The following is a 72,089-nucleotide window of genomic DNA, read 5'->3' on the forward strand; positions in this document are numbered from 1 at the left end:
CACAAACATAGCTAAACCTCAACATAGAGAACACAATCAGCTAAACTCTTTTACTAAACTAAGCCTACCACATCTTTGTGGAATAGTTAGTCAGTTATCACCATTAACATGTCCTTAATCCATTCCCTACAGGCTTTTTTTTTTTTAAATATATCTCTGATTTGTAGTTTCCCAGTATATGTGACAAAGTTAATTGTTCATTGGACACTGGATTTTTTCCTGATCTCTAAAAACTGTTGTAGTTTAAACTCTACCTGACAAAAATAATCTTTTTTTTTTTTGTTTTGGACAACTTTAAACCTATCCCCTGCCGTTTGTAAGTAAAATTCTAGAAAACATAGTTTTTCAAAAATTAAATGAATACTTGAATAAACATTTTATTCTGGATAAGTTTCAGACCAAATCATAGTACATACACTGTCTTAATGCTGATTCAAATAATCTATCAGTTCTTGTTCTTTTTGATCCAAGTGCAGCATTTGATACTTTACCAATGATCACAGCATTCTTAATGACTGCCATAGACAGTGGTTTGAACTTTCTGGAAATTCTTAGAGATGGTTTCACTCTTATATCAAAGAAAGAAAATTTTTGGCAGTTAGGGTGATTATACGTCAGAGGTCCATGATCTGATGTATGGGGTGCCACAAGGATCTATTTTGAGCCGCTTATTAGTCTAAGTCTACAAGCTCCCATTAGGCCTGATCTTCTCAAAACAAAGTGTTATGCAAATTACACATAGATTTATTTGCCAGTGGTACCAGATGCCCCATTATGCTTTAGATCAGGCATGTCAACTCACTACCATTGGTGGGCCGCTTTGAATGTCATGTGTGTGTCAGCAGACCGCACTGTACCAAATACTATTATACTATTATACAAAGTTACTGTAGCTTTCTTTCCAATACTGAAAACTTTAAAAAATGTAACACTTAAAGTTTAAAGTTTAAAGAAAAGCAATTTATTTCCATACCCTCTCCATGCAACAGCGTACAATTAGAGTCTAAGCCTTTTAGCTAGGTCCTTATATTATTATATTATATTCATTGCTTATATAGGAGTCTTACAGTGTGAGATCTATTTCTTTTGTCGCAACACTTGGCATCTCTTGTTAGTAACCAGTTCCTCAATATCAGGCTTGAAATCTTGTGCAGCTGCAACTTTTATGATGGATGAAAGGTGCCCGACAGTAAGTCTTGAGGGATGTGGGGTTTTGGTAGCTTTCATTAACGAAAACAATTTCTCACAAAGGTAAGTGCTTCCGAACATAGACAGTACTCTCGATGCCAATGTACGGATCTGCACATACGAGGGTGGCAGGTAAGCATACAAGCCTGGCACACCAACTTTGTTGTATTTTGCCTTCAGAACAGAATCTGACGGCTGTTCAGTCAATTCCATTTGGATATTCTCAGGCGCATTCTCAATGTTATAAGACAGGGGTGCCAATGCGTCGATCGTGATTGACCGGTAGGTCACAAAGGTAGTGCAGGTAGATCGCGTTGCATTCACAAAAAAATCATATATCCTTTCCTATGGCATTTGCCACTTGATTGACATACAGGACGGCCACGGTCAAACGCATGAGCTTTTGCAAAACTCCGGCTGTGATCTAGTTAGCCTTTGAATTTATATTAACTAAAGAAGGGATTTAAAAAAAAATTGTTTGGGGAGGGTATGGGCTGGATGTGGAATTGAAAGAGGATTTTTTTCTCACAATGTCACAATCGAAGTGCGTTTGTTTGATCTGTCAATCGATCATTGCTATTCCAAAGAAGGAAAATATGGAAAGGCACTTTCGAACTGTTCATAAAAATAACGAAACTGATGTCCTTCCAAAAAGCGATCTGAGAAAGAGAAAGGAGAGGGAACTAAAATCGCAGTTAATCAGACAGCCGTCATTTTTCACTCGGCTGAATTCAAAAGCTCCTTGACTGCATTATTCAGCTCTACTTATTTATGTGAGTCAGCCTTTTCCCACATGACGATTATTAAATCCAAATACTGTAGTGACCATAAATGTATTGAATTGTTATTGTGCCATAACAGTTATTCAGTTATGCAAGGTACGACAACATACATTTTATGTATAAAGTATACTCAATATTTTTACTTTACTTTACTCAGTTTACTTCAAAGTTTATATTGTAAAATAAGCCAATATGCAAAAAGCCACCTGACCTACACTAATTTTACAAACTCAAAATCACAAAAATATGTTGTTAAAAAACTCACCAACTTCTCGCGTTCACTTCAGATCTTCAGCTGTAGTCCGCACTAACTGATCGTTACAATAGTAGCACAAAATTACATAAAACTAGAGCAAAAAAAATGAAAATATGCGAGATATTAGTACTTGTGATTGTCAGTTCTGCTCAGTAGCCAGTCTCAGCAGCCCAGACAGTAGTGTGGCCTAGCAGGGGCGGCTCTAAGCTTGTGGCGGCCGACGGACAGAGAAAGAATCGGTGGTCCCTTCGCCTGCCAATGTCAGTATGATATCTTATGCACAGCAGATGGCCACGTCCATAGTGGACAGTGCATAGCTGCCTCGTGCTCATGACACGCTTCTATATGTGCGTTTCCGTAACTTGAAAACCAAGTGGCGGATCATGATATTCTCATTACGGCAGAACGTTATAATACTACATATACAGTAACTTACTGCTCCGACTCTAGCAACATTAGTAAATACATCGTACTAATTAACAAGAAACACAATGTTTTTCGGCCACATTGCCGTCAGCTATGGCGTTATTTTCTCTATCTGTTTTATATTAAATATATATTGGCGTGGCTCCCTGTGCAGGTGCACAATTTGCACATGCCTAAGGCCACCTAAGGTACCTGCTGCTGCAGCCTAGCACTTCAGTTGTGATGTTGTGGCTCATTAACTTTGGTCAAGGCTCGTGGCTATACTAGCAGATGACGTTTCTGGTACCGTAATGCCATGGGAAAATGTGCTTTTGTCAGAAGGCAGAAGTAAGAAAAGTCAATAAGTAATGCTGAAGATGCAGAATGATTCAATACAAATGATAGTAATCATTTTGTACAAGTTCAGTGCTAACTAGGATCTGTCATGTGGGCCGCACAGATTTCTGTTGCGGGCCGCCTGTTTGACATGCCTGCTCTAAATCCTCTGATCCAGTGTTTTACCTTTTGTAAACTAGCATTCAAAAAGTATGTAAATCTTAAAAGCATGTCCAAAAATTGGCAGAACCCTAATCAAAATTCCCAACTAGATACAAAAAGGACATTGTGGAATCTTTTTTAAAATAAAAGATTTATTATTCACAAAAAAACAGTTCTCCAATAACAATGAAGATAAATTTTACAGAAGCTCTTTAAATAAATAAATAATACATAGATAGATAAATAAATAAGTAAGTAGTTAAATAAACAAACATATACACTTGGTCTGAACAAACACCAGAATGACTATAAACCAAGAAAATTAAAAAGAAAGTAATGTTCTGACTTGGCTGTCAAAGTCACATTGAGGCATTATGCAGACGCATTCCTGTTGGTAAAAAGAAGCCACAATAGTGTTTCTTGCCACACCTGTGATGAAAAATTTGTTAGTTGAAATTACTCATTGTAAGTGTGTCATAGAGAAAATGTGCAGCATTGTTCATCATGAGAATCAGTTTTGTTTTAATTATCTACTTCTCTGTGACCTCCAGGGAGTCCAGAGTGTGCCCTTTAACTAAGCTTGCCTTTTAATTAGCCTGTAGATTTTGGTGGAACTCTCTTGAAATGGTGTTACTAGTCCAGCTCATCGCAGTGTAGAAAATTGCACTGGCCATCACAGATTTATAGAATATGTGAAGGATGGCACTTCCCACATTAAAGGGACGAAGTCTCCTAAGGAGAAAGAGCCTGCTCTGTCCCTTCTTCTATAGTTCCTCTGTGTTCCAAGACCAGTCCAACCTGTGGATACCCAAGTACTTCTAGGATTGGACCACCTCTACATCCAATCATTGAATAGTGACTGGACATATAGGCATTTTGCTGTGGTGAAAGTCAATATCCAGTTCTTTGGTTTTGCTGATGTTAAGATGCAGGCAATTATCTTTGTACCAAGAAACAATCTTATCCACCTGACTCCTAGACTTTCTATACCCCCTTTATCAATGCACCCCATAAATGCAGAATCATCGAAGAATTTCTGCCAGTGACATGACCAGGGGCCTCATGTATAATGCCTTGCATAGAATTCCCACTAAAACAGGGCATATGGAGAAAACCAGAAATGTGCAAACAAACACACACAAAGAAATTCAGAAGCATGAAACTGCATAAGAAAAGTTCTACGCAGTTTCCCTTTATAAATTAAAATCAACATGAATTTTAATTCACAGGCACACACCTACAGCCCCACAGCAACTCCTCCCAGAATTTTGTCTATTTGATTATGCAAATCAATATAAATAGCCAGTTCCATTGTGTGTTTTGTTAAAAGAGAATGTCAAAAAGAAAGTGTAAAAAAGAAGAATTTCAGTGAATGCAAAAAATAGGTAATTCTCAGTGAAGTAGAGGCAAGGGAAAATGTACTATATGGTGGTTTAAGTTCAAGTTCAGAAATTCACACAGTGCCCAAAATAAAAAAAAGTGGCCAGATATCAAAGTCAACATGAAAAGGCAAGTTGCAGCCCACTGTCTGAGTATGAACACTACTGGAGAAGGGGGCAGAATTCCAAGGCACACACCATTTGAGTGGTGAGCTGCTGCAAATATTGGTCAGACACTTATAACTGCCATTTTACATTCTGCTAATTGAATTCAAACAAAGTTGTAACTCCATCTGATTTGGCTGATCATTTGGTGGGTCAGGGTCAGGTTCATCATGCTGCATCTCGTCAGGTACAGGAAATCCACAATTGTGTGCCACATGATGCAGCACGCTACATGACTGCACATGCCACACAGGTTATGTGGACACCAATCTCATCCAGTTAGCACCAAGAGCCCTTAAGCTGCCTTAAACTATGTTCTACCATTATTATCATTATAATGTTGATCTTCTTCAATCAGTGGGTTGGCGAGTGGGGTGAGAAGCCACGTCTTTAGTGGGTAATCGTGTTATATGATTACATCATACAGATAACTTACAATTTTGACCAAAGGGGTAATATTAAATGCCTTATTTTACCAAGAAGCCAGCTATCACACAGAAACCATTTTCAAGTTTGCTCCCAACACTACTATTTCTCAGAATGAATGAATGATGAGTTGAGCCAGGCCATCTCGCCACAATATTAATGAGATGCATTTTTGCATCATAGATAATTTGCACATTAATAGAGTGGAAATTGTTTCTCTTTATATAAACAAATGTTGAGTGATGACTGAGAAATACCCAATCAGTGAGCCAGTTCACATTGGAAAGTTATTGTGGTTAAATACCTGACAGAGGACAGAACTTGCAAAGAAACAGGTAGAGCACAATTCCTCAAAGTTGGCCCTTTGTAAAGCTGGTCTCAGTTCAGCAGTTCAGACTTACAAGCTAATCATCATCATCATGGAACAAGAACTCACTATGATCTCTGAATACAGGCTCTCTGCTACTTTTTTCATTTGCGATGTCTTCTAACAACGTTACAGCAGGCATGATAGCTTGAACAGTTTGTCCATTCTCTACACCATAACATTGCTACAGACTGATTATAATCAAATGCCTTAAATTTGTAAACAATATGCAATTAATTTTGGTGTATTTGTGTATTGTATGCTAATTTTAAAAAGAAATGGGAACCACATGGAAACAGTAGCACTGATTTGACGCTGGGTGACACCCATTTACAAAACCAAGGAGAAACGTGCATGTGCATGGTCTAAGGCTGCTTTGAAAATGTGAGTAGCATTACATCAAATTTAGTCTTTATATATTTCGATGTGAATGTGAAAACATTTTTAGCATACACACAATTTATACACAAGGCCCCTGGTGTTATATTTAGTTTTAGTTTGAGGTGTACAGATTGAGGAGTGACATCAGACATTATTGGAAGTTGCTGATCCACTACAGCAACATCTACTCCCTGACTATGACAACCATCAGAGCGACCCGAACAATAAAAGGTGTACCCATCTACAGAGATCTGGCCAGTCCCAGATCTGCACACAAAGAGTGCCACCACTAAAATGCCTAGTTTATGCAGCTCAGCTCTTACGACAGCAGAGGGAAGTGATCATCATGCATGAAAGACAAGATATTCTGTGTGCCTACCCAGATGAGCCACATCAAATTGGGACCTGAGTCCTGCGTGCAGCGACGCCTCAGCACAACACTAATTCTGATCCCCAAAAGACCTGACCCCACTGGCTCTCTGAGAGTTTTGACTCTTCCAGAGAAGGGACTCCTGAGGGCTTTCCCCATCCCGTTCATAGTGCAAATAGCCTTCGTATGGGCAGCTGCAGCAAAGCTACTCCTGCAGAGAGCAGAAAGGAGTCCTGTCAGTTGTCTCAGAGCTGTATGAAATGTTTTTTTTTTTTTTACAGCAGCTAGAGTGTTAATCCTCCCACCAACTGCCATGATTTCCCTACAAGTTGGAGGACCGGATGCTGTTTAACATCATATCCAGGACATAGGGGGGATCATGAGGTTGCTGGAAAGGAGTGTGTGGCAGTCCCAATATGTATGCAAAAGGACAAAGATCCAAGTACTGGAAAATCCCGGTGCTTCCTATTTTGTTATATCGTAGTGAGTCATTGATGCTATCCAGTGACCTGAGACGAGGACTTCAGTCCTTCATTGCCATGTCTCTTCTGAGAATCCTTGGGTACGGTTCGTTTGACTTTTTGTCAAATGAGCGGTTGGTCACAGAGTAACGAATGAGGCACATTACCTGCATTGTGAGGAAGTGTCAGTTACAGTACAACAGCCATTGAGTGGCGCGATTCCCAGAGGGAGATCCACCTCGCAGGATCCTCATTGTTGAAGACCCGAGAGGCTGGACCAGGCCAAGTGGTCGCCCAGCTAACACCTGGCTGCAGCAAATAGATAATCATTTCTGTAGGGTGGGACTGGACTCCGTGTCTGCCTGGGGGGTTGCCAACCAGGATTCCAAGCTGTTTCGTTGTGTGGTGGGTGCAGCAACACACTGTACCAATGCATGCTCCCCAACCTAACCTGACCTGACGTGGTGTACAGATTGAAGAGAAAAGTAGGCAGAATTGTTCCTTGTGGTGCTACAGTGTCTCACAAATTACGTTCTGCCCGACAGACACACCATTATCCAGGACACTATACACTCATCCACCTGCATATCTCTGAATTTACCCCCTAACAGGGATTCCAGCTTTGTACAGGTAAGAATTAGCCTTGAGGAACAGATTAATATTGCATTACCCACTCCCATCTTTGTCCGGTAGGCAAACTACTGTGGGTCCAGGTGGTCTACCACAAGAGGACTCATATAGTCCAGGACCAGTTTCCCAAAGGTTTTCAAGATGTGAGACGTGCCACTACTCTGTAGTTATTAGCTGAAGAGGCGCCTGCCTTCTTTGGAACAGAAACAATGAAGGATGTTTTCCACAGTCATGGCATTTTCCAAAGCCTTGGGGACAAACTGAACAGGTGACAGAAGACACTAATACAAAGTTGGTCAGTATACTCCATCTACTCCCACAGCTTTTTCTGTGTGTAGCTTCCTCAGTTATCTCCTTACTTGGTCTTCTGTTTAGGCAGTCCACACTCATGGTCAGAGATGGAATTGTCACTGGTCATTCTAGTTGATGTGTTAGGAGTTGTAGTAGTGATGGTATGGGGAGACTGGTCATTGGAAGAAGGTGGCAGTGGGAGGGAAAATCTATTTAAATATTGGTTTATGGCAATAACTTTGCCCACATCCCCTTCTAGCACCCGAACCCTGGATTGAAGTCCAGTAATTATACCCAGTTCATTCCAGACAGTCTTCATGTTATTCTGAGTTTGTAATTGCATTATTCATATAAACAAGTCAAAGAACAAAAATGTAATGTAAAAATATGATAACATTACTTATTAGACTGAATGTGGTCCTCATTCTTTGCAAATAATGATTTAATTTGCCATCCTATGATTACAATAATCTATTCTTTTTGAAACCATGAAAAGGAATGGTATGCAAAATAGAAAAAGTATAACCATAAAGAAATCACTGTACTGTTCAGCTGAAGATATTTATTTCATCTTTGGAGGGTTCAGGGTCATCATTTCTTTTCTCTGACATTTTCAGATTTGACATTCTATGACATTTTCAGTTTAATATTGCTGATACTCCAGCAGTAGAATTAAAAGAACATTGAAAGGGAGTTCAGAATAAGAGCTGAAATGAATGAGGGGATCAGTGCAGATTTAACTATCCTCTTTACCAAGAGAAATATTTAAAGTTATATTTGCAAACAAGAATTGTACTAATCCTCTCAGATCTCACAAAATGATTTTGCCTTGACAAGCCTTACATAAAAAGTTCATTTCAAATTTAATATTATTTGCTAACTCACTTAAACTTTTGTTGAAATAATGCAGGTAGAGAATTTTGATGTTTTTAAAAATCATTTTACAATATATAACAAAGGTTTTTATTCTTTTTATAAACAATTCTGTTTGCATTATTAAAATAATAATTAAATGAGCTTACTGTTAATGCTTGATATTCTAAGAAAGCATAAAAATGTATTCAAACAATGGGTGCTGGTGAAAAAAAAATTGGGTGGGGGTGGAGTTGTTAGGAGGGACAAACTGAAGCAGCACGTATCTATTATATAGTGCCTTTCTTATCTATCTGTTTGGTCATTCCACATGCTCTCATGGTCCTTATCATAGTGTTAATGCACATCTTGGCCTGTCCAGTACCAGACCCAAATGACAAATCTAGGCTAAAGTGTATTATACCTTTTCCACCATCCTGCCCAATCTGATGCCAGCCTTTCCATTTCTATTGTGCTCCAAGACTTGAGTCTGTGACATCTACAGTCCCCTTATTCATCCCTTAACTTCCCTTATAGATGTGGAAAGCACTGGTGCACCTGCCACCCAAATTTTATAACACACCTGTCTCTGAATTCCCCAAACCTATGCCAGCTTGTCCAGATCCACCATTCTGCAAAAACTCACACCCATAATGTCTGCACCCACACCTCCATAATCATCCAATAACCTGGACATCCATCTGTCATATAAAACATCCATAAAATAAGTTAAATCTAAATCTTATTCTGCCTCTGCTAATAGGGTAACCAGCCTTTTGCAATTTCCACTATATTTCATAAATTCACATCATACAATCACTAGTCCTCTAATTTTTCTCAAGTCTGGCATCCCAATTTCTCATCTACACTTGCTCCAACCTACCCAGTACTATGCAGGTTTGTCAGGCTTGCCTAACCTGGGCACAAATTAAAACTTTAAGACCCACAGACTTCCACATCTTAAAACATAACTCACCCCCCAACCTGTCTTATACTACACCCACAGGACAAGTCTAACCTAAATCTTATTCTGCCTTTAAAATCAGAATACCTATATTTCCTTGAACATTAATTTTGCTCTCTTTTCCTGACAAAAAAATGTAGCTTTATACTGTTGCCTAGTTCAAACACTTTTTGTAACTAAAAATTATCTCAAGGCACTATAATATTTTACTAAACATCGTGGAAGTTGGCCCGGACACAGACAGGCGGACACCGATGGTTCACCAACCAACACACGTTTAATTATATTTTACAATATTTACAGTGCACACAACCCAGTACCCTGTACCAATCACCCTTAAAGTCCAGGCCTCTCAATAATGCTTTTCACTCTTCTGACCGCCTCCACTCCTCTCCTCCGAGCTCCATCTTCTTCCACCTGACTCTAGCCATCGAATGGATGGAGATGGCCCTTTTTATAATCACCCGGACGTGCTCCAGGTACCTTCCAATAAGCAACTGCCGGCACTCCCTGGTGTGGTGGAAATGCCAGCTGTGCACCCGAAAGCACTCCGAGTGTCCCTGGTCTTCTTCCCCCCAGCACTTCCGGGTGTGGCGGAAGTGCTGTGGGCCAGGGCTCTTCAGGTATCTGGGTGCTCCCTAACGGTGACCACGGGCCCCTATAGGGTTGAGCTTCCAAACTCTGTTCCCGTGGTCCCCATACTATCCAGGGCAGCTGCCCTCTCGTGGTCCAGAGGAGGCGTAGTCCCTCTTCTGGTCCTTCTGGGTGTTCTGGCTTGGTACCATCCCCAGCCGCTTGCCACACCACAAACACATACAGTATATCTTGTACACTTGCTCAACTGAAGGGGTGGGACTACTGGAGAAGATAGTAAAAAAGAAGCTCCAAGATCAGTGTTTGCAGACATGGTACCTTAGTGAGCACTGTGGTGGTATCTCCAAGCTGCTTTGCTCACCCTATCTCTGTCTCAGAGGCAACTCATACTGTAATGCACTATCCACCAGACCTGTGAAGCTCACCCCCAGGGCAGATGGACTCTAGCTGCCAAGAGACACATCCAAAGTGCTCTAACATGGCAATTGCAGCTCTCCTTTTATGCCGGCATCTCGAGGTAGACCTATCCTCCTCAGGCAGGTCTCTACCACCTGTGGAGTTTGGTCCTATCAGGTTTGGACTTAACTGCACTATAGTATTATTTCCGCGGCACACCACTGTGTGGCAAAGTCTAGGGGGAGAATGGACTGGAATCAGCTTTTATGTGTAATGCACATCAGGTACATCCCAAAATATTTATTTAAAAGGAAATTTAAAAAAAAGACACACAGTGGGTTAATAAGAAGCTGCAATGAAAAAAAATAGCTGTATAAGGTGAATAGGACTAATAATGCCAATGTAGACTTATGAGAGAATAAAGGCAGCCATCAGTAATGATATTACGGAACCTAAAAGGTAGTTAGTGAGGAACATAGCAGATAAGGCCAAAGTTAACCCAAGAGATTCTTTCAGTAGTTTAATAGTAAAAGAACAGTCAAGAAGAAGTATATGAGGAGTAGTAAAGGGGAAATAAAATATACACAGTGAAATAGCAAATGCTATTATTGTATTAATGCTTGTATTTGTCTGAAGTCTTCACATTTGGAAGTGGATAACCACCCAACAGTAAAAGGGTCTACTAAGGAAGAACTGAGTGATTTGGAAATTGTAGAAGAAGAAATACTGCTTAGATTAAATAGGCTGAAATAAAAAAAACTTGCCAGGAACAGAAGATAATGGGTACATATATTAAAGCTTGACACATATTTTTAGGAAGTCACTATGTACTGGAGAAATTCTGAAAGGCTGGAAAATGGCAATTATTATCCCGTTACACAAAAAGTGTGATCCGGCAGATCCAAGCAACTATAGGCCAGTAAGCTTAACGTGCATCACAGGCAAATTAATAGGAGGAATTATAAAAGAAATGTTTGAGCAACACATGTCAGAAAAAGTGGTTTTATTGAACAATTAACAATGGAGGTCTGTTTTACTAACATGCTAACATGATATGAGCAGCCACAGAAAGATTTGGTCAAAGTGGCTTTTACAATATTATTTATCTTGAGTTTCAAAAAGTATTTGATAAGGTACCATATGAGAGGTTGGGCATCAAAGAGGTTGGCGGAGTGGTGGCTCTGAGGCTAAGGATCTGTGCTGGTATGCTGAAGGTTGCCGGTTTGAATCCCCATCACTGCCAAAGGAGATCCTACTCTGCTGGGCCCTTGAGCAAGGCCCTTAACCTTCAATTGCTCCAGGGATACTGTACAATGGCTGACCTTGCGCTATGACCCCAAGGGGTATGCGAAAACTAACAAATTCCTAATACAAGAAATTGTATAAGGCAAAATAAAGAAAAAAAAAAGTAAAAGATGAGGGAGTTAAGGATGTAGTGTGGAAATGGGTGTGTAAATGTGTGCAAAATTGGCTCAGACACAGGAATTAGAGAGTTATGCTGGGAAGAACCTTATCTCAAATTGGTGATATTACGAGTGTTGTCTGCCAGGGGTCAGTGCTAGGTCCACTACTGTTTTTAATGTACATAAATGATTTAGATAGACATGTAAATTATAAGATGGCTATGTTTGCAGATGATACCAAAATAGCTGAATTGGCAGATAATCTAGAACCTGTTGAGTTGATTGGAATCCATTGAGGGACTCGGACACCATACAGGCTTGGTCAGATTTGTGGCAGATTCATTTATTGTATGTAAATTTAAAGTATTACACATATAAAGTAAAAATGTTAGGTCTGAATACACAGTGTGAAGTCTGAATATTGAAAGTACATTTTATGTAAGGGATTTATGAGTTATAGCGGACTCATCAATATCAGCTTCCAGACAAAGTTCAGAAGCCATTAAGAAGGCTAACAGAATGTTCGTTTACAAAGTATGATGTGTATAGTACAAAGTCAAAGGAAGATATTCTGAAGCATTAAAACACACTGGTTAGACCTGACTTGAAGTAATGTGTACAATTTTGGTTACCAGGCTGCAAAAAAGACAAAGAGTTATGAAGAATGATTAAATGAGCTAAACCTTTTCAGTTTACGCAAAAGGAGATTAAGATGTGACATGATTGAAGTGTTTAAAATTATGAAGGAAGTCAGTACAGTGAATTAAAAGTATTAATTCAAATTGAGTTCATCAAGAACACAGGGCCATATGTGGAAAACTCAAAGGTAAATTTCACACAAATATTATGAAGTTTTTCTTTACACAGATAACCATAGGCACATGAAATACGTTGCCAAGTAGTATGATAGAGAGGAGGACTTTAGGGACCTTGAAAACCTGACAATGTTATTTTGGAAGAATTAAGTGGTGAGCTTTGCTGGGCTAAACGGCCTGTTCTTTTACAGAATGTTCTAATGTTTGCTTATGTTTAATAACTCTTAACTCCTTAACATTATTTTTAGTTATGAATGGACAAATGGAAGCACTGTTCTGTTACAAGAAAGATGAGCACAGTCAGATTATAATCATCATCATAATTCTTGATGTCTCTACTCAGTGTAATGCAAAACAAAACAGGATATCATTGTTTGCATGTTAACATTTATAATTAATAAACTGTTAATGTCTTATGAAACATAACCTGTTATACAGTAAATATAAAGCTTGCTGATATCAAAATAGGCACACAGAGAAACGTTCAGTGTTATTCATTTTTTTTTCTTTTTATACAACGCACTTTCCATTTACAAGCTCAAAGCCCATACACACAGTATATGATGTAGCGGGCTAGGGCACTAGACTTTAAACTACAAGACTGGAAGTTTATTCTTGACTTCAGACTTTCAGAGTATGCATTTTAATCTTGTTATCTTAGGCAAAGCTGTTTACCAAGTATACAATTTTAATAATAATAATAATAATAATATACTCAAAGTAGGACAAAAGAAAAAACATGATTCAGTAGGAATACAAAATCATAACAGACATACAATGTGAGGGGGTGCAATTAGCATCACACAAAGTAACAGGATAACCTGCATGAAGGTTTCCAGGACAGAAAACAAATTACCTTGATAGTAGAAGAGGTTCAGTGGTAATGAAATGGCTGCTAGGTTAAGTGGAAAAGCATGCAATGCTTTCCAAGGACCCCAGCAACCCTGCTGTTGTTAGGGTCAGACCATAGCACAGTTTTACAGTATGTCCGCAGACTACTCTAACATTAACATTATTGTATTTAACTAATATATGTCAATCCTTTGCTAATGACTCATGCACTATTCAATTTCCTGAAGCATTCTAGCTACAAAAAATCAATCAAAGAATGGGATGTTAGTGCCTGGTCTCTCACATTTGCAATCAGATCATTTTGACAACCTCAGACATTGCCAATATCTGACAAAATGTAGCAATATAGTTTAAAACATAAGTAAAATGTTAGCCTTGCAACCACTTGCTGCTCAGGAAATATGTATTTGGCTATGAACAATCTAAATTAAAACAGTAACACATCAAGTTTTCAATTGAAAGGCTTTAAGGTGAAAAATGCCAAGTCTTAATAACATGGGAAGACGACGCAGACTCATACACATACTGTACTTCATGACTTGAACTCAAAATGCTGTCCAGTAGAAGCACTAACCACTGTGCAACCAGGTGTTTAATAAACAGTATAATGCTGGCAAGCAAATGAAAAAATGATTTTGTACATACCTTATATCCATGAATAATTCTTTGCATCTCGGAAACAGGGGCACTATACTGCTGCCATTTTTTTAACAAAGTGGAAGGAGTACATGTAAGGCTTCTCTAGTGGCTTTTTCAAATTTAGTACCGTGTGTGAAAATGAAGATGCCACTCAGAGTGAAGCACAATGCCTTGTGCTCTCTGTATTCCTGATATTGGCCAGCTTTCTTTTCTTTTTTTTATCCAAGAAATGGTGGCTGACATCAAGGAAGCAAGTGGTACTGGACTATTTGTACCTCTTCCCTGATTTACACTGCATAGCCTTAATTGGAAATTAGTTTAAATCAGAAGTGAAAACGTGCAATTTAAAAAAAAAAAGAGAAAGAAAAGGCAGTCCTCATTTTAATGCCAAGAACAAGAAGCTCTGGCCTAAACAGGTTACATATTCGCCCACACACCCATACTGTAGGTGAGAAGAAAAATTACTTTGCTTGGCCATTGACTATAGAAAAATCAAACAATTTAGGGTCACAAACCTTAAAAAATCCAAGTTAGTTAACATTAAGGTATGCTTAGCATATACTATTAGCAGTAATAAATGAGTACTAATTAAAAAATGGCTAGAATGAAAACCTATAGCCATTGTGGCTGTGTTAAACCATTGTGATGGACAGATTAGACAGCAAGCAGTACTGAACTCTCTTGTCATCTTAAAGATTATACTTTTTAGTAAGTAGAGGTTAAGACTAAAGAACACATGTAGCTCAAAGTGTAAGCCAATAGTGTTACAAATAATGAATGGTGTTGTATTCATTGCCTTTATGTGTATTCATTGTTCATTGTTGGTACTGTACTGTACAGTGCAAACAATAATAAATTTGAACTTGAAATTCATTTGAAAGAATTTAAGGGACTCAAAACAGGTCATTATATGCATTTAAACCAGTAGGCATGTCCAGCTTTAAATAAAACATCCAAAATAATTTGCTTCTACACAGCATAATCTTAACAACTAAGATCCAAAGTAATTCACTTGTACATAGCATAATCTTAAAAATTACCCTAAGTGTAGAATGTGATTTTACTATGCCTAAAAATGCCATTAAGTCACAAACTAAATACTTAAATTCTATAAAATGTCTAGCAGCTGTCTGGTTCATAGATTATATTCTGAAATGTTCAGAAATACTGTACATTTGATAAATATAAAATTAGATCAATGGCTGACGGCACCCCCCATAATAGATCAGAAGAGCATTGCACTAATCATAACATAAGAGTACAATTGCAAGGCAGATAATATGACATTGTGAACTGTACTGTAAAGATAATTAGTTGTTTTGTTTTTTTATGTGCTGTTTCTATGTATTTACTATATGCATTTTTTTTTTCTTTTTGAAATCTGAAATTGTTAAATCATAGCCTGTTTTCTGTACCACCTGGTAAATCCCATTTATCCGTCTATTTTCAGAACTGCTTATTCAATTTCAGACTTATAGATGCCAAGGTTATCCCTATTGAAACAAGTGCAAAACAGGAACCAACTCTGAATGGGCATCAGTTTATTAAAGGGTGCACAAGTACATACGTACATCCACACTCGCTCATACTTAGCCACTTTAGCATTGCCAATTAACTTAAAATGGATGTGGGAAGAAACTAGCATACCTAAAAAATTACCATAAAACATAGGAAGAATGTATAAATTCCACAGTGACTAAGTAAGGATACAAATCCAGATCCTTGCAGCTGTGAGGCAGCAGTGAAAACCACTTTCCCACTACTGTGTAAATCTGTGCACTGCTATGTTTATGACAGTGCCAGTCTGTTTGTTCTCTGTACTTTCAGGGTAGGCTCATGGATTACCAACAAATGGAGAAAGAGGGGACTGACATTACAAAGGAGACTAAAAGTAACTCTGTGGGTAAAAAAGTAACTTTGCACATGTAATTCTGTGAGTGGATGAATAGATGGGAAGGTAGGACTAGAACATTCCCTGTCTTGACTGACATACTTTATAGTATTTTGCCTGTACCGCACACTGCAACTGCTAACTTATTTTAACTTGTCAGACTTCAGTCTTACACTGTTACATAAAACAAGCTAATGAGTAACTCAGTGGTTCTCAACCTGTGGGCGGGCCCCCTAGGGGGGCGCGAAGTAACAAAAAGGGGGGCGCGAAGATGTGAAAAAAAGAAAACAAGAATCAAAAATATGAAAGAAACATCTGTTGAAACCAAAATAAATTAACCTAAACTACATTCTGATACTAGAACAATAAATACAGAGTTAGATAAATGTCGATAAAATTTAAGTAGGTTTAATAAAATATACATCTATGATATATCATTAATTAAAAAAGAACTAATTGGAATTAGTGGACGCCTTTCAAAAAAACCTTAGGGGGATGCGATTAAAACTGTTTTGAAAATTCGGGGTGCAAATACTTAAAGGTTGAGAAATGCTGGTGTAACTGTAGGACAGAAGCAGAAATGCATTATTTTTGAGGCATATGACAGGAGGACACGGCACCTTTAGCGGCAGCCTTTCTTGTTCCTGGCTAGCAAGCTGTCTGCTGCTGGTAAATTTTGCTTTAGTGGTGGATTATAGATCACCGCTGGCATTTGCATCATTGCCAGAACTGAAAATGGTTCACTATGTGCATGTGCATAGCCTTCACCTGTAAATTATTCTATTGTCAATCTTGCCTGTCAAGGCATTGTTCACAGCACCGTATAAATGCAAAAATGTTTTACAGAAGAGTGTGTCAATTTGCACTAATCAATGAATCTTCCTTACTTGCGAGAATTTTATTTTATATGTTGTGCAATACATCCATCCATCCATTATCCAAACCGCTATATCCTAACTACAGGGTCACAAGGGTCTGCTGGAGCCAACACAGGGTGCAAGGCAGGAAACAAACCCCAGCCAGGGCACCAGCCCACTGCAGGGCACACACCCACACACCAAGCACACACTAGGGACAATTTTGAATTGCCAATGCACGTACAGTAACCTGCATGTCTTTGGACTGTGGGCGGAAACCGGAGCACCCAGAGGAAACCCATGCAGACACAAGGAGAACATGCAAACTCAGCAGCGAACCCAGGTCTCCTTACTGCAAGGCAGCAGCACTACCACTGTGCTACCATACTGTCCTTGAAATACATATATAAAAAAATTTCAATTCTAATCCTAGTCATTTCACTAGAGCATATTTCAAATTACAAGGCCAGATCACACCATACGTTAACAACTGTAGTAAGATGACTTAAAAATACAACAATAACAAGCACTATATACATAGAAACATACATATTTTAAGGGCTTTAATCCATGAATCACCTTCATATATTTTCAAATTAACATACATGTACTTTATTAATTGTGTGTACAGTACTTCATGTTAAGGTCAGCTTGGAACAGAGGAGGGCAAAAAAAAATTTAACATAATTAACTTCTGGGGCCCAAAGCCACTATGAAAAAGGCAAGTAGCAGTTTGTCCAACTGAGGCTAATTGACTGCCAAATTTCTCCTTTTGTATTAAAGTGAAAGCTGGTCCGCCATTAGTGGTAACTCCTTTGATCAAAACTCAGGCTTCAAGGGCAGAAGAGTTAACTTGACCAAAATGTCAGTGATGCCAAGTGACAAGTGACAATGCATAATATTGAGAGAAGAAATACAATGACAAAGACTTAATAAGAACCTATTATGAAATTGGCCACAAAATTTAAAAGTAATGTCAACTTTATCAGCTGTTTTAACATAAATGCAATATGCAAAAATAATGAGATGACAACCTTTACTTAAATGTTGAAAATCATTGGAGTATCTCCTATATTACCATAAACTCTAGATATTTCATAACTAAAGGCACTGCCTCCTGCAGTTCATTTTAAGAAGGCTTGTATCTCATGATTGCATTATAAGCTTTACGGTATAGTCATTACTACTTTATGTCAAGTAAAGGTGGTCTAAGTCATTTGTTCTTTTAAAAGAGCATTTACATCTTGGCCAATAGTATTATAGTTTTTTCTCAATTGCATTGATCCAATTCTCACATCAGGAACTTCATTCTCACCAATGTTAATATAATTCTCCAAACAGTTAAGGCATTTGTCACAACACACACTCACCTGTGCAAAAGACACTGAAACAATCAAAACCTTTTTCATATGTGTCCAAACATGCAAAGTCAGTCAATCACTTCTGCACTGTGACCAATGAATAAAAACCTTAGACATCAAATGTTTTTATACCTTAATCAAAACCTTACTGACTATGAAAAGAGTACTGCAAAAATGAAGGCCTAATGTACTGTAGAGTAAAAATGTTTGGACACAAAAATGAAATGTGAAGAATTTATTTGAAACTTTACACAATATAAGTGCTACAACTGAGAAAAGCAAAATGATACGCATTAAACTAAATGCATTAGAAAACAGACAAAGCAAAAATATACAAATTTAAAGCATAGCACCAACTACTGTATAGTATAGTAAAGTCACACTATATATGCAAATATAAATCTAAAATTACTATAAAGTGCAAAATATGAAATGTCATCTCTATTAGGCCACATCATTGTGTCTACATCATACCTGATGTCTTCATTTCTGAGACACAGAGTGTAAAATCTTTTTGCATGCTGCACCCAGCGTCGACAAGCCTCAGGTATGACATTCTCACAGCCAGCATCAATTGCTTCTATTAGGGAAACCTGATGATCATGCATCTTCTACATCTTCAACAGGGTAATTCTTCAATTGGGTTGAAGAATGGTGAATACTGTGGCAGGAACACCATTATCATTTATGGGTGGGTTTCAAACCATTCCCTCACATGGCTGGAGTGGTGAAAAATGACATTGTCCCAAATTACCACATGAAGTGTCATGAAGTGGCTCTCACAACCATCTAAAAACTGAAGAAGCCAGTCTCTGTTGCAGGGCCCAGTGGTTGCAGAATGGTGAATTACTCTATGTTGAAAAATAGCAGCAAACATTGTGATGTTGCCCCCACGCTAGCCTGGCACATCTACTGTACTGTGGCTTATAACCTATGATGTTGCTGTCACATCTCCTTATTTTATTCAGGTCAAATCCTGCCTCATCCACATACACAAAATTGTGTGGCGTCTCGTTGGGTTCCAACTCAAGTATTCTCTGTAAAATTCAAAAAGAGTGTTTACATTAGAAACATATGAAATAATGTAGGTTAGAAAAAAGAGAAAACATCTTTACATCCTTACCTGTACATACAGGTGTCTAAGCTCTTTTATTGCTCTCAAATGGAGGAACTGTTTTGTAGAGAAAGCACGTCTTTTTAGGACCCTGCCTAAGGTGGAGAGACTCACAGAGGCAATATTTCAAAAAATTACATTGTCCTCCAAAACAGCTTGCTGAATCTTTTTTAGTCTAATGGCATTGTTTTCTCTCACTGTGTCCACCATTGCCACCTGCTATTTGTGTGTCAAAAGTGTCCCTCTCCCTCCAGAATGAGGCAGTGGTACGATTCTGACAATACAAATCAATTTATCTATTGTTATACAGAGGTCACAGATTCTACTATTTACAATAAACTGCACAATCATGATGTTGCATATGATACAGAAATACAATAAACGTGGGATCAGATACTTGTTCTCATTCCTGAATGTCTGTATTATAGAAGGCACTGTAGACCATGTTACCAGATGCTGCACCTGTCAACCAGCTTCAGCCACACTTAGGCCATGATTGATAACATGGTCCACAATTGTTGCCCTTATTTAATTAGACGCCCTATGGAACATATTCACTCCTCTCCCTCTGCCCCTGCCCCTGACTCTTATTTGTCCTCTGTGTGTTAGTCTCCCTCTTGCCATACCACGAATTTGGACACCATGTAATCTCATAAAGCCTGGTTCTTGTACCTTCATGATTCCTTCTTCCTGCTTCATTTCAGCACTATTCACTCTGTGAAACATGAGCATCATAAGCATGTATGTAATTACTACAGTGCCATGACATGCACCTCTAATATAAGATTGAGAGAATGCATTTCAACTTGTTTCAGCTAAATCTCTTCTGAGGACATGTTTTTATTTGTTTTCCATTGAAAGGCAATTTACTATTAACAGAGACAGTTATTGGCCTTGCTCTTTCATATACACGAGAAAAACAAAAGTAATTTGATTGAAAACATAAATGTAATGCTGAACAGTCCTGACTGACAAAAGTGCAAATTATTCTGATGAGTTGTGAGAGTCAGATGTGAAATGCATCAACACAATGATAAAATGCCTTTAGTAGTCAAGTATGTGTAAAAACAAAAGCAGTGTGTACAAACATAATGAGAAATGCTAATGTGGTTGAGAAAATGTGTTACTGATTTGAGGACTACATTAAGAGTGAGGAGAATGACATTCCTGATGTGAGAACTGCATCAAAGTGATCAAGAAAAACTGGAAACTTGTTGGTAGAATTTGAAAATATCTCCATATTAAAAATTAATTTGAATAAAAGTATAACTTTTCTATTTGAATTTAACTGTATGTTAGGCAAAGCCAAATAACATTTTGCCAAAAAGTTTAAATACTAGGGAGAATTACTACAAGAAACCATAAAGTTCACTTACACTAACAATTCTAGTAGATACATTTACATTTACATTAAGGATAATAGAAAAAATAAACAATATGTTTATAGATGTTCATCCTTTCACTTTACTTTAGCCAGGAGAATTAACATGAAAGGATAATTGGCAAGTGTCAAAATGAATATCTTCTCAAATCTTTTACAGAACATCTCTTTCAGAGCACCCCAGTATACATCAACACATCATTCTCAAGAAGTTAGACTTAATTATTTATCTGGAACATAAAAAATGTTAAAAACACTAATGGTACAAAAACCTAAATAAAGCAGAAGGCAGCATGACACTGCCTAACTTTGAGTTCTGTTACTGGGCTGTAAATATTCATACAATAAAATATGGGAAACTGGCAGAAGCCCACAAATCTACACCTGCTTGGTTATCAATGGAAAGGAAATCCTATTTTAAATCTTTTTTGTATGTTCTACTATGCTCCATTCAACAGTAATTATCGTCAATTCACAAGCAACGCAGTGGTTCACCATTTACTAAAGATATGCAACCGATTTAGAACACAATTAAGGAAGAGAAACTGTTATCTGTTGTACCAATTTATTATTATATCCTATTTCAGCCTGCTTTAATCTATGTAGTATTTTCACAAGATGATAGGGATGGTAACATTTAGAGATCTTTATATTGATAGCGCATCTGTGTCTTTTTAACTGTTTCACTCCAAATTTAAAATTCTAGTTACACACTTTATTTCACATAGAAATAAAAAACATAGTTAAAAACTGAACTACCCAACCTCCCTCATCTTTCAACAACATCTGCCCCTAGGTCAATACTGGCCAGTGTGGCTGAAGTTTTAGACAGCATCTCCAGAGTATATTAAAAAAAATTACAAGAAGCTTAACCCTTAATGTAATTAGAGAATGATGGGAAAGGGATTCCCTTAATTACCATCTTATGTAAAGGGTAGAATTCAGCCATTTATAATATGCATCAAGCATACCATAATTCCATAAAATATACCCAGGGTAAGATCCAACCTAGAGTAAGATTATGAAGTGTCTACGTCACTGGATCACATTTTGGGGATGTTCTATACTTAAATCATTGTAGTTAAATATATGTATAAATCTTTGGAATAGCCTTGGATTTGAAATCATTCTTAATGCCTCAACAGCAATATTTGGAGTAGGATGTCTTCCTCCAGTTTATCCATAACAATACCACTGTTCTTTTCTGAAGCTTTTAAACCCTGGATGGAGAAAAGGTAGAGTTAAGGTGGAGTCAGAAGAGCTCTCACTGTTCTTCTGAGTAAATGCCCTGTTGCCTGAAGGCAGAAGAGGGAAAATGGGCACTAGTAGAAGAACAAATGTGCTATGAAAAATCACTTGAAATGTCTTGTACCACACTACACTACATACTGTAGGTTTATTAAGCTCAAGTAGAATAATTCCAATCCACCCTCTTTACTTCAGCTGGAACATGATGTTCTAGATTATGTCAAATTACAAAAGATATAATTCTCTTTACAAGGATCTTCAGATTTTTTGATGACTGGTGAAAACTATATTGGGTCTGTTCTCAAGCTTTGTATTTTAGTTGCTGTTTTATCCTACACAAAGAATCATTTTTGATAAGGCTCTCTAGTCATGGTGACAGATTGGAGATAAAGTTTCATGCATTCTTTCTGAAGCATATAATTATACTTGCTGTGTTATTTTCATTTGTACTAATGTGCTGTGTTCTTTTACAATGTTTTGTTGCCAAATAAAATTATTAATAAAAAGTATTTAAAAAGCAGCTCTGAACTTAACTGAAGCCAATGTGCTATGATTCTAATTGCCATTTATTATAGTACTGCCCCTCCTCCTGATCTCACCTTTCAACCAAGTAACACGAAAGAGAGCATAAGCACGCAAACACTTTACTTTTATTGACACATTAAAGGACACAAAGTAACAATGTAAACGAAATGCATCCTGCAACTGGGCCAGACAATAATGATGTTGCATCTCTTGTTTACCTGGATGGTTGGCACACCTACTTGCGCTATACTTAAACACTCCATTTGTCATTTTTGGTCTTTTTCTCTCTCTTCCGGTGTCTTCCTACCATTTGAACTTTCTTCTTATTCCAGACTATTCCTCGGACACAAACCATGTTTGCCGTTAGGGAGCGCTTAAACTTCTGCTGTGATCAACCCCGGGTAAAACTCAGATTTCTGATGTATCTGCACTCCTGAGTCTTCAATAGCACTTATAGTAATATGCGTTTCCACCTTGAAGATAACTTAATTATAAGGAAGAAAATTGGCTTTTATCTAGTGTGAAAGATTTCTCATTACCTTTGGCCTGAAGCCTCCCTGGCATTACTCTCTTTTATCAAGGGTTCAGGCATGCCTGGCAAATTCTACATGACTTGCCCTCTAGTGCCCAGAAGAACAGTGCATTGTTTTGCACAGGCTGCAATTCTCTCCTGTAGTATGGCCTCCATATGTTGCCCTTTGGGGAAGTCCAATGTACATTGAAACAGAATGGACCAACCCCAGTTAAATTACTAAACAGGATGTTTGTGAGCAAGTGCGAAATGATGATTACTGTTGTGCTTATAGTGTATGTTTGCATTGCTTTTATGTGTATAGAATTCACAAAATTCAGTTAATCTCCAATGATGTTTTTATAATAATAAAATATTTACATTTAATTCAACAGAAAATTTCACTATATGCAGATGATATGGTGCTATATATATCAGATCCACAAAATACTGTGCCTGTATTCCTACCAGCACTAACAGGATTTCAAAAGATTTCTGGTTTCAGAATTAATTTGAATAAAAGTGTGTTCTTTCCAGTGAATTTTCAAGCACACAATATTAGATTGGACACCTTGCCTTTAATCATTGCAGATCAGTTTAAATACCTAGGGGTAAACATCACAAGTAAACATAAAGCTTTTTATCAACAAAATTTTGCTGTCTATATGGAAAAAATTAAGCCTTACATTGATGGTCTACCTTCCATCTCACTTCAGCTGGAAGAATTAACACTGCTAAGATGAAAATCCTTCTTAAGCTTCTTTTTCTATATCAAAACATTCCAATATACATCAATACATATTTTTAAGAATTTAGATTCAATCATAAGCTCATTTATTTGGAATTCAAAACATCCACATATCCAAAAGGTGACCCTACAAAGACCTAAGGGAGAAGGTGGCATGGCTCTACCTAACTTTCAATTTTATTACTGGGCAGCAAATACACAGAATTTAAAAACCTGGACATTGACACAAATAGATAAACATACACAGGCTTGGTCCGCAATAGAAATAAAATTATGCAGTACTTCTTTATATACCCCAGTAAATACAAGTTATTGTCAATATACTAACAACCAAATTGCGCTTCATTCACTCTGAATATGGAACCAATGTAGGAAGTAGTTCATGAAAGAAAAGCTTCTATCTGTGGCACTTCTGCATGATAACCACCTTTTTCCACCATCTCAAACATATGCAGTTTTTAATGTCTGGAAAACATTTGGGATTAAATCACTTAGAGACCTGTGCACAGACAACATATTTGCCTCCTATGAACAATTACACTCCAAATTTAACTTTCCAGCATCACATTTCTTTTACTACCTCCAAATTAGAAATTTTGTTAAACAAAACCTGACCAATTTTCCTTACCTCCCACCAACCTCTATTCCGGAAAGAATATTGATCACTCTTAAGGACTTACAAAGCATTTCTGCAATATATAAAAACCTTTTAAAGTCCCTCCCTTTCAAAGATCCCAGAGTACAGTGGGAAAAGGATCTCTTACTCAACATTTCAGAATTCACTCTAGCTCCATGTGCACAAAGCATACAATAGCTCAACTTAAAATTATATATCGAGTGCATCTGTCTCGTTTAAAATTCTCCAAAATGTTTCCTGGGCGAGATCCAACCTGTGAATGTTGCAATCAAGTTCCAGCCTCATTGGGACATATGTTTTGGATGTGCACCACATTAACATAATTTTGGAACAAAACCTTTAAATGTCTTTCAGACAACCTTGGAATCACAGTCCCTCCTAATCCACAAACAGCTGTGTTTGGTGTACTTCGAGATGGGCTTGAGGTGGAGAAGGACAAACTATAATTGCCTTTACTTCACTATTTGCACATAAACTTATCTTGCTCAACTGGAAGAATCCTAATTTACAACTTTTAAGTAAGTGGATAACTGATGTTATATATTATCTGAGATTGGAAAAAAATCTAATTCTCACTTAGACGATCTGTACATAACTTCTAGGAGCCTAGGAGGATCTAATCAATAACATTTTAGAATAAGCATTTAATTTGAGGAAATAGATTCTATTCAGTTTTTTTCTGTTTATTTTTATTTATTTACATATTTATTTATTGATTGATAGATTTTTCCAACTATTACTACTAAAGTTTTATTCTATTGGCCTAGCTCTCTTTCTCAGGGGAGGGGGTTGATTAGTTTCAAACCTAGTTAGGCGGAGTGGTGACTCTGAGGCTAGGGATCTGCACTGGCAATTGTGAGGTTGCCAGTTCAAATCATGTAAAATGCCAAAAGGGACTCTGCTCTGCTCTTGAGCAAGGCTATAACCTGCAATTGCTAAGTGCTTTGAGTAGTGAGAAAAGAGCTATATAAATGCAAAGAATTATTATTATTACTAGTTTTGTAAAACTTGACTTGCTTGTATGGAATTTTATTTGATTTTAATTAATTCAATAAAATTAAAACAATATATATTTATAGGAAACAGAGGCTACCAAGGTGAATCTTCAAATTAGCTATTGTGCCATTTTAACAAATGTCTTCTTTGGTCTTGTTAAGACTTAGAAAGTATCTATTGTATATCTATTAGTCAGTATCAACTGTGTAACAAGACCTTAATGAAGGCTGAGTTTATGCAACTTTGCAGTAATGCAGTAAGTAATTAATGATCTATTATGGAGGCTCTTAAAACCCTTATTATAAAGTTTTATTTTATTTAAATATTGTCAGTGATTTCTGCATTTTTGTGTATGGGATCTTTTCTTCTCTTAGAGTGGCTATATAACTTTGCTATTAGGGGACTATTTGGGGACTTTTCCTTACCATGTGTCAAACTGGTTGTGCTCTTCCACCAGCAGTCTTTTGAATTAAGGGAATCCCCTCAGACATGACTTGATTGAAATGTACAGAAGTAACCAACTCATCTGAGAAACCTGAGAGTAAATAAATATTATGCCTAACACAATGAATGAGCAAGATTTGTTACACAAGAAATATTAGGAGAGCGGCATAATTTCTACTTTTCCACAGATCTTATGAGAAAATATGTTGACAATGTGTTTAGTCACACTCCGTCATCAAATTTAGCCGAACTTCACATCATAGTAGATTTAGTCAAACATTTTTGATAAAGTAACTAAATAATGATGAAGTTTCATTATTGTCTTGATATCTGCAGAATCCTCTCATAAATGAATTCTTCATACAGAAATTTAGGGACAACTAATTTCTAAGAAAGACATGGTAAATTACTGTATATTACATTTTATCCAGAAGAGAACTTGAGAATACCGTCAACACAAGTTAATGCTGTTTTTGTGATGGAGATGAAATTCAGAATGAAATTTTCATTAAAGCCATATTTTTTAAAATAAATTTCAGCACGCATTGTAAAATATCAAAAAGATATATAGAAAGAATTTGGATATCTGGACTACCCTTGTTTATTTCTCCTTGGTACTGACAAATGGAGCTGTTTCAAAAAAGTGAAAACTAGTAAAACCAGTGTGTCTTCCTCCATTTATCCATAACAATACCACTGTTCTTTTCTGAAGTTTTTAAACCCTGGATGCAGAAGAGGCAGAGTTAAGGTGGAGTCTGAAGAGCTCTCACTGTTCTTCTGAGTAAATGCCCTGTTGTGTGAATGCAGAAGAGGGAAAATGAGCACTAGATAGAATAACATCTAAATCCTTCCCATGTGCACCAAACAAATCAGTCCTAGGAAAAGACACATTTTACTCAAACTGTTGACAGCATATCTCTCTATTATATAAAAACAATTCTGCAATAAGACAAGACTTTTGGAAGATTTTTTCAAGTCCAGCGAGTCGAGTCTTTGGCCATTTGTGTAAATGCTTTTGACAGACACAGTTCTTGTTTCTTATGCATTTTAACATTTTCCTCAGTTTAAGTTCCCAATTAAAGAAGACGTATTATGTCCAAATCTTATTGAAGAATTTCATCACGAAGGGTTATCAACAGTAAAAATGAATACACGGGCAATTCTAGCACATAGAAATGATGAAGTCAAATGAATTAACGCCAAAAATGTTAATCTGTTACACGGTATATTGTTTAAATGCGAATCAATAGACTGTGCTGAAACAGCTGGTGGTGATTGTGTGGAAGATGAAAACATCAACTTACAATAGCCCGAAGAATATCTACAGCCATTAACACCGTCCGGTGTTCCTCCACAGGAATTACTGTAGAAAGAAAGATGTATCCAAGAAAGGTAATGTAGTACATCTTCAGAGGATAATGTTAGATAACAAAGGAGATCTTAATATGCCATTCATATTAAAACGTTAACAGTTTGCCGTTAGAATAGCTTTTGCAAAGACAATTTACAAATCTCAGAACCAAACATTCTAAAAAGTTTTTTACATAATAGAGAGAAAGAAAAAAAATTCAATCACTGGCAGTTATACGTTGCGTTGTCACGATGAAAGTCCAAACACAGAACCAAATTCAATGTGATATTGGCGAAAATTTAATTAAAAAAAATATTTTACTAGTTTTACAATAAAAGTGCAAGTTTAAAAAGTTTATGTGTGTTGATTTCAAAACCAAACAGAATGAAATCATATTACGCAATGAATGTCTCTAATGCAACATGAAGCATAATTTACTGGCAAATTATTATGTTTTACTATTTTTTAATGTGGTTAATTTCTCACTGTAATGTAAAATAGTTGGTAAATTGTACATTGTAAATTATAAATTGTATCATACTAGGTGCAGATCAAGAACAGATTACGTAAGTGCTACAGGAGTTGTTGTTTCATGTTTCTCCTTGGTTTGCTCAGCTACACATCTAATTGCCCATTGACAGTGGCAAAACAGAAATTAATGTCTTACCCTCTCTCAATTTACAACTTGCAGCTTCACATTCCTTTCGATTTAAAGGGACAAAGTATGTGAAAATGTACATTTTCATGTACTTTTTACTATAAAAATAATTGCAGTCATTAAGCTACTTTAGACCAAAATGCATGTTATTGTCGTTATTGTGTTATTCACTATAAGCATCCAAAAGGCCTTGAAATCTATGTAAAGCATGTAGAAAGCAAAAATGACGATAAGTAAATGTAGAATTGTATGTAAAGCATAACTTTTTTTCTGCAGCTCATGTGTGGACTATTATCTACCATCAGGATGACTTCGGCATATGCAAGAAAAAAATAATGCAGGTATTATACTGAATTCCCCTATCCATACCCCCGTTTGCTTGCACATACATCACACAAGCCAGGTGGTATTATTTTGTCTTTAAGGTAAATATTTAAGTGCTATTGAGTAACTCTCTCATAATATTAGGAAAGCCTCTAGAAAATGTAAGATTACATTTATTTGTATTTTGCATGTTACTGCATTGAGCATTAGGCAATATTATTCAACCAAAGCTGCAACAGGATTTTAGTATGTTGATATCACCCCATCTGTAATAATCCCCCAACCATTAACTCCAGACTGGAAGGTCAAAATCAATACAGATTTCATCTGCCTTCAGATTTTTGTCTGACCTGCTAGATTATGCCCTAGAAATTTCACTCCTACATAATAGTAGTTGTGTTGTAGGTACAGTCATGAAATTTCTGAAATCTTACCCTCTCTCAAAATAGCATGAGCATTTTTTTGTTTCAGAGGTACTGTGCACATGAAATACATGTACACGGTTACTCATACATTATACCGCTGCTCCTCAATCTAATGTATGAGTGACTGGTGGCTTAAATGTCCAAAGAAGACCACCCCCTGGATCATTTTATTTTTATATATGATGTTCATAGAGTGTAAATATATTATATGCAAGTGATCCCAGAGCCCTTAGGGGGCTTAATTTGGTAATGCCATAACTCATTTTCCAAGTACATAGATAATATAGAAGAGTTGATACTTGTCATTCATTATGTGCCCAGCTTTTCCTAATAATTAAATTAATCCAACAGTCACAAAAGCATATAAAATACCTAGACAAAGAAGGGACAATCTTTTTAATATACTTGACAGTAGAGCTCAGCCGCTGTATAATACAATATATAGTGTGAGAGAATGCATATCATTTCTACAGAACACTTTCAAAGATACCTCCCGATATCTAACAGATTAAATAACACCAACAAGACAACCTATTACATGTATTCTATTTTCTGACCCAAACAAATAATTACAGCATTTACTAGAAATGATTGGAACATTTTCACCTGACATACACATTGAGTTTGGACTGGACAAATGTAATATAATATAGAAATGGGAACCCTTAGAGATGATGGGTATATTCTCAAAAATAGGAACAAAAGCAAGACCATATAGACCACAAATTATACAATACATTGGATTCCAACAGGTCAAACTTATCCAACATAAACAAATTAAACATAATCTTACACTAAAATATACATTACGTCTTTCACAAATACTCAAAACACATTTTCATGCACTCCTAACAATTAAAGCTATCAACACATATGCCATTCCAATACTCATGTATTCCTTCTGAGTTATACACTGATCACAAACACTGCTATAGTGAACACTACTCAAAAACGCAAAAAACTTCATCCCAAAGGAGCCATAGAACAACTCAGACATCCACATGCTGAATAAGGAAGGGGTCTCATTGATATAATTAACTTACACAAATTAATCTAAGACAAAATCTTCCATACTAAACAGCATACATACACTACACAAAGCAAAAGTTCATGCAGACCCGAGCAACACACCACTTAACCTACATACCATAGAGAAAATCTCAGAGGACACAACGACCAAACAATTTAAAGCACAAGCATGGACCCTAAAAACATTGCATGGCAGACATCCTCATGAATTTGATTATCCTTGTATAGGTTAGATTTTGTTAAATAACTGACTAAGCCATATGTTCAACAAGACAATCATTTATGCTAACCATACAAGATGAAGTTATAAACATAAGAAACTACAGAAAATGTATTCTTATGGGACTAACATTACAGAGAGTCCATGCATACTGCCACAAAGAACAAAAAACATTCCAAGACATCGCATCAGTTTGTAAACTACTGAAATTGACAGACTACGTGCACAAACACAAACAGCTGGACACAAACTAATAAACACATACAAACCAGTTATGACAGTACTAGAAAATACCACACATAAACACAGAGAAAGAACTATACTGACAAAAAAACTATCCGCCATAACAGACCAGACACAGTACTGGTATACAGACAAAATAAAATCACATATATTATTGATGTTGCCATTCCAAAAACACACACATATAAAATGCAGGCATTCATTGAAATGAAAGAAGAAATGCACCACTTGTGAAGTATGGACAAGGTGACTTATCCCCCAGTGGTGTCACACATACATGTCACCCCACATACACATACACAAAAGCCTACAGACCTTACATATAAATGTATATAAATAAAACTACAAAAAGCAGCCTTTTAAATGCATGTAACATAGTGAGGAAATTCCTTAACAAAACACACTCCCCTAAAACATATACATGTATACAAGCCACATACAACTGCATTATGTCTTTGCCTAGACCCTATATAGGCGGTAGCAACTGGAATATTACAGAAAATGTTTTGAATGATAACAATAATATTAATATTGTAACCTGTACTGTAAAGGCAACCTGTTTTATTCAGATTTTGTGAAGATGATTGGCCTTCAAATAGAGTTTTTACAGTTTTCTTCTTTTTTCTGATATTCAGAAAAAAACAGTCCTGTGCCATTAGAATTAAATGTTGCCAAATAATTAAGGTCAGGAACAATTTCTATACTGAGGACTTCTTTAGGTACTGATTCTTCCTATTACTGGAAGAAAAACTCTTGTATCAGTCTTGGAAGATGTGTGTCATAAAGAGTTTTTATTCCAGGGGCAACAACAGTATGAGAGAAAGACTGGTTTCCTATGAGTCCAAATAAGAGGCAACACAACAGGCATGTCTAACTCTTTATTCAGAGATGACGAGAAGCCATGGAGATCTGTATGCAAGCCACAGGACATTCTGGAAGACAGAATGCCACAGAGGGTTACTAGTTACTAGTGAGGAAACCTGAATGATTTTGACATTTTAAATGTTTGACAGTAGTCTAGTACTTTCTCACATAACATGGTCCCTGTGTGAAAACAGAAAGTAAAAATATGCTCAAAAATATCTGCACAATTGCAGGTTGGGAAATGAGAAAAGGTACCATGGAAATAATAAAAATGAATATTCAGGGACTGGGTTGGCGCATTAAATAATGCTGCCTAAAGCAAAGTGCATTTTTGCAGCCCATTACACCCACCCCCATATATATTCTTAAAAAGCATGAGATTATGCAATTAATTTGAATACAATGTGTATTTGTGTATATAGACTTCATTATCCTGCATCAGTAGAAAACACAATAGAGTGTTACAGAGTTGTTACATACTGTCTTAGCCTGGAGGTTTGATAATTTCATCTATGCTGTAGGTAGAAAAGTCCTACTAATTCGCAGAACACCCGAAAATCAATCCATTAGAGTAGGCTAAGATTTGAGTAATATGGCTTAGACAATGCACTTTTAAGTAGAATCATAAAAGCCCAACACTAAACTCTGTGGATTCTTGGCTATTAGCTTCTAAAAAGAACAAAGTGAACAATCAACATTTCTATATAAAATAAATTTAAGAATATCTGTATATATAGAGAAAGTAGAAAAATTAAAAAATATAAAGGCATTAAAAATGACATCATATCAAGACAATATCAATTTCAGATAAACATGATCAACATATACACCATGTCAAGGCTGCACCTAAGTATTTTTTTATTAATTAGTCTAGCAATTTTCTTTTTTGATTAGTCTAATATATAGACTAATATAAAGACTAATTTGTCCATCAAAATAATGCAAATTTTGGATTACTCCATTAAAAGTCTAACAGTTAAATATCAAAAAGGAGACATTAAACACTTAGAATTTCAAAACACTGTATGGCACGGCTTTTCAATTACAATTTCAGTTGGGCCAGACATTTTCAGCAGTCAGTAAACAGCAGGTAAAGACAAATTTTAAATCAACACAAATTAATGTATTTAAAAACAAGTAATGTTTATTTATTGTTTTACTTTTACACAACCGGAAGTGCTGAGGGGAAGAATAAAAAGGACACCCAATGAGCTGCCGGGAGAAAAGCTGGCACTTCCGCCATGCTGGGGCGTGGCCAACGGGGGAGTGTCAGAAACACCTGGAGCTCACCTGGGACATGCATAAAAGGGGCCGTTGCGTCCATAGAAGAGCTTCGATTGGCGATCCAACGGTGCGGCGCTGGATTCTCCAGCTGGAAGTGCACGGCGGGGAAGGTAGGTTCAGCCGTCCCCGTACAGCATGAGGGAGGGTCTGCTGAACACGGCTGTGACTCTCAAGATCAGCTTCAAGTAAGCAGCCCTCCGACAGTAGGTGCGGCGCAGGAGACTGTGCGCGCGCCGAGGGGGGAGTCCGTGAGGACGCTGGTTGGACACGGGCTGCTAAGTGCCCCGGGTCCCAGCGCCCTCCGCCCCGAGTCGGCCGTGGTCTCGCGCCACTCTATAGGGACGCAGAAGGGAAGGAGTCCCTTTCTTTTTCATAAGGGGATTCAGACCGTCAGGGCATCCCAGAGACAGGAGGAATTGGAGGCTGAGTGCCGGTTCCTCCGATAGGTTGGGATGCGATGCTGGGTTCACGCGTACGGGTGCTGGCCGCCCTCTGCGGGGGCAGAGGGAATCCCTGGGGCCGGTGGAGAGGAAAAGAGTGCAGGCGGTGCTGGCGGTTCCAACACCAGGAGGGACATGGAACCCGCGGAGAGGGTGCCGAACAGGCAAGTGCCGGGGTACCGAATGGAGGGGGGAATGCTGCCAGTGCGTGGCACAGGAAGGGTGCCCAGGCAGCGGTTCTGCCCCTCTGTTTCTCTTTGTTACAGGGACGGACCCCGGACAAGCAGTAGAACCCACTTCGTCGGGGACCTGCCCTCAGGAGTCAGACCGTCTCTTCAAAAGATCTCTCCGCTGGTGTGTGGGTGCCACCACGGCTGGAGGAGGCTGCAAGGGAGCAAGTGGCTCTGAACAAAGGGGGGCGGAGGCCTCAGAGGGGGTGCTGAATGAGGGGGCCCCGGGGTGCTGGTAAGAGTGGGGAGCGCAACCTGTGCGAGGCACAGGAGGGCACCAAGTGGTGGTGCTCAGGCCATGCCTCCACCCCTATTCCTGTTTGGAGAGCAGGACCGGAACCCAGCTGTCCTGGAGTAGGACCCGCTTCGGGGGTATGCTGCCCTCACGGGACGTGTCGCTCTTCCCGAGTGGTCTTCGCTGGCTGTGGGGCACTGTCAGGGACGCCAGGGACAACGACCCGGCCGGGACACCGTGAGGGACCGGATGTGGGTCTGCACCCACCCTGGATCACGTGGGGGCCGCCGTCCTGGTTGTTTTGGGGGCCACGGGTTGAGGGTATGGAAGCCCCACCCTGCAGGGGCCCGTGGTCACCGCCAGGAGGCGCCCCAATGCCTTGGGGACCTGTTACCTCAGCACACCCGGAAGTGCTGGGGGGAAGATTAAAAAGGACACCCAGTGAGCTGCCGGGAGAACAGCCGGCACTTCCGCCACGCTGGGACGTGGCCAACGGGGGAGTGTTGGAAACACCTGGAGCTCATCCGGGACATGCATAAAAGGGGCCGTCTCCCTTCATTCAGGGCTGGAGTCGGGTGGAAGAAGGACGAGGCACAAGAGGAATGTGGAGGCGGCCCGGAGAAGAAGGCATTGAGTGGCCAGGACTGTGTGTTGGGTGTTTGTGTTGTGCACGGACTGTGTCTGAGTGACATTTAATTGTAAATATTGTAGAAAATAAACATGTGGTGGTGAAAAACAACATGTCTGCCTGTTTGTGTCCGGGCTGGGTCTACAATATATATATATATATATATATATACTGCTCAAAATAATTAAAGGAACACTTTTTAATCAGAGTATAGCATAAAGTCAATGAAACTGATATTAATCTTGTCAGTTAAGTAGCAGAGGGGGTTGTTAATCTGTTTCAGCTGCTGTGGTGTTAATGAAATTAACAACAGATGCACTAGAGGGGCAACAATGAGATGACCCCCAAAACAGGAATGGTTTAACAGGTGGAGGCCACTGACATTTTTCCCTCCTCATCTTTTCTGACTGTTTCTTTACAAGTTTTGCATTTGGCTACAGTCAGTGTCACTACTGGTAGCATGAGGCGATACCTGGACCCTACAGAGGTTGCACAGGTAGTCCAACTTCTCCAGGATGGCACATCAATACATGTCATTGCCAGAAGGTTTGCTGTGTCTCCCTGCACAGTCTCAAGGGCATGGAGGAGATTCTAGAAGACAAGCAGTTACTCTAGGAGAGCTGGAGAGGGCCATAGAAGGTCCATAACCCATCAGCAGGACCAGTACCTGCTCCTTTGGGCAAGGAGGAACAGGATGAGCACTACCAGAGCCCTACAAAATGACCTCCAGCAGGCCACTGGTGTGAATGTCTCTGACCAAACAACCAGAAAGACTTCATGAGGGTGACCCAAGGGCCCCATGTCCTCTAATGGGCCCTGAGCTCACTGCCCAGCAGCATGCAGCTCGATTGGCATTCGCCATAGAATACCAGAATTGGCAAATTCACCACTGGTGCCCTGTGCTTTTTACAGATGACAGCAGGTTCACCCTGAGCACGTGACAGAAGTGAAAGGGTCTGGAGAAGCCATGGAGAGCATTATGCTGCCTGTAACATCATTCAGCATGAGCAGTTTGGTGGTGGGTTAATGATTGTCTGAGGAGGCATATCCATGAAGGGTCACACAGACCGCTACAGGCTTGACAAAGGCTCCTTGGTTGCCATTAGGTATCAGGATGAAATCCTTGGACCCATTGTCAGACCCTATGCTGGTACAGTGGCTCCTGGTGCACGACAATTCCTGGCCTCATGTGGTGAGAGTATGCAGGCAGTTCCTGGAGGATGAAGGAATTGATACCATTGACTGGCCACCACACTTTCCTGACCTAAATCCAATAGAACACCTCTGGGACATTATGTTTTGGTCCATCCAATGCCACCAGGTTGCACCTGAGACTGTCCAGGAGCTCAGTGATGCCCTGGTCCAGATCTGGGAGGAGATCCCCCACAACACCATCTGTCATCTCATTAGAAGCATGCACTGATGTTGTCAGGCATGTATACAAGAACACAGGGGCCATACAAAGTGCTGCGTACAATTTTGAGTTGCTGCAATTAAATTTTGGCAAAATGGACTAGCCTGCCACATAATTTTTTCACTCTGATTTTTGGGGCGTCTTTGAATTCAGGGATATGTAGGTTGATCATTTTCATTTCCATCAAACGATGTGGTATCCTTTCATTCCTAACACATTACCCAGTCTATATCAGTATAGATATCCAGGAGGATTTCTTTTTCCCATTGAGATCTGATGTGTTTTCAAAGTGTTCCTTTAATTCTTTTGAGCAGTATATATATATATATATATATATATATATATATATATATATATATATATATATATATATATATATATATATATATATATTTTTTTTTTTTAAAAAACCTTTAGCTGAACAGAACCCAAGGTAGCAGCAATACCTTTTTTCGACTTTTGAAATAAAAAAAATAAAATAAACATTTTCCTCACATCTGACCCAGGCACATCTCACAGTGCATAAAATCAAAAATGCGCACAGTGTTATCAATAACATTTGTTTCCCTTTTGAAATATGAGTTTCTCCTCCAATTTAAATGGGTCATGTCAGGCAAGGGATTTTTTTTTCATACAACTTAAAACTATTTCATTCACACGGTTTTAATCACTCATATGACAGAGGTTAAATCTGAGCTCCACAACAAAACCTTTCTTGTTGATATTATTTCCTGCCCCCCAGAAAAAAAACTACCTGAGTAAATGTGTAAGAGCAAGGCACAACATGTGGCGTGAAAGTGGATTGGTACATTTACTCTAATGATATGTCTTTAAAATGGCTTTGTACAGAGTTCTTGGGGGGTCAAGTAATACATTTTTAATTATAGACTGAGAAGAAGAAAAAAAGGTCTTTGTCCAGATTAAAGTCAAAATGTCAACTTTATTCTTGAAATTTCCAATTTTATCTCATGCTTTATTATGTCATTAAAGTAGAATGTTGTAAACTTCATCTTAAAATTGATATTTAATTAACTAGTGTTTCTCAAATTCCAATGTAACGAAAGTAGCAAGTTAAATGCTTCATATTCTATGTGTTCCCCAACCCAGTCATTAATCACGTGTGGTTGCTATATGGGCTTTTTCTTATGCCAACAGGAAAGCGCAGGCAGTGATCACTACACAGAATACATTACATTCATGATATTACAGCTCTCTACACCTTTTAAAATACTGTAAGATAAATGTAAGATGAATACTTGATATCATTTTCATAAAGAAATGCATTAAAGCAGATATAAACATTTGGGGGCACGGTGGCGCAGTGGTAGCAATGAGCTGGCACCCCGTCCAGGGTTGATCCTGTCTCATGCAAGGTGCTTATGTGACATTTGCGAACCTAGGTGGAATAATTTACTGCAGAAGTACTATCTCTGTCAAATGTACCAACCTCTAATTCCTGTCCTTCCATTTTCTTTCTCCATGTAACCAATCACCACACAATAACTGTCGATAATAAATGTAAAACCAGCTGTAAGCTTAGATCTCTGATTCTTCAAACCTTTTAAGGAACACTGAAAAATCTTCATTATACAGGATTAATTATTCCATCCATCCAAAGACTCATCAGCCCCAGCAAGCATAGAGCACAAGACAGAAACAATCCTTGGACGGGACATCAGCTCATCGCTACCTCTGTGCCACCGTGCCCCAACAGGTTTATATTATTATTATATAACAGTATATATTATTTAAATGAAGTTAACAATTTATCTGTAAAACGTAAGAGACATATTTGAATGCATTTCATCATATAAATGATAAAATATACATCCTAGTATTCTAACAGCACACAGCTCTAAGAGAATAGCTCTTGAAAATCTTGAAAAACGTAGAAGCCAGTCATGATCATCTGTAAATACATGCTCTCTTCTACTGAATTAAATTCCTTTATTGTTATTGTATAGTAGAATAAGATTCAATATGCAACCCCTCCATAAACTTATTTTCCTATAAAATTATATAAAAAAAATAATTTGATAAAAAAATGAAAAATATACAATATGAAATCAGTACCATATACACTTACATATAATGGTTCACAAAGTGGCTCAGGTTGTGCAAGTTTACAGTGAGGTAATTGTAATTATAAGTACAAGTAATTCTACCAGGAGCACTTGATGGACCGATTGAGTACATTTATAACTCTTGGGATGAAGCTGCTTCTGAGCCTCAAGGTCCATGCAGGAAAGTGTCTGAAGTGTTTTCTAAGTGGGAGAAGTTCAAACAGACTACACATTCCAACTTTTATCACATTTGCCCCCGACTTTTTGCTGGTACTGCAGCTCGCGCACGTGTTGTGTTAATTTCTGAGGACCTGCTCAGAGGATGCGTCAAATGAACGCTGGGAATGCGTGGCAATCATGATGCGTGCGGGTACGTGTTCTGAGCATGAAGTATAATTGAGCCCTTAGACTCCCCACTAAGGAACATGGTGGTTTGCTCAAAGGGCCTTCGAATATGCTCCAGTAGGTTCCACTCATCGCTTTCAATTCCAAGAAATGCTTCCCTTGCTGTGTGACCTCTGTTTTGGTCACAGCCAATTTCTGCTTCAAGAAACTTCTTATCCTATGGTAAGAACTGTTTTACCCAACTGCTACTGCTCGTATCAATTTATGAGCTGGTGTTCGCACTGCTGTTTTGCTTTCAGCTTGCTGCTGGTCAGCTCACTCTTCTTAAAAAGTTGAAAAACCATCCTGCAGTCCCAGTGTCTTACTGATCTAAGAATCCTTTAAAGCATGGTGTATGGTCAGTATAACAGTGAAAAGCAATTTCATGCTTCTCATCTAAGATACTCACAGTTGCTGCAGCATTAGCTGCATTATCACATACAATAGCCAATACATTTTTGAGAAAGAAAGCAAATTTCTCTATTGTCTTCTCCATTCAAACAGCAATATTTTCTGCCATGTGCTGGCACCTTCAACATAGAAAACTTCAGAATGATTCCAGTTTACATGCTCTTGCATTACTGTTGTGCTGCTATGATGCACAATTTCACATTTACAAAGAATACACTATTTGGCTTTTGCTTAAAGTATTCCCATATTTTAGAAGTCTGAGCTACCTTACCTCTTACCTTATCGCCCAATCTGTCAGCAAACCGAGAACAGCAAGCTGACAGACATTTTCTGCTGGTGGCTGGCCGCTCAGTAGTTAGTTCCTCATCAGTGGCTTGTAGCTGCTAGAATGCTAATGGTAACTATCCAGTGGGTTAACATTGACCCTGTGGTGGTCCACTGGCAGCATTTATTAGTTGAATGTCAAAAGACAAAATGTTGATGTGATCATAGGCTAGTTTATTCCCAAACAAGCAGTCCTATGCCAAAATTTTATCCTATTGTACCTAAGGTGAATATGAACCGAAAAATAGCTAAGGACATAATCTGGTCACAGTTTTGGTAAATTGCTTTGAATAAAAACAAAACATCTATGCTATTTAGGCCAATATGTTCCTTCTATGAGAGTGTATTAATATTTTTGTTTCAATCTGATGTGAACTAGTCAAATTGTTTTGACAACAGGTAAGGGGCCTAAATTGCACCAACTTGCAAAATCTGCAAAAACAGACAGAGAGGGGGCTGTATTTCCTCTGTGGAGTTTTTAAACTGGCGACAAGCATTGGATGGGTAGGTGGAAGAGTTCCAATTTTATTTATTTATTTTATGGACAATTAAATGTTTTAACAGACTCAATTCAGATTCAATTCAAAGATTCAATTATGAATCTTTTTTATGGACGTTTGGCAAACCTGAATGTACCACACAACAAAAGTCTCAGAGAAGCCACTGATATCCTGTGATGTGCCCATATGTTTCCCGTGCTTCTTTATGCTCACAACAAATATTTTAGAAGCATGTGTATCATCTATGATATATTGTTTTTTCATCAGAAAATCCTATTTTACACCAAATCAGAAGTACCATGCTGCACTTTTATCAAGTGATAAAGATGATGACACCCTGCCTGCATCCCACAACTAAAAAATAATTAATAAAAGTGAGACGTCTTATCAGTTTTAACTGTCAAGTACTAAATGGTTAACATGTGACATGTTTATTTTTCTACTTATTTATTTTTACCTGGATAGTGCATAAGAAAGACAGCATCACAAAACCTGTTAACTTGTCATTTTAACAATTTTCTCAATTGGGGCAGAATAAATAGTGTTACCATCATGACTGATGTAACTATTCTCAGGACAAACATGAAAAGATAAAATAATGGTATAATCTCTATGGAAATATCAAGTATGCATTTTGGTAGCCTTGCTTTCAGCCGTTACCCACCCGTTCGGCCATAGGCATGACACCCCTCATACTGAAAGTATTAAGTCTTTGCTCAGTATACTCTGTAAACATCCTGATCATTCATTTAAAAGAAAATGTATACGTATGCTGATGTTAGATCAACATATTTAAAATACACTTTTTTTACAGGACCCAACCAAATGTACAGTCCGACTGACAGGACAGCCTCTTTACAATACGCTAATATGTACAGTACCTGTTTTCAAGGACTGTTTTCATGATTTGGAAATCAATCAGTTCTGTGTGGCCTGCTGCTCCAATATGTCTTTCTTCAAATAAATTATATATCAGTATTTAATGAACAGACCAATAATATAGTGAAATAAACATTTGCCCTCTCAGTATTGCATTTTGTTTTTGAGGTTTAAGTTGTGTTGTATGGATCCCATCACCAAGAACAGCCGTTCACCTGGAAGGTAATTCTACAGTGACGCATGCAAGCTTGCATGCATATTATATAGCATTTTCATGTGCTGTGTCAAAATATTTTGAAATTTTATTTATGTACTTGCATAACAAAAACCACTGCAAACTTGACATTTGGATAATATCATTCACGGCCGGAATCAATAGTGCTACCATGAACACCAGGTAAATAGCTTGTGACTGATGTAGCCATTCTCAGAACAAAGATAAAATGATTTCACTTTGGAAAAAAAATTCACTATGGAAATGCACCTTACTATAATTGTCAATCATAGTCTGTCATAATAATTGCTAAGTTATGTAATGTGACTTTAACAGTTTGCTATAGAATCTCAACAGAACTTGCTTAATCAGAGTGCACTTGACAATAACTATTGTTTACACATAACAGATAGTAGAGTAGCAATCTGCTTGTACTTTATTTATTTTTGATATATCCCTTTTTTCATTACAGATTACTTCAGAATAACCAACACAGTGATGAGGAAGATGCAGGAGGAACTTACCAGAAAGCTTTCTAACATCATAAAAAGACTGGACAATATAGAAAAGACCCTGCAAATTACAAATAATGTATATATTGATATAGAACTTCCTTTTTCTCTCCCCCTCAACATGGGGGAGTCTCTGAAGGATATGGATTCCGTACTCTATCAGGACCAGGAGTTCCAAATTGGTAATTTCACAATACCTTTGTCAGACATTGTACAATATAATTTTGGGTATTTGAACAGCCATTCTAAGAGATGCATGCTAATATCTGTTGTTTTTAAACAGGGGCAATATCTGTCTTTAGAAGGAGGCAGGATAGTCAAACAACCAGTGAGGTAAATTATTCCCTGCCTAATGACAAATGTTGTTGCCAGTTTTTTTAACTAAACAGATGTGGAAGAGAAAATCTTTTTCAAGGACCGCAACCTGAAAAGCATCATCCACAGTATATAGATTTTTAGAGCCACTAACAAGCATCAATCCATCTACAACAGATGCCAGAGTCAATGTATTATAAATCTGTCTTTATTATTTCAATGATGCCCATTAATACACTGAAGTAGATAACAACAAATATCTGTGTGAAGGCAGGGGTAATCAGGATAAATACCACCACAAAGGAAGCTACTGAAGAGGACCTATGGCGGCCCAATAATAGCAGAGAATAAATGCAGAAAAACATTTGCAATGTAGGCTTTTAATTGTGTTTACACTAAACGCTGGTTTATTTGGTCCTTGTTTTTTTACTATCCCATATTAATTATCTCTTTTACTTTCTTTTTGATATTTTGTACAGTAGGCATTGTAGGCATTGACAAAAAATCTGCATAAAATTGTACAATATGTGAACCACCAGCTGCTGCCATTAGCAGGCCTCCAAAAAGCTAATTTACAAAATTCTAGTGGACCACTGGTGGCTGATGCTGATGGACTACTGTTTTGGCTGTTAGCGGTCAACTGGACCTTTACTATCAGGGCTGTTGAATGTCTTGTGATTAACAAATTCTTAAGTGTGAATCCTGAAATAGTATTATATTACCTGAAAACTATCAAACAAGTGTTTATGAGTTTACCATATACAGTAAATGAAGAAGTGTTGTTCAGGTCCTTCCAACCAGTGGTACCACTTCACACCACTCTAGAGTCAGTTTAATTGCTAAATGTTCCTTGCTGCACACATTATTATTTTAGCATACATATATGTGGAAAAAGGGTCAAAAACAAAACTCTCCAAAACATACAATAAATAGCTTTGCAAGAGTACTTTCTTTTGTTGGTGAATTGTCGTTGTTACATTAATCCTAGTGTAAGTGGGTGTGTCTCTGTTTGCCTTATAATTGAATGGAATCCTGATGAGGTGTTGTTCCTGTCTTACACCCAAAGAATACTGGCAGAAGCTTCAGTTGCCCTTCTACCCTGACCCAAATAAGTGTGTTAGGAAAGTTGATGGATGGGTGGATTTGTTTGTGTTTTCATCTTTTTTTGTTTACATTTAGATTTTTCTTTGTATTTTGTACCATACAGTACAAGAGCAGCTTTCGGTAACTACATAGTTAATGTTTGCTGACCAACATTACCTATCACTTTATTTTTATAAATTATATATTTATATTTTAGGTTTATACATTTTCAACATGTTATAGTCATAGACTATGCACTTACTCTTGCTACTGTTATTGTCACACTTGAAGAACTCCCAGATGGGACGTTCTCATTTTCATCCAAATCTGTGTTCTGTGCCCATGATCAAAAATTACATTCTGTTTGCCCAGCTGACAATCATCATGCTCATAAGGCTACATTGCCAGGTAGTGAATAGCCATGTTGTGAAGAAGGAGGAACAGTCAAAACCAATGTTTCCTCTAAGGTCTGGGTTAGAGTAAGCAAAACTTTTACTTTGTGAGCAAAGTATTCAAGCACATACAATTTATTAATTTATTCTTGAGGCTGAGCAAACTACACTGAAATTTTTTCCTGACTGGAAATATAAAAAAATGTGCAGGCAGCCACATTCTCTTTCTTTAACATATTTCATAAAACTAGACTGTTAAAAATAAATCAAAATTGATTTCAAATTGCTGCAAGTCAAAACAAAGTCTCACTCTGGAGAGAGTGACTACCAGCCAGACATATTTAAAAAAATATATATTTTCCATCCATCAATTCACTCAAATTCGCCTATTCCAACATAGCCCTTTAACAACCCATGTAGTAGAACAGATGGCACCAGACTACACACAGGGTATCTTGTAGTTCGGGACCAATTTGGATTAGAATTGAGAAGCGTTAGATAGGGAGGCACATAAAAACATGGAACTGCACATCAAACAGGTGCATGTAAACAGTATCAGATGAGGTTTTTTTACAGAGTCCTCAAAGCAATTGACCCATAAAACTCAAGGAGCAATGTCCCAAAAATAGTGAAACTCTACAATATTTACAGTTAGTACTGCAAGTCCCAAGATGAAAAAGAAACAAAAACAATAAATATGTACATACACAAAAATATAAATACCTCCACCAAAACAATACTTTACCTAGGAGATATTTGAATTTCTTTGTACAAAAAGAAAATATATACAAAACTAGGGGGTTTCCCCCTGCTTGCTTCGATCGCCAACCCACCTGCTCGCTTCACTCACCAGCCATTTTGCATCTCAGCCGCTGGCATTGTGAAGAGGTGGGGTGAACACACCCCAAGGAGATGCGGTCGCTCCTCCAAAACCCTCTGTTAAACGGTGATACAATGGGGAACAAATAGTTTTTTTTTACCTCCTCTTTGCTGGATCAGCTGCTAGCTTGCTGCTGCTGCTGTCCCGCTTGATCTGCATCTTGTACGGTGCTTCAAACTTTAAAAAGTGTGTACAGCAGCTGTCCTACTCTTTGTGTTTTATTTCTAGCCCTGGACGTGGTTAAATCTTTTGGCACAAAGTCCTGTCTCACAAGATGTGAGTTCTTGATATTTTTTAGTTTATAATTTAAAAACAGAATAAGAATCTGAAAATCTAACAACATCACATTAAAGTTTGATAAATTGTGAAAAGAATGATACCAAGCATATATATGTAGGTTTTAAAATAAGCCTGATTTAAAGCATGACAAAAAACGTGGCATAAAAACTTCACTGTTGAACTTGTAGGCTTAGGATTTTATATATAGAGAGTAGATAAGGCACAAGCCGCTATATTTGATGTACTGTTAAGATTAGCTACCAAGCTCCCACTCACCACCATCAGAGAGCTTTTCCAGTCAGAGATGGACTATGGAGAACCTTTTAGCATGTTAAGAGAGAATATCACATATCAGGGGTACTCAGCTCTGGTCATGGAGGACCTTAGTGGCTGCAAGTTTTTGCTTTAATCAAAATTTTCATTAGAACCCATTTATTTACAAATGAATTAAAAATATGTTATCACCAAGCTTTGCTTCACCTTGTTTCACAAACTGTTTATATTTATAATGGATGGGCATAAGTCAGATTCATTGTTACTTTAATGTTAGGTTTCTAAGGATTTACTCAGATTTTCCATGTCAAGTTTATATATTTGATTACTATGAGGTTTACTTGCTGTAGATCAATTTTGCTTTCATAATTAAGGGTGGACATTAACAGATGAGTATGATTCTGAATATTCTGACTAAATCAGAAAAAAATATTCCTTAAATTGTTGGATATTTTTGAAAAGGACCACAACTTAACTAAAATAGTAGTGTACTTTGTTCACAAAGCCCGGCTTTTGCCAACAGATGATATTGTTTTATTTCTTTTTCTGACAATTAACAAAGGTAGTGGTAGTATAATACTGTACTTATTGGTGTCTACAATTGCAGTAATTGGAAACAGGCTTTCTAATGGTACCTGCAGCAATAAGGACTAAACTGAGCAGTGTGATGCATAGATGATGCTTCAGCAATAAAATGAAAAGTCAAGAAAAGTGATGAGGAAAAAGGAGAGAAGACAAAACAAGAGAGAAGAATGAAGTGTGGAATTACTCCAAGAATGTGGAGTGGGAGTGAAGAATAGATTTAGCATATGAACCATTATATCTCTAGCACAGAGTAAACATCTTGGCCTGTAAAGGGTAACTGCAAAATAATCTGAAGTTCAAAAATATCACACATGGAGCTATAAAAATGCAGAAATCCAAATATTTAAATTAAAGCTTTTATAACTGTTTTTTTCATATTTGTGTATTTTATTTGGGTTTATTGTCATCTATTCTATTTCAAGCTTTTGTATATCAGACATTATTTCCATCCCAAGTTACACATTTCCTGTTGCTCTTTCCAAATTTCTGTGAGTTCTTTGAGCATGGGAAAGGTGCTATAAAAATAAAATGTATTATTATTCTTAACCAGTATACTGATGTCAAAACTGAGAGATGTGCTCAGATTTTCTTTTTTCTTGGTAAGATTGCTGCTGCATTCTGAACTAATTGCAACCGATTGATATCTTTCTTAGATAGTCCTGTTAGAAATGCATTACAGTAATCTAAATGACTAAAAAGAAAAGTGTGAATTAATGTCTCTGAATCTTGCAGTGTTATAAGAGGTCTACCTTTTGTAGACTTAAGTGAAACAAATACAGATCTAGTAATCCAATTAATGTGAGATTTAAAGTTTAGGTCAGAATTCATGATTACACCCAAACACTTTACCTCTGTCTTGACTTTTAATGCTAAGGAATCAAGACTATTTCTAATACCCTTATTATTTCCATTTTTGATGACTACCAAGATTTCTGTTTTTTCCTTATCTACCTTGAGCAAGTTACAACACATCCATTCAGAAATACAAGTAAAGTATTGAATCAGAGAAGCCAAAGCATAAGGGTTATCAGGCAATATAGATATGTAGAGCTACATGTCATCTGCATAGCTGTAGTAGTTAACCTTGTGTTTCAAAATATTTCTATTGGAAAATTACTTTCCAAAACAGATACAATGCATATAAAATATCACAAATTTATCCTTTATCTTGTTTCATTTCTCTAAGTTTTGTCATACGGTCATACTTTAGGCATGTTAAACACGTTAAGCATTGTCAGAAAACTATATGCCATCACCTATTTGCAAACATATCTATCAGTCCATACTAGCAGTAAGACTACTTCCTAACTGCTTAAGTAAGACTCTTTTTTATAGATATAGCTAAGAAAGTTCTATTTCATGTTAACTTATAGGGTTTAAGGGGCTATACCATATTCTAAGTAACTATGAAAAAATTATATTCTATCAAAATTAAGCAAATACTTATCTCTCTATTATATAAAAAAATCTTAGGTTGAGATGTGACCTTCTTGGAAAGACACTTTGACGCTTGCGAGAATAACTAATTTAAAAGAAGATCAAGGACTTCTAACCTCACAGTTTTTGGAATGCTTTTGGCAGACACACTTCATGTGCTCTCAGCTCTTAAAAAAATGTATACGTTCTAGATGGCACGTCAATGACTAAGCAAAGAAGAAAGAACAGGGCGTCGAAAAGAGACCCAAATGCATTGGAGAGAAAAGAATGCAAAAAAGAACACACATGCATGCATGCGTGAGGGCACACACACACACACATGAGCAGACACACACACATGCATACAAACACATGCACACACACCCACACACATACACAAGCGGACACACGCGTGCGCACACACACGCATGCAATCTGCACATAGATTATTATTGTTATATTTTGCATTCATTTTTCATGGGACATCAAAGTGTCTTTCTGAGAAGGTCCTATCAGGTTCAGAAATAAAAGACTTCATAAAGACGTTCGAAAAACGTTGAAGCAATACACATGCAGAGCAGGTTAGAGATTATGAAAGCAGTGGAATTTGAAAGGCTCAAAAAAAACAGCGTAATACACATGCAGAGCAAGTTAAAGAATATGAAAGTCGTAAAATTCGAAAGTATCAAAAAAAAAAAGAAAGTAAAGATCGCATTAGCACAAACAAAAGGAAATTATTACTCTGTGAAATAACGGAACAGCAAAAAGAGATCGAATATACGGACATGGGTGATATGTCAGAAGTATTTAGATATTGTAAGGCTTTCAATTTTAAGTCAGAGACTTGTAGATCGTCTAATTCGTGTTGCCATCAGGGAAAAGTAGTGTTTCTTCCCAAAGAAGAGATGTTTCTGTGAGAATTAAAAGATTTGTTGTTTGGTAAAAGTGAAATCCACAAACACTATATGCAAAATATCCGAGTCTACAATAATCTTTCACGTTCGCATCTTTCAATGCTCAAAACATAGATTTACACAATAATGGACCATACGTTATGAGAATCTATGGTCCTGCAACAATTAAAGTTACGACAAGTGTAATTTCGAAGAAAACACAATTTGGTCAGGTGTATATTTATGATCATGGAGAAGTGATGCAACATAGAATCAAAAGAGTATGTAACAATTCCCATGAAAAAAACAATCTCTTTAAATTGTATATCTGGTTAACCAAACCCAGGGATGGGCGAACGAAGTGGGCAGGGGCCGGGGCTATCTAGTTTGAATTTAACATTAAACATTAACTTTCTAGGATTGGCTTTTGCAACCAGCACCAGCAGCAATTTTTGACAGCCTAAGAAAATAACTACATCTGTGAAGAGGTTCTGCACTCATTGCATGTTTTTGATTTTTGACAAACATTCACTTATAAGGAGTTCATCTGACGGTGCCCCAACTATTTATGCTATCTGTCTCTTACAAAATATGTAAAGCAGCTAATGAATAGTCAGTTAAAACTTATCAACAGCACCTTTATTATGTTTTGTTTGAAAACAGTAGAACACTAAACTGATGTTATGTGTGGTTCCTGAACTGAAAAAGTTTTTCAAACCTACTGTGTCATTCACTATTGTCACATCAAATTACTTCATAAAAAGATTCATTAGTCACTCAATAACAAATTGACTGATTTAAAAAGGCACCAACAACAACACTGTAAATGTAAAAAGTCTGAACACACAGCGTTTGCTGAAAGGAAATCAACTCCACTGGTATTATGTACTGAAATGCTAAAATGAACTTTAAATTAATTTGATCTGTTACTGTAACAGTAAGTCATGCAGTGACTCTGCATTTAACTTACTGATTTAAGAAAAAAGCTGTTTTATTCATTGTGTTAAATTAATACTTTATAGCCATTTTAAGAAATCATATGAACAAAACCATATGCAAACATTAAAAACCTATTAGAATTTCAAGATGAAAAGATAAATAGCACACACACAAACACACATTTTCATTCACACATTTTGGAAATCAAATTTTTCAGTCTTTTGGTGAGCTGTACCAAGAATCAAGTGCCAGACAGGAACCAATACTTAACAGGCACTCTTGGACAAGTGCACATACTTACTTCTATGCCAAGCCAGTTTAGAACTAAACATCTTTAAAAAGCTGAAAAATAAATACCTGGAGACAACAATCAAGAACTCCTAGAGAATGTACAGATATCCACACAGTAAATACTATAAAACTGTTAAACATTTTTATACATGTAACAGCTTGATATGCTGGCAGAACTTGTGTGCACCAATGAGGTTCAGAGCTATATTGTCGGCAGTGCATATTGCCAGAAGATTCAAACAAGGCAGCCAGGATTCAACTGAGGTTGCCCATACTAAGTGCACAGCACAACGTCAGCAGCAGGGCACTGCACCATTGGAGGCAGATGATCAATCAATTGATTGACAATGGCAATAAGGTCAATTTTCAGTGTTTCCTGAATGCTACATCACTGTGCGGAAGAAAGACCTGGCAATCTACTTCCATATGTACTTGCCAAGAAAACATGATGGATAGTACAACTAAAGAATTTCGATATAGTGCTGGAAGATACGCCCCTGGGTCCAAAGGCAGTCAATGACATACTGGGGTGAACCAATGGCCGACCCAAGTATAAACAGGGATTGTGATGCACCAGGATAAAAGCCGCAAGGATGTCCTGGAACCAATGCTACTTGTACAACAGGGAAGATAAGAGGTTGCAGAGACATTATCAGACTCAGAACAAGGAATGTCAAAACAATGAATCAAGGCAAACTTAACATTATCAAAGTCGAAATGGACAGAATCAGACTTGACTTACTGGGAATCACTGAGCTCAAATGGACACATTCAGGACACTTTCAATCAGGTGATCACTGGATTTACTTCTCCAGCTATAACACACAATGAATAAATGGTGCGGCATTCATTCTCAACCGATGGGGCTATACAGCACTGTCCTAAATCAGAGTGTAGTCAGCGACCAAGTGATTTCAATACGCCTACAAGGATCGCCAATAAACATTACAATTATTCAAGTTTATGCTCCAACAACAGATGCTGAACACGAAGCTGCTGACTTGTTCTACGACCAGGTGCAATAAGAAATACACCAGACGCCACAACATGATCTGCTTATTCTCATAGGGGATCTTAACGTTAAAGTAGGCTAAGAAAAACATGGGAACATTGCTGAAATATTTGGCTTTGGAGAGCAAAACGAGGCTGGTGAATGAATTATGGACTTTGCTCAACAAACCAGCTGTCTATCATGAACACTTTCTTTCAACATCACAAAAGGAGGTTTTACACATGGACATCACTGAACAGTATCCACAGGAACCAAATCGATTACATCTGTGTTTGTCAAAGATGTAATTCCATCAATTATATTGGTGAAGACAAAACCTGGAACCGAATGAGGAACTGACCATGAACTTTTGATGTGCAAGATTAAAATCAGACTAAGAAAGAAGAAGGAGGAGCAGATGATATCAAAGTTCGACTTGACTACCATCCCACAAACATTCTGGAACAATCTACTGAGAAGCCAACCCGGGCACAGACAGGCAGGAGACAGGTGATGCCACACTACACATGTTTATTTACAATCTAAAGTGCCCAAAATACCTGTCAACACAACACCATTCAGTCCCTTTTGCTGTCAGTCCTTCTCCCTCCACTACCCCGCAGGCTTTATTGTCTTTCTCCCGATTCCTACTCCAGAATGGTGGGGACTGGTAACCTTCTTATAGGGCATCCGGAAGGACTACAAGTACCCAATGAGCTTCTTCCTGGTGTGACGGAATTGTGGCCAAATAAGGCCCTGGAAAGGTCCATGGACCCCCGGATGGTGGCCACAGGTTCCAACAGGGTTGAGCTCCCATGCTCATTACCGGTGGCCCTGCTGGAAACCAATGGGGCTGCCCTCTATCAACCCGGGGGAGAAAATGTACTGAATACTCTTTCCAACCATCACACTACATAATCTGTTTTTCCCTGTTAGACACAGATGAAAAAGAGCCAGAAGAGCTATGGATGGATATAATCAAAGTGGTCAATTAAGAAGCACAGAAAATATTGAACAGAAAACAGAAAAAACCATCACAACCATGGATAACTGTCGAAATATTGAAGATAGTGGATGAAAGGCAAACAGCCAAAGCCAGAAGTGAAAGGCAAGCTATAAGCGAGATCAGCAAAACACTTAACAGAGCCATTCGGAAAGACAAAGCAGCTTACTACCAGAAAATATGAGCAGAAATGGAAAAGGAACACGTCAAAGGCTAATTCAAAGCAGCCTAAAAGAAGATAAAAGAAATTAGGTGAAAATTTCCACCAAGCTTACCGAACCAGAACAAATAAAGGACAGATGGGAAGAATACACCCAGCAGCTCTACCGGAACAATGCAGCAATACAGGATGAAGTGACTGTTGCCTTCAACTGTGAACTGGACATTCTGAAGGATGAAGTTATTGCTGCTATTAAACTTATATCCAATAACAAGGCTTCTGGATGCAAGAGCATTCCCTTAAATCTCCTTAAGCCTTCTGAAGCTACTGTGGAAGCTATTACAAAGTTATGCCAACAGATATGGAAAACTGGCAAGTGTCCAAAAGATTGGGCCAGATCAGTCTTTATTCCCATACCTAAAAAGGCTAATGCTACTAACTGCAGCAACTACTAGACTATTGCACCTCATGCCAGCAACTACTCAAGATCATACAGCGATGATTACAATCAATTGTAATAAGGGAGCTGCCAGAAAAACAAGTGTGTTTCAGGAAAGGCAGAGGAACTAAAGATATTATAGCCAATATTAGATGGATCATGGAAAGGGCCAGGGAATATCATAAAAGCCTCTACTTATGCTTCATAGACTACCACAAAGCTTTCAACAAAAGCTTTGGATGATATTAAAGACCATGGGTGTGCCAATCCATTTGATCAGCCTGATAAGAAACCTCTGCGAAGATCAAGAAGCAATACTACAGACTGAATATGGAAACACCCAGTGGTTTAAAGTCAGACGTGGGGTTAGACAAGGAATATATTTTATCACCGTTATTATTCAACTCTGCGGTGGGTTGGCGCCCTGCCCAGGGTTTGTTTCGTGTCTTGCGCCCTATGTTGGCTGGGATTGGCTCCAGCAGACCCCCGTGACCCTGTAATTAGAATATAGCGGGTTGGATAATGGATGGATGGATGGATATTGTTCAACTTATATGCTAAAGCTATCTTCAGAAATGCTGGCCTTGCCGAAAGTGAAAGTTGACAATTTAATTACTGGGCAAGGTTTTCAAATCTAATGATATTTCCCTACCAACCAAGATACAGCACACACATAGTTTGATCTTTCCTGTGGTCACCTATGGCTGTGAAAGCTGGACATTAAGGAAACAGGACAGTCGAAAGAATTGATGCATTTGAAATGTGCTGCTGGTGATGTATTTTATCAATATCATGTACAGCCAGGAGGACAAACAAATCAGTCATGGAACAGATCAAGCTGGCAATGTCACTCAGAGCATGAATTACAAAGCTATGGCTTGCCTACCTTGGACGTACCATAAGCAGACAACAGTTACTGCAAAAAGATATTGTAATTTGCAGAACAGAGGGAACAAGGCGATGAGAAAGGCCAACAATGTGATGGTTTGACACCATTACAGCAGCAACAAGGAGGACTTTGGCCGTACTTAATCAACTAGCACAAGATCCATCTTCCTATAGATCATTTATCCATTAAGTCGCTATAGTTCAGGATCGATCTGATGGCCTTTAGTTAACTAAGTAATGATTACACAATTAGGGTATACTGTATCTTTTTATACCTTAACTGACAAGATATAAAAATTCAGTGCCATTTGAAAATTTGTAGTAGCGTTTTCTTTTTTGCTTCAAAATATAAATTATCAATATACTGTATCTAAATATCACAAATTCTTTACCTATATATAAACTCTTTGGAATTCCTGATGAAATCGTACTTTAGTACCAAGAATAAGGACATAGATACATGTAATCAATTGGAATTTCAAAAAGTTGCAAATATATAAAGGTACAACAAGGAAATAAATCAGATAGCTCAAGACTTTCCTTACATAATGCCATGATTTAAATATGTTTGACCCAAATTCAGTAAGTAATTCCTGACATATATATCTACACACATTATTGTGTGCAGATGAAAAACATGTCTGCAAAGACAGTCCTTTCTTCTCATTTTAACCAGGAATTGGAGCATTTAGTTGCAAAACAAAAGAATGGTAAATAAAGGGAAGTGGTTAAAAAGAGACAAGATATAGAAAATTGAATATCAGAATTTTTAAAAGTCAAGCAAAATTTGAAACAAAAAAAGTAAGAATGATTCTAACTGCCTACAAATTATTTGTTTGAATCACTACAATGCCCAGAGATTTATTTATGCTGGTGTCTCTGCATCAGTATCTTGAAATAGTTCCAGCTATATAGATGACACACACAGCGGACTCAGAAATTTCACTCACAGAAACAAAGTACTACAAGAATAACATGAATCCAAAATGGCTCTGCAATTATGTTATTTTAGAAGAATTAGGCAGATAGGACTAGTAACCTTTGTTGGGCTGAATGGCCTGTTCTTGCCTAGATGTTCTAAAAAATAACAATAATAATTCTTAATAAAAAAATCAAGAATATGTTCTTTACAATACAAATCTGAAATCACTGAACACATATGTGTGTATGTATGTATTATTACATATACAGTATATATTACGCAAAATTGTGGCTTGTGTAATTAACAAAACCGAAGAGATCAATTGCCCTCACATTCATCAGGCTTTACCCTGCTAGAAACTTTGATCCTTTTACAGTATTTTTCCAATATAAATTCTCATTGCTTTTGGCTCATCTTTTGCTCTTGTATAAAAACGGTGTTTAACTGAGTTCTGTTTTTCTTGCATGGGTTTGGTTTGTTATTCTTGGTGTAGGAAATTTTAGTCCTTATGGATATTGGGCCTTTCCTTGTTGTAGGCTTTCTTTATTTTACATGCATTTATTTTTGAAAATGTTTAACCTTATTTTGTTGAAACTGATGAGAATAACTTTCAGTGGTTAAATACCCAACCTGCATGTCCATGCAATTAGTGTTGCTTCATTTTTCAATGTTATCTATTTTAATTTTTGAAAATATTTTATTGTTACTTAAAAATATATTTTATTATATATTTTATATATATATATTTTATAAAAGATCTCCATGCACTGAGAAGCATCTGAACAATATGCCTTTTTTGAATGACTTTACCATAACAAAAACAATTTATAGTACTCTTCTGGTTTTGGACTTTCGGTTTAGATTAACATTTTGGTTTGGTGACCCCTGCCTTTTTTCAGGCAATTCCTTGCTAAGCCTTTTCAGAAAGTCATTAGCTCATCTTTCCCACACTCTTAGCAAACCTGTTCCTCCTAAATTTTTAATCTATTCTAATTGGACACAAAAGCACTGTAATGGGGAAATTTATATTTAGACTGGGAATAGCGCGGTTTGAAATTTCCAACCAGACTCTGTGTTGTTGAAAGGTCTGACCTGTGCTAACCTATGAGGACCTACATACTCTGGTTTCTCAGATTGTTCATATAATCTTAGTCTCTTTAATTATACCACTAAAACCAGAATCACATTAATCAAAATAATTAATTCTCCAGAGCTCAGATTCAAGCAGACCTAAATTATACAGTGGTAAGAAAAAGTATCCGATCCCCTTGGAAATAACTGCATTTGTGTATAAATTTATCTTAGAACTTGATCAGATCACCTTAGTTACAAAAAGGAAGAAACTAAATCTGATTTAGTAATGCAAAATTTATTTTACTCTTCATGTAATATTGTATGTATCATTTCAACATTTACAATGTACATTAGAAAAAGTATGTGAAACCCCAGACTAATTATTTCTGCTAAAGTTATTTGAAGTCAGCAGTTAGTAAACCTGGAATCACATCAATGAAAGGTGTGGTTTACAGCTCCTGTCATGGAAACTAGCATTTTAAATAAAGGAAAGCCAAACTCAACATTGCAGTACAAATACAATACCTGCTGGATGTCCTTTATTACAACTTCATCATGTAATCAGATCAGCACAACAAAACTAGAGAATACAGGAAAGAAACGATTTTAAGTAAGCTAGATTTATCTGAATGGCACAGTCAAAAAAAATATTTTGCACCAATCAGCATACAAGTATAATATTTTAACATCTCTATATCTTAATATTATCTAAAAGTCACAATGTAAATATATTAAAAGTCTTTGGCAAACACATATATATCTTAATAGATATTTCTTAATTATACATTAATATCGAGAACAAATAGTAAAAAAATCTTAATTATTATCATCTCACTGTTCCATTGATAAGGTTCTGGGTACAAATGTTACAGAATGTCTTAGGTAGTTATAGTTGGAAGCACTTTACAAATTCATACAGATTCTTTGCACTAGTGTGACCCTAACATTCTGCGTTTCCTGTTCTCAAGAAACACTAGCTGATGTGAACCATGCCTTGCAAAAAAGTGATCTCTGGAGATGTTCAAATCAACAATTCTTGATTTGAACAAGGGTAGATATTGTTAGAAAGTAATTTTAAAGAGATTTTATATATATTAACCTTCATTTAGACTAACTGCATCCAAATGTAGATGGTTTAGTAATGTGAATACACTCCCTAGAAGTGGGTGCCTAGCTTAAGATGACTCAAAAAGCAAAAAACAGAATGTTCATCAAAAAAAAGAATCCTAGAATAACTGCTAAAAGCTTGCAGGATTTAATGGAACAGGTTACACATCTGTGTTCATGAGCAAAAGATTGAACTGTGTGATGTAAATGGCAGGACACCAAGGAGGACGCAGCTGCTCTCCAAGAACAACATTGTTTCACTTTTGAAGTTTGTCAAAAACCACCTTGACACTGTTCAACACAGTGGGAAAATGTTTTGTGGACTGATGGAACTAAGGTTGAATTGTCTGGGAAAAATATGCAGCAGTACATATGGAATAAAAAGGGCACAGTCTACCAACATGAAAACATCATCCCAAAGATGAAGTACAGTGGGGGCAGCTCTAGTGTTTTTGGGCTGCTTTGCTGACTCGGGGCCTGGAACAGCTTCCCATAATCAAGGGGCATATGAATTCACAAGTTTATCAAGATATACTACCTTAAAATGTTAGAGGGGTTGTTCGCCACCAGAAGGTCAGTATAAGCTGGGTGATGTAGCAGGACAACAATCCGAAACATTTAAGTAAATCTACTACAGAATGGCTTCAGAATAAGAAAATCCACTTTTTGCAGTAAATCAGTCAGAGCCAAATGTTAACCCGATAGCTATGCATGCTATGGAATGACCACTGGAGAGTCATTCACACCATACATGCTAAGATTATTGCTACCAAAGGAGGTTCATATCAGTATTAAATCCCAGTGTTCGCTTACTTTTTCCAAATGAAACTGTGAATTATTGATAGGTATGTTTAATAAAGACATGAAAGATTATAATGTTTTTGTGTTTTACTTGCATAAACATATTTGTTTGTCTTGTGACTTAGATGAAGAGTAGATCACATTTTATGACTAGTTGATGTAGAAAACTAGATTACTCCAAAAGGTTTACCTACTTTTTCTTACCACTTTTTTCTTATTTCTATAAGCATAGTATATTACTTATAACTGCCCTCAAAATTATATATTGAATACTTTATTGTAATATTAAATTATAATGGACAAAAAAAGTTTACTTAGAAAATAAATACAGTATTATATGACTGATCACCAACCCATTAAATAGTACTTTATAAAATACTGGTTGTAAAACAAAACATGTTGTTCCATTTATATATCTATTTCTATGAGGTACATATAAAACAGGAGCTTAAAGTATGTTTCTTAAAACAACTGGAAATTGAAAGTAGTATTTTTGGGGGTTGCTAAACAAACTAAATATTGATTTTTCTCACAGGCTTCTATGACATACACCATTATGGTGTAGTATCATGGCACTCAAATAGCTTGTTTCCTGACAACATCTTGCCCTAAACTGGATAATGTTCATTCAGATACCAACTGTAGCTAAAGACTCTCTGACAAAGGTAAGATTTCAGGTAAGAAAGGTGAAAATTTGTAACAAATGTGTAATTAGAAGAAGAACATATGAAAATTGCACTACATCAAAGGGGTTTCTTAGAAGTAGTGCATGAGACCCTAAAATTATAGCTTAGTGCTTGGGGATACAGAGTGATATACACTTAGTATAATAAGGAATTTGTTAAAGTTCTTAAATATTTCTTACATAATACATTTTTGTTAAAAATATCTTTATAATGATATCAAAACTAATTAGACTGCTAATAGAAGCCAAGATTAAAATAGTGCTTATTCGTTTTTTCCCTTATTTTAAGAGACAAAAAAAAAACAATAATTAGAGGGTTAGTGAACATTTAATTAGACTAAATGAGCAAGCTGAAAAACAAGGAATACACATCCAGGGAATGTTTAAATACACATTTGACACATTTTGTACACTGAGCTTTAGCATCACAGTTAATAGTGTAACATAGGTCATAGCATTTTAAAAAGAGAACTTTAATTCTTTTATCTTTCACAAACTGAATATTATACAACAATGAAAATTATGAAAGGAAGTTTTGTGGGATGGAAGCAAAGGTCATAGGAACAGTGCTCCATTTCTCTGCAGATTATCAAAATAATACAAAAATTTGAAGACATTTTACACAATTCAATTCTCCAGACAATTTTTTTAATCATTGCTGGGCCATTTGTGTTAGGAACTCCTTTTGGGTTTTAATCTTGAATTCAGGTCTTCTTCACCTTAAGCAGAGTCCTTTATCTATGTTCTGATTCCATTGAATGAACTTTGTCAAAGTCTTTGCAAATTTTGATGAACCAGATTAGGCCCAAATTCTTCTTTATTAAGCATTAAACAGTTCTCAGTCTATCACAGCAGGGCATGTGTTCTAGTCATGAGGCAAGCTTTGTTGATTGTCTCTGTTTCTAGTGTTTGTATATGTGTGCCCTAACCAATATTGCATAAAATATTCCAAAAACATCACTAGGATATCATAGAGTTTAACTATAATGTCAAATAAGGACATGGACAGTGATCAATCCAGAGGGGTATTTTACAAATCCAATTAGTTCAAAGGAAAATATTCCAGTTGCTGCCTTGTAGCACAGGGGTTCATGCTGTTAACACTACTTGGGATTCAGAGGGAGGTGTGACTACTGAACATACAGAGTGCTTATGTTTCATTTACCCATGTATTGTATGCTGTTTGGAAACTCTGTCTTAAGTGTTTGAGTGTGTGTGGGAGGAGAGCAGGGATTCTTGGAGCAGTTTATATCAGACAGAAGTCTGGGGTTCTTCCTTAAACTATCCTTTAAAATGTTGTTTGCCTTTATTACTGCACATCATGTGTTGCCTGGCAACACTAATCCTTTAGTGAGAAAAAAGGACTAGTGAAATTAGGTCATGCTCTAGGATTGTGCTTCCTACCCCCTTGAAAGCCTTACTGTATAACAGATCTAATGTAATTAAATGGACTTAGATTTCTGTATTTTTCCTGTATTTGGATTTTGAATACCTTTGTGTGTGTATGTGATCTAAATGCATTTTCTGACCATTTAACAACTGTGCAAAGTAAAATAAATATACCAATTATTAATATTGTTTTGTTGACCTCTTCCTAATCTTTACAACAAATTTGTGATGGAAATCCATGTTTCCCTTACTTTCAAGGCATCCCAATGACCCATCCTAATTAATCAGTCAAAATGAGCCTAATAAATGTCCCTTGATTTGTGGAAAAATATAAAGTATTTTTATTGCTGTATTGCTTTATAAAGAAGGACATAAAATCATCTAACAATCATTTTTGTGCTACTTTTATATGCAGGTGTTATCTTTTCCAATATCCACAAATCAACTGCACTTTATTAAAAGTACTTGGCTTTTATCTTCTTATATGGATCACACTACATGGTATCAATAGGGAAGTAAGGATGTTGCATTTACATTTTTCCATATGGTTTCTTCATACTAAGCTGTTTTGGTGAAAAATTAATTAAATCTGTCACCTGATGTTAGTTTTATTTAATTTTTGGACTAGATGTGTACTTATGTTTCATTTGACTGTATATGCAATGGTATTTACAACATAATCTATGTTACTTGGCTTTATGAAGTTGTTTTTATATACTCTACTGTACATCACCTTGAGGAATCTATACTAATAAAAGGCAAAGCCCTCACTGACTAACTGACTGACTGACTCACTGACTGACTGACTGACTCACTGACTCATCACTAATTCTCCAACTTCCCGTGTAGGCAGAAGGCTGAAATTTGGCAGGCTCATTCCTTACAGCTTCCTTACAAAAGTTCGGCAGGTTTAATTTTGAAATTCTATGCGTAATGGACATAACTGGAAGCTATTTTTCTGCATATACTGTAATGGAGTTGAGCTCGAAAGCCGTGGGGGGCAGAGTTTCATGTGACATCATCACGCCTCCCACGTAATCACGCAGTACGTAGAAAACCAGGAAGAGCTCCAAAAACCGCTGAAGAAAACATACATTATATAATTAAGAAGGCAGCGAAACAATTAGAAGCGAGCGAGTGACATATAAAACCAGATTCAACGGCTCATGTGAACTGACGCAGTGCGCATACAAAAAGCAACAGTTCCAAAGAGTGCTGAACGAAATTACACTGCTACGCTCAAATAGACAAGCCACACACCGTGGTGCAATAGTAGAGGCTTTGCCTCTAGTGCCGCCGTCCGAGGTTCGATTCCCAAGAGGGGATGCACTGAGTATGTACGTGTGCTTCCCAATTCATTTTAGCCTCGCATCCCCTTGGTTTGAGACGTATGGAAAAATATGCGGTTAACGCAGAAAGACAGATCACCAATTGAAGCTTTATGAATAATGGACACTTTATTCGCGATCAATGATTGTTTTGGTAAAGCCATACTCAGTGTATTCATTAGATGAACGGTAAAAAAGTAAGAGCGGGGGGAGGGTAACTTATTGAGGCACGCAGGCAAAACCACAATAGCATGCGGGCTCGATGTACTGTAGTGCGCGTCAACTCGATCTGAATTGTGCGATCACATTTGAAAAATATATCTTTTCAAGTTCTATTTAGTCCATATGTGTCAAACTCAAGGCCCGAGGCCACATCCGCCCGCGTAATTATATCCGGCCCACGAGATCATTTTATATATTATTGTTATTAATGGCCCGGGGATATGAAGCGCTGGTAACACAATAAACTATAGATCCCATAATGCAGCGCTTCAGCTGCCTTGCCAACACTTACCGCGTTAATCAAGTCTAGCTTATGATGCTGCAAGTTATTGCTAAGCTAGCCCACACGATGCCGAAGAGAAAAGGTGATTCTGAACATAGAGCCTTTAAAAACCGATGGGAGGCTGAGTATATGTTTACTGACATTGCCGGTAAACCCGTGTGTCTCATTTGTTGAGCAATGTGGCTGTAATTACAGAATTTAATCTAAGACGGCACTATGAGACAAAACATCAAGATAACCTGAAAGACCTGAATGCAATGCACAAGATACAGAAAGCAGAAGAGTTAAAGAAGAATCTGACACTTCAGCAGATATTTTTACCCATCGAAAATCACAAAGTGATTTCAAGTGAAGCTACTTTTATGGGAGACACAAATGCACCAGTGCAACTTGCCCCACTTTCCCTGTTGCCAAGTAATGTTGAACCAAGTCGGCACTACGGTGTTCCCAAATACGCACTTTGCTGATAAACTGAGCGCACTGCGCACTGAGTTCGCACGGCGCTTTGGTGACTTTGAAGAACAAAAAAAGAATTTTGAGTTGTTTAGCAACCCATTTGCGTGATGTGGAAACTGCACCTGTGCAGATTCAGATGGAGGTGATTGAGCTGCAGTGTAATGGCACACTGAAGGCAAAGTACGATACTGCACGGCCCGCACAGTTTATTCACTCCATTCCTGCAGAAATGCTCCAGCTCCGTCTACATGCGGCTCGAACCTTGTGCATGTTTGGTACCACATATCTGTGTGAGAAGCTCTTCTCAGTCATGAAGACTAACAAAACAGCACACAGGAGTCGCCTCACTGATGAGCACCTGCAGTCCATCCTGAGAATCTCCACAACACAGAACCTCACACCAAACATAAACGAACTTGTTGCCAAAAAAAGATGCCAGGCGTCCGCTCTGATAAAATGACATAAGAGCAAAGACAACTGAGTGATTTGATTTGTTATTGCTGAAAAGAACACATTTTATTTATATTTCCAGGTTTTGTTATGCACCATGTTCATATTTGAATTTGTATAATTTTGACAGGATATATTTTTATATAGAGCAAAATCTTTTGGGATATTTAAAATTTAAGTTTATTTTTTATATAAAATTACATAAGAGTAAATAAATTTGAATGTTTGTTCTTTTAACGTTTACTTTATTTCTAACTTGTATAATTTAGACAGGATTTATTTTTATGGAGAGCAAAATATTATGTTATTTAAAAATTTAAATAGAACTTGAACAGATATGATAGTTCATAATATCCAGGCAGACTTGCACGTAAGAGCGGGAGTCATTCGTTTTAACAAACAGCGTATTGCACTGATATGAAATAGCCTGCCCATTTAATTATTTAGGAATGGATAAATAAATTAAGATTTTGTACAAATAATGTTTTTCATTTTTCTTCCTTCATGGATTCTGGCACCCCAGCAACAGTTGCTCACACCCCAAAGACTGTATATATATATATATATATATATATATATATATATATATATATATATATATATATACTGTATATATGTATGTGTGTGTATGTATATGTATGTGTGTATATGTAGATATATATATATGTACAGTATATATATGTGGATGTATGTGCATATACAGTATGTATGTATATATATATATGTATGTATATATGTGTGTGTGTATATATATGTGTATATGTGTATATGTATATATGTATGGATATGTATATATATATGTTTATATGTGTGTGTGTATATATATATATATATATGACAGCAACACTCATCACTCACAACAGTGACAAAACAATTACATTGACAATCATGTTACGTTATTTTCAAAATGTTTCCTTTTCTTTTTCATTACTTCTTTAACACACTACTTCGCCGCTGCAAAGCGCGGGTATTTTGCTATACTCTATATATGTAAACTGCAAAATCCTTCTCAAAGTTGTATTCTTATAAGACGGTCACTGTATAACTTAACTGTGAAGTAAACAAGCAACTGACACAGAATGCTTACAAACACGTTTGTGCATAGGGAAAATGAAGAGAGATAAAGGCAAATTACACCTGAGCAGAGGTTGACGCACAGTGTATGACTCTACATTGTTCATAAATGGTGAATCCTAAAAGATGTAGACGAGGATTGAATAAGGAAAAGGTTAGCTCTATGAAACTGTAGAGCAAATGGCCCAAGGTCGTTTTTTGGCCACTCTTCGGTATACTGTACACTTCTGAGCTGCTGAGTTAGTGCAGCAGTAAGGAAAGGTGCCTAATTTTGCATAAATTAGTAGTGACAGATTCACTTCTGATTATACATATATTTTTCTGTAGGTATTCTGTGGTTGTGTTTAACCCAGCAACAGGGGATGCACAAACCAGTGCGTTTCTTCATGCCGGTCCCAAGCCTGGATAAATGGGGAGAGTTATGTCAGGAAGGGCATCTGGTGTAAAATTTTGCCAGATCAATATGCGGACAATGATACAAATTTCCATACCAGATTGGTCAAGACTCGGGTTAACAACAGGGTGCTGGCGGAAATTGGGCTACTGTTGGCCAAAGAAGGCGAACAAGAGGGGGGAGACGTGTTTGGAGGCAGATGAAGAGGAGGAAGGTAAAGAGAGTAGAACTGAGGGTAGAACTTTGAATGTTGGCAGTATGACTGGTAAGGGAAGGGAGTTAGCTGATATGAGGGAAATAAGGAAAGTTGATATATTGTGCATGCATGCAAGAGATTAAATGGAAGGCGAGTAAGGCCAGGTGGATTGGAGGTGGATTCAAATTGTTCTATAATGGTGTGGGTGGGAGGAGAAATGGGGTAGGGATTAATCTAAAGGGACAGCATGTCAAGAGTGTTTTGAAAGTGAAAAGAGTGTCAGACAGAGTAATGATTATGAAGCTGGAAACTGAAGGTGTGATGATGAACGTTTTTAGTGCATATGCCCTGCAAGTTGGGTGTTCAATGGATGAGAAAGAAGATTTCTGCAGTGAGTTGGATGAGGTGATGGACAGTGTACCCAAGGGACAGAAAGTGGTGATTGGAAAGGATTTCAATGGACAGGCTAGTGAAGGGAACAGAGGAGACAAGGAGGTGATGGGTAGGTACAGTATGTTGTCAAGGAAAGGAATGAAGAAGGTCAGAGGATAGTGGATTTGGCAAAAAGGATGGGCATGGCTGTGGTGAATATGTATTTTAAGAAGAGGGAGGAACATATTGTGATGTACAAGACTGGTGGTAGATGCACACAGGTAGATTATATCCGTGGCAGGAGAGTCAGTCTGAAGGAGATTAAAGACTGCAAAGTGATGTCAGGGGAAAGTGTAGTTAGGCAGCATAGGATAGTGGTCTGTAGGATGATGTTGGAGATCAAGAAGAAGAGGAGGAGAGTGAGGACAGAGAAAAGGACCAAATGGTGGAAGTTGAAAAAGGAAGACTGCAAGGTTGAGTTTAGGGAGGAGGTAACACATGCACTGGATGGCAGTGAAGAGATGCCAGAAAGCTGGGCAACTACAGCAGAAGTAGTAAGAGTGACAGCAAGAAGGGTGCTTGGTGTGACATCTGGACAGAGGAAGGAGTAAAAGTAAACCTGGTGGTGGAATGGGGAAGTACAGGAGAGTATACAAAGGGATAGTCAGAGAGATGCAGAAAGTAAATAAGAGTACAAGAAGATAAGGCACAAGGTGAAGAGAGAGGTGGCAAAGGCTAAAGAAAAGGCGTATGATGAGTTGTCCGAAAGGCTGGACACTAAGGAGGAAGAAAATGACCTGTATTTGATTGGCTAGACAGAGGGACTGAGTTGGGAAAGATGTGCATCAGGTTAGCGTCATAAAGGATAAAGATGGAAACATACTCACAAGTGAGGAGGGTGTGTTGAGCAGATGGAAAGAGTACTTTGAGAGACTGATGAATGAAGAGACAGAGAGAGAAAAGGTTAGATGATGTGGAGATAGTGAATCATGAAGTGCAACTGTGACAGGTGTCTGGTCACACTTACAGGTAATCTAACCTAGACACTGATAAAATATCTGAGACTGGGAACTCCTGAAATTTACCAATAATAGCACACAGGTTTCTTTAAATTGGGCAGTGAGTAAACACACAATGAAAGACACAACAGTAACTGCAGGAAAAGCAACAGTAACTTCTATTACACCAGACAATAAGTACATTAAAAAGATAAATGAACATAAAAAAAATCTAACAATATCAAGAACAAATTTCCTTTTTTTAAAAGGAAAACACGCAGTCCACACACTAAAAGTCCATTAAAAATATAATTGGAGAATACAATCTTTAGTGGTGAAGAGTCCAGTTTGTGCACTGTGTTACCCCAACAATTAATCGTCCAACTGTGCACCGATCCACTCTGTTCACTGGACACTCGTTTCCCAACAGAAGTTTTGTCAGATCGTGGAATCCCTGTCAGCGTTTCCTTGTCGTTCTTTTTCTCCACTCTGGGTTCCTTGTGTTGCTGTGACCAAGGCACGAGTCACTTCTCGTCTGCCAGCTTTGCTCGGTCCTTTCATGCGGCTTCCCTCTCTCACTGGACCCACAAGTGGTGTCTCCTTTCGGAGCTGTCTCTTCCTCTCTGAAAGTAAGTGCTGCCGTCCTTGTGCCTCACGTCGTGCCAGCCAGGTACCCTCATTTGCCTACGAGCCCCTGTGCTCTGTCCAAGTGTCTTGGCAGCATTCTCAGTAGACCGTCCCTCTCTAGCCTTCTCCTGCCCAGAACCTTAAATCTCCTTCAGTCCCTGCCATTATCAGTTCTGGGCAAACGGATTAAACAATGGCACATCTAAATTTCCTGGGTTTAACAAATAATGAAAACACAAGTTAACAAAATGTATTGTTACCAACCATTAATGAGTACAGATCTGCTGTTTAGAAACCAATATTGTCCAACATGTTAATTGCCAAGTCAGGTAAATACAGACATCCTCCAAGGAAGGAGCAGTCTGTTATCGCAACTTTGTATTCTTTGTAATATCAACCAGCCAAAAACTTCAAAGTGATGACTCTTTAAAAAGACAGTAAATACCGATATCCTGTAGACAGCGATCACAATAATCAGTTACAGGATAACCCAGGAAATTTGCCTTTAACTTCTCACCTCAGTCTAAACAATGGGTGCCTATTGCCTGTTCATCTGGTGGTTTTAAATGTAATATTTACAGGTTTCTTTTCCTAAGAGAGAAATGGAATGACTCAGTGTACAAAAATGTCCCCCTCTGACACAACAGATTAGCAAAGAGGAAGCAAGGACAGCTATGACAAGGATGAAGAATGGAAAAGCTGTTGGTCCAGATGACATACCTGTGGAAGCATGGAGGTGTTTAGGAGAGACGGCAGTGGATTTTTTAACCAGATTGGTTAATGGAATTTTGGAAAGTGAAAGGATGCCTGAGGAGTGAAGAAGTGTACTGGTCCTGATTTTTAAGAATAAAGGGATGTGCAGAGCTGTAGTAACTACAGGGGGATAAAATTGATGAGTCACAGCATGAAGTTATGGAGAAGAGTAGTGGAAGCTAGGTTAAGAAAGGAGGTGATGATTAGTGAGTAGCAGTATGGTTTCATATCAGGAAAGAGCACCACAGATGCAATGTTTGCTCTGAGGGTTTTGATGTAGTGAGTGATGTGAAGTATAGAGAAGGTCAGAAGGAGTTGCATTGTGCCTTTATGGACCTGGAGAAAGTATATGACAGGGTGCCTCAAGAGGAGTTGTGGTATTGTATGAGGAAGTTGGGAGTGGCTGAGAAGTATGTAAGAGTGGTAAAGGATATATACGATGAAGTGTGACAATGGTGCGAACTTCAGTAGGAGTGACAGATGCGTTCAACATGGAGGTGGGATTACATCAGGGATCGGCTCTGAGCCCTTTCATATTTGCAATGGTGATGGACAGGTTGACAGATGAGATTTGACAGGAGTTCATGGACTATGATGTTTGCTGATGACATTGTAATATGTAGCGAGAGTAGGGAGCAGGTCAAGAAGAAGACCCTGGAGAGTTGGAGATATGCTCTAGAGAGGAGAGGAATGAAGGTCAGTCAGAACAAGACAGATTACATGTGTGTAAATGACAGAGAGGTCAGTGGAATGGTGAGGATGCAGGAAGTAGAGCTGGTGAAGGTGGATGAGTTTAAATTTTTAGGATCAACAATTCAGAGTAATGGGGAGTATGGAAGAGAAGTGAAAAAGAGAGTGCAGGCAGGGTGAAATGGGTGGAAAAGAGTGTCAAGAAAGATTTGTGACAGACGGGTATCAGCAAGAGTGAAAGAGAAGGTCTACAGGACAGTAGTGAGTTATATTTTATATGGGTTGGAGACGGTGACACTGACCAGAAAGCAGGAGACAGAGCTGGAGGTAGCAGAGTTAAAGATGTTAAGATTTGCACTGGGTGTGACAAGGATGGAGAGGATTAGAAATGAGTACGACTCAGGTTGGAAGGTTGGGAGACAAAGTCAGAGAGGCGAGATTGTATTGGTTTGGACATGTGCAAAGGAGAGATGTTGGATATATTGGGAAAAGGATGTTAACATTAGAGCTGCCAGGTAAGAGGAAAAGAGGAAGGCCTAAGAGAAGGTTTATGGATTTGGTGAGATAGGACATGCAGGTGGTGGGTGTAACAGAGCAAGATGCAGAAGACAGAAAGATATGGAAAAAGATGATCTGCTGTAGCAACTCCTAAGAGGAGTAGCCGAAAGAAGAAGAAAAAGAATCTGTGGTTGTGATTATTTTTTGTCCATCCCTAAGGAACTGTGTCATTAGTAGGTGGAAGAAGAATCTTTTGTCTTTACTATTTTTCACATCACTTTTTTCTTTGAAGCTACTCTAAGTATTGTATAATGTACCTGTACTTATTTGCAGTTAACTGTATGTAGATTTGAAATGTATTACTTTGTAAATAGTTTTAGCACATCTGGAATAAAACCAAAAATTTTGTTTTTGAATAGTTATGTTTGTCTGTCTCAACTCCCCCATTGCCTGGTTGCACAGTGTGGTCCCCGGCCGGGACGCCCAGGAGGACCAGAGGAGGGCTTGTGCCTCCTCCAGACCGCAAGGGGGCGATCGCCCTGGTTGTATTGGGGGCAACGGGTAGGGGGCTTGGAAGCCCAACCCTGTAGGGGCCCGTGGCCACCGCCAGGTGGCGCCCTGGTGCCTGAGGAACCCTGGAGCCCAGCACTTCCGCCACACCAGGAAGTGCTGGGGGGAAGACGACAGGGGACACACGGACGGCTTCCGGGTGCGCAGCCGGCACTTCCGCCACACTGGGGTGTGGCCAGAACTGATTGCCGGAAGCAGCTGGAGCCCATCCGGTTCCCATTTAGAGCGCCTCCAGTCAGCAGTGGATGTCGGGTGGAAGAGGATAGAACTGGAGAGAGGACGGGAGGCGGTCGAGAGAGGCACAGTGACTGAGAGTGTGGCCTGGACTTTGGGGAATCGGTGCAAGAGGCACTGGGGTTTGTGTGCACGTTCTAATTGTAAATAATTGTGTAAATAAATAGTGTGTGGTGGAACTTACGATGTCCGTCTGCCTGTGTCCGGGTCCCAGTCCACAACAGTTATGACAGATGCACAGAGTCCAAAACTATACAAAGATGTTATTGAATAAGGCATCACAAAGTCTTCATTTATCACCTTGTTTAGCTATCTGCTGAGCTTTGTAAACCATACATACCAGAGACAGAATATAAAGGCTAGCACACTTGCAAGTGAGGCATCAGTTTTCATATCCAACCTCAATATGGCAAACCACAAATCAAGCAGGAGAAAATACAGCAGTGTAGCTAAATAACCTAACTTGTAATTTTGAAATGAAACATATGAAAACCAAGTGTTCATATAGCTCAGTTAAAAAAAAAACTGAGTAGGAAGAAAGCTCTTGGTACATTGCATATATTGGTACTAAAAATGCTGAGACACATGCATTGCTTTTAATAGATGTAATATATTGCGTGAGACAAGTATAAAATTGAAAATGCCCTATATGACTCATAACATGTTCCATGAGGCTGCTGAACTTAGATGTGTGTATGTTGAGTGGGTAGATTTATTAAGAATTGCAATAAATAAGGATCTCCTTGTTGTCAGCTGAGTTAATGACCATAGATTCTGTAACAGGATCATGTGCTTTTTAAATGTTATGATACCCAAGACATAACAATAGCAAAGGCCGGCAAGACACATGCAATTGCACTGAATTTCATTTTGGTTACTACAAAGGAGATAGTGTAGTGTAAGTTATGTCAAATGAAATAGCCCACCTTCAGCTAAATCTTATATCACTGTCACATAACACAGTTGAACAAATGTTTAATCAAATAGCATAGATTGAGAGACATTTTTATTCTTATGCATTACATCTGTAAGAGGAAGCAGATGTGGAGAACGGTTTTCACCTATTTGCAGTTGAGAGGTATGAACACAATTTAAAGAGTATGAAGGCTTTGTGTTATGTAAGAATTTGCCCTCACATTAACCACCTGAAGGAATATTGTGTTATGCCAGTCACTGGAAGATGCATGTATTTTCAAAAAACCATAAGCAAAGACTGATACCATAAACCAGAGAGAACAATGTCAAAACTAAAGCACTCAACCAAAAATAATGTTGGAAAGACAATTGTCAGAAGTTGATAAATAAGAAACACTCTAATATCAAAATCTAGATACAACAACTACAGAAACAAAAACTATATATTTCTTTTATTGCCCAAAACTCACACAAGGGATGCCTTAATGAGCCCTGTATTTTGACAGCCCCCAGCCTAGATTCTCTATGATGACATGTAAAAAATCCCAAATAACCTTGTAAAAAACAAAATTGGAAGAGATCTTGGGAAAGGCAATTCAGAGAGAGAACACCTTCCAGGTAGGCTGGGTGTGCAATGAGAGTCAAAAAGTTTAGAAAATATAATATACAACACTGAACACAAATAATCATCTTCACAGAGCAAGATGGCCATCTATCATGGCCATCTTAGAAATACAATCGTATAAACCACTTTGTTCCTGCCACACTAATTGTAAGCACAGAGAGCCGTGACACTCACAAATGGAAGAACAGATTATACCACACACTAAACATAGAATTATTACATACTGTATAAGAATATAGATTTGTTAAAATACATCAAAAACAAAGTAGAAACTAATTAGGATAAATGAAAAACATCATCTGTCCATCAGCTAATTACAGAACCACGGCCAGATTGTAGATTGTAAAGGACTCAGACAAGCCAAACACAGTCAGAGTCTTGGAGACCTTGGCCAACTAGCTGCCTCCCCACTACATGTCATTCTACTATTGAGTCAGTGCTGGTAGCAGAGTAGTGGCACCACATCCCATGTGAGAATACCGAGGAGAGAAACAGAAGAGGGTGGGTTAGTAACAGTTTATAAATACCTTATTACTTATATTTTAGTACTAATTACTAACTACGTAAATGCAGCATGCACAGCTAATCAGCAGCTCTACTCGGGGTATACTAAATTGAAGTACAGTAATCCCTCCCTGCGTTCCAGAACCCCCCGCGATAGATGAAAATCCGCGAAGTAGAAACCATATGTTTGTATGGTTATTTTTATATATTTTAATCCCTTATAAACTCTCCCACACTGTTAACATTATTAGAGCCCTCTAGACATGAAATAAAACCCTTTAGTCAAAACTTTAAACTGTGCTCCATGACAAGACAGAGATGACAGTTCTTTCTCACAATTAAAAGAATGCAAACATATCTTCCTCTTCAAAGAATGCGTGTCAGGAGCAGATAATGTCAGAGAGAGAGAGCGCGTGCGACAGAAAAGCAAACAATCAAAAAATCAATATGTGCTTTTGGACTTTTAAGTATGCCGAAGCACCGCGATAAAGCGGCATTTTTTAGAGGAGCGTCCATATCTTATACAGTAAGCAAACAGCCTCTGTGCAAACAGCTCCTCTGCTCACAACCCCTCCGTCTGGCGCAGAGAATGTCAGAGAGGGTGAGAGAGAGAGAGAAAAGCAAACAATCAAGCACAGCGTGGGAAGCATATCTTATATCATTGAGGAGTTTTAGTTAATATGTAATACATGCTCTGATTGGGTAGCTTCTAAGCCATCTGCAAAGTTTAAATGTAAGCATATCTAAATATATATCATGGATTTTTCGCTGGTTCGCAGATTTCTGTGGACAATGGGTTTTTCAGTTTATGTTACATGCTTCCTCAGTTTGTTTGGCCAGTTGATTTCATACAAGGGACGCTATTGGCAGATGGCTGAGAAGCTACCCAATCAGAGCACGTATTACATACTAAATAAAACTCCTCAATGATATGCGATATGCTTCCCGTGCGCTGCTTCGCACACTTAAAAGCTCTAACAGCCCGTATTGATTTTTCATTGTTTGCTTTTCTCTGTCTTTTTCACTCTCTCTGAGAAATACAGGCAGATACTTATCCATCATGCAATACCATCAGCGAGGCGTATGATTGGCCCCATTATCTGCTCCTGACGGAGGGGGTGTGAGCAGAGGGGCTGTTTGCACAGTGGCTGTTTGTTTAGAAGATACGGACGCGCCTGTAAAAAAAGGATGAAAGGCTACCTTCACATTGATCCCTTCCTTGCACCACATTATCGCGGTGCTTGCATACTTAAAAGCGCAACAGCCCTATTGATTTTTGATTGTTTACTTTACTCTCTCTCTCTCTGACATTCTCCGCTCCTGAGGCGCACCTTGAAGAGGAATATATGTTTGCATTCTTTTAATTGTGAGAAAGAACTGTCATCTCTGTCTTGTCATGGAGCACAGTTTAAAGTTTTGACTAAAGGGTGTTATTTCATGTCTAGAGGGCACTAATAATATTAAAAAACGTATTTAGAAGGTCGTAAACAGGTTTTCAATGCTCTAACTGTGAACATATTAGATTTATAAATAAAGAATCCTACGTCTTGGAAATTCATTTATCTGTCTGGAGCAGATCAACCGCTATAAACGAGGGTTTACTGTATAACTGTACAGAGAATATTTATAAATAGTGTGGGAGAGTTTCTAAGAGCTTAAAATATATAAAAATAACCATACAAAGGTATGGTTATTACTTCGCGGATTTTCACCTATCGAGGAGGGATTACTGTAATGCAAACATTTAAGAAACGTTATTTGGATTAATGTAATGTATTCTAATTATAGTTCTCAACGGAAGCATGCTAAGTGAAAACAGTAACATCATATGTCCTGCTTGAGTATAATGATGGAATACTGTCAGCACATTTCAGTATGTACTGCTAACAATTTGATAAATAAGAACTGAGCCAGCCGGGCCGTGCCTGTGAGCCCAATGTCAGTTTCTAGCCTGTATAGTAAAATAGAATGGTGAATGGTGTCAAACACTAAGCTTAAATCTAACAGAATTATTACAGTGGAATTTCCTTAATCAAAGGATATTATAATGTCATTTGCAAATGTTAATGTAGTTTCCGTAATATGACCAATGCAGAAGTCAGACTGGAAATTCTTAAATATATTATCATGTGTAGGGTAAGACTGAAACTGATTGACAACTACTTTTACAAGTATTTTAGAGAGAAAGGGAAATTTGAAATGGGTCTCTAATTATTAAGTGTATGTCGATGTAGGTCCGAGTTTTTAGGCAATGGTTTGATAACTGACACTTTGTGCATCAGGAAATGTGCACAGCAATGAGCTATTGATAACGCTAAAATTGGGTACTGTCAGAACATCCATTGAACTTTTTACTAGTTTTGTTGGCACTAGGTCTAAGGAACAAGTAGTAGGTTTCATTTTTAAAGTAAAGATACCTGTTTTGTCACAAGATGGAAATTTCTAAAGTGGTATATGCAAGGAAGGACAATATTTGCCAAGACTGTTATTAGGTTTGCCATGTGATGTTGAGGTGTGGAATCTTATTTTTTTGATTTTCTCATTAAAGAAGTTCATAAAATTTGTACTGCTAATGTTTGTTGTTATTTTGCACTGTAGCTGTCAATTCCCATTTGTTAGAGCAGCCACAAGGATTATTATTATTATTGTTATCCATTATTTAAACAGAGCTATTTTATATATATATATATATATATATATATATATATATATATATATATATATATATATATATATATATATATATATATATATATATACAGTGCAGTGGAACCTCTAGATACGATCACCTCTGTATACAAGAAATTCAAGATAAGAGGAAAGTATGAGTGAAAAATTTGGATCTAAATACGAGCATTGGCTCGCGTAACGAGCCATGAGCCAGACTGTGGTTACGCGTGACGCGTTTCCCAATCCGCCTCGACTCGGGATTCACCCAAGCTGACGCTGCCAGCCCGCCAGCTCACTCAGTGTTCCTTGTTCTCCCGTAGCGTGAGGATCTACGCGTTTGTGCGCTTGTGATTTAATTGTTTCGCTGTAGCAGTTCGCTGTATAAGCGTATCCAAAAATATTGCGGAAATGCAGACGGAGAATAGGAGACGATTGCCCTCAAGAGGAGTACTAGGGTGTTGTACCATGTTAGCCATTATGAATGTAGAGAAAAGCCAAGCAAAATGACACCTTTATTGGCTAACTAAAAAGATTACAATATGCAAGCTTTGATTACATCTTGCCTGAAGAAGGGGCCTGAGTTGCCTCGAAAGCTTGCATATTGTAATCTTTTTAGTTAGCCAATAAAAGGTGTCAATTTGCTTGGCTTTTCTCTACCCTCAAGAGGAGAGAGAGAGAGGTGAGCGAGCAAGAGAGATAAGGAGAGAGAGAGGGGGGTGCGCGAGCCAGCGAGCAAGAGAGAAAAGGAGAGAGAGAGGGGGGTGCGCGAGCCAGCGAGCAAGAGAGAAAAGGAGAGAGAGAGGGGGGCGTGTGAGCAAGCGAGCAAGAGAGATAAGGACAGGGAGACGCACACGAGAGAGAAGAACCATCAGCTCAGTTATGATCACATGACGCTCAGCAGACAAAGTGTATCCACACTTATTTATCAGTGTTATTTGTTAGGAAAATTGATTTTTATGTTGATAT

At 37.8% G+C, this 72,089-nt stretch overlaps 1 pseudogene; it reads left to right on the plus strand.

Annotated features, from left to right (window-relative positions):
• The first annotated feature begins 32,238 nt into the window (after positions 1 to 32,238).
• Positions 32,239 to 50,641, plus strand: LOC120532060 (annotated as a pseudogene).
• The last annotated feature ends 21,448 nt before the right edge of the window (positions 50,642 to 72,089 follow it).

The sequence above is a fragment of the Polypterus senegalus genome, chromosome 7 (genome assembly GCF_016835505.1).
Source record: "Polypterus senegalus isolate Bchr_013 chromosome 7, ASM1683550v1, whole genome shotgun sequence".
Taxonomy (NCBI): Eukaryota; Metazoa; Chordata; class Cladistia; order Polypteriformes; family Polypteridae; genus Polypterus; species Polypterus senegalus.